The sequence below is a fragment of the Neovison vison genome, chromosome 3 (assembly GCF_020171115.1).
Source record: "Neovison vison isolate M4711 chromosome 3, ASM_NN_V1, whole genome shotgun sequence".
NCBI classification, from domain to species: domain Eukaryota; kingdom Metazoa; phylum Chordata; class Mammalia; order Carnivora; family Mustelidae; genus Neogale; species Neogale vison.
This window is the reverse complement of record NC_058093.1, coordinates 173,687,053-173,738,862: the sequence shown is the minus strand read 5'-3', so window position 1 is coordinate 173,738,862 and position 51,810 is coordinate 173,687,053. Positions and strand designations below refer to the sequence as shown.

General features: G+C 39.4%; 1 protein-coding gene across 1 annotated transcript; it reads right to left on the bottom strand.

Annotated features, from left to right (window-relative positions):
* Positions 1-4,834: 4,834 nt before the first annotated feature.
* On the bottom strand, positions 4,835-31,836 carry CLUL1 (clusterin like 1). The gene is made up of 7 exons (XM_044241006.1): positions 31,722-31,836; positions 30,449-30,597; positions 25,297-25,464; positions 22,686-23,118; positions 17,033-17,170; positions 8,575-8,789; positions 4,835-5,023 (listed from the first exon to the last, which is right to left on the bottom strand). Exons 1-7 carry the CDS (start codon positions 31,825-31,827, stop codon positions 4,835-4,837), a joined length of 1,398 nt encoding a protein of 465 aa, XP_044096941.1. The 5' UTR covers positions 31,828-31,836.
* Between the last annotated feature and the right edge of the window lie 19,974 nt (positions 31,837-51,810).

Sequence of the window (51,810 nt, the reverse complement as noted above, 5' to 3'; positions counted from 1 at the left end):
ATTATAGGCAATAACTCAATTGGGGATGAATATTTGATACCTAGATTTTTGTGTCTGGGGAGATTTTTAATTTTAAAAATCTAAAAATGCTAACATTTTATTGATCAATAAAAAATGCTTAGACATAGGCACCTGAGTGGCTCAGTTGGTTAAGTATCTGTTTTTGGCTCAGGTCATGATCCCAAGCCAAGGGCCTTGGATAGAGCCAGCCTCACATCAGGCTCCCTGCTCAGCAGGGAGTCTGATTCTCCCTCTGCCCCTCCCCACACTCATTCTTTCTCTCTTGCTCTCTCTCTCTCTCTCTCTCTAATAAATAAATATTTTTTTAAAGGATGCTTAAGCACAAGAATACATTACATTAAGGTAAAATTCTCTGAGAAAAGGAGAATAAAAATCAGAATTTAAGGAGAAAATGGGAGGAAATAAGATTTCTCACTGTTAAAGAATAACTTGTATCTTTGTTTAAATGGATGATGCTGGGTATCAAATTGCCATGATATTTAGATTCCACTTGATACATTTTAAAGAGGGATGAAACTTATATTTTTAAAATGCTAATATTTACAATACATGGGAAAATAAAATTTTGCTATTCTTTTAGCTTATGTTGAAAAACGACATGCAAGAGCATTTATAACATTTTAAGATTCCTGTTAGGAAGTTTGAGAACAAAAATATTAGAATATTATTGGTCTAAAGAAACCTTCTCCGGGCGCCTGGGTGGCTCAGTGGGTTAAGCCGCTGCCTTCGGCTCAGGTCATGATCTCAGGGTCCTGGGATCGAGTCCCACATCGGGCTCTCTGCTCTGCAGGGAGCCTGCTTCCTCCTCTCTCTCTCTCTCTGCCTGCCTCTCTGGCTACTTGTAATCTCTCTCTGTCAAATAAATAAATAAAATCTTTAAAAAAAAAAAAAAAAGAAAAGAAACCTTCTCCTTGGGGTGCCTGGGTGGCTCAGTCAGTTAAGAGTCTGCCAGGGTCCTGGGATCAAGTCCTGCATCGAGCCCCACATCTGGCTCGCTGCTCTCTCTCTCTCAAATAAGTAAATAAGATCCTTTTTAAAAAAAGATTTTATTTATTTATTAGAGAGAGAGAGAGAGCACAAGCAGGCAGAGAGGCAGACAGGGAGAGGAAGAAGCAGACTCCCCCCTGAGTAGGGAGCCCCATGCAGGTTTTGATCCCAGGACTCTGGGTTCATGACCTGAGCCCAAGGCAGACACTTAACTGACTGAGCCACCCAGGTGCCCCAGTAAATAGATATTTTAAAAGATTTTATTTATTTGACAGATAGAGATCACAAGTAGGCAGAGAGGCAGGCAGAGAGAGAGAGAGAGAGAGGAGGAAGCAGGTTCCTTGCTGAGTGGAGCCCTACTTGGGGCTCAATCCCAGGACCCTGGGATCATGACTGGAGCCGAAGGCAGAGGCTTTAACCCACTGAGCCACCCATGCGCCCCTAAATAGATCTTTTAAAAAAAAATAAGAAACCTTTTCTTTACACAACAAACTCTCAGGAATATTGGTCCTGAAAGCAGGAAACATTTTTGAGAGCCAACTCTGAGTCAGGTCTTGATAATAATATTATTTTATAATCAACACTATGATTTATTGATGCTTTTTATTATGGATTATTTACTGTGGTTCTCACAACTACCCTACAAAACAAAAACCATTCCTTTTACTACTTTAAGGTAAATATACTGAGGTTTAGAAAGGTTAAGTGTCTCACCTGAAGTCACACACTTAGGAAATGTAGCAGCGGGGATTAGAAGCCAGGTGAGCCTGGGTGCAGAGGCTTTTTAAGACTGTGGCTTTCCACTTGCCAACCCCTTCTTCCTGCTCCTCACTCTGCAGATTTTCTGTAGCTCATTGGCCATAAAATAGGTTTCCTTTCTAACGTATTTTTTGGCACCCTCTCTGGAAAATGTATCAAATATATGGTTGAATAGGCTGTATTTATTTGAGACTTCTGCACATTAAGGAATCCAAGATTCTATCAATAGTGTCTTTTTTTTTTTATGACCCTCAGTTTAGGTAAGAGAGGCTTTATCTTCATTTGTAGTGGATTATATTCAACTGGCTGTCTCTGACTCCTCTTTCTCTAACAAACCTTCCTGTCAAATACAATTTCAAGACTAAGTGGAAAATGCTTTAACAGTTTTGAGACCTCTCTCATTGTATTCCTTTTCGTAACTGGAAAGGCTTATTATAAATATATTTCCAATGTAACCTTTAGTGACATATACTGGCAAATGACCCTCTGATTATTATATTGCACCAATGTTCAAATTATGAGGTCAAATAACAAAGACAACTTGTATTTTCCATTAAATAAGTGTGGACTCGTTCAAAGAGAGCCCTGTTGTGTCAATTAAAAAACAAAACACTGAAGTGCACTCAGGTTCATAGCAGCATTATCACAATGACCCAAAGGTAGAAGCAACCCAATTATCCATGGATAGATGAATTTATAAACAAAATGCAACACCACACACACATACACACACACACACACACACACACACACAGGAATAGTCTTTTACCTTAAAAAGAAATTCGAACACAAGCTATAAAACGGATGAAACTTAAGGACACTCTTCTAAGTAAAATAAGCCAGTCACAAAAGGACAAGTGCTGTATGATTCCACTTAGGTGAGGTGCCTAGAGGAGGCAGAAAATGGAATGGTTCTTGCGAGGGATTTGGGAAAAGAGAGAAATGGGGAGTCAGTGTTTAGTGGCTATAGAGTTCAGTTTGAGGAAGATGAAAAAAGTTTTCTCAATGGATGGAGGTGATGGCTGCACCATCATGGGAATGTACTTAATCCTACCAAACTGTGCACTTAGAAATGGTTAAGATAATACAGTTTATTATATATATTTTATCACAATAAAAAAAATCTACACAGAAGTTTTAGGTCTTTACTAAACAAAGGAATGAATTATAGTTTTTTTTTTTAAAAGTCAATTATTATATTTTAAATTCAAAAACAAATTGAAAGAAATATTCTTTGTTAATTAGAAAGTGGCATAGTTGGTAGTAGAAATGATGGAAAACAGACACCTTGTTGATTTTAAATTTATTTAATATACAAAGAACTACTAATGTACCATAGAATTCCATAAGAGCTACATGTGATTCTTTTAAAAAGGAATTTTACTTTAACTCAATTTGAATAGCTATTAAACTGCCACTCAGCATAAGGAAATTAATAGTACTTCATAATATGTAACAGACATACTTTCCTGCTATTACATTTATTACATTAGCTTATACATTTGGAGTTTTCAGTTCTCAGAGGTACCTGAACAGGTCATTCTACTTGCCAGATATAGAATGCATCAGGTCTTTTTACCTTTAAAAAAAAGCAGCAAAAATAAAAATGTTAATAAATTATTTACAGACATTTTTTTTCCCCTTAGAATAAAATTCAGAATGGGTGATATAAATGCTGTTGGGGCTTTTAAAAAATTAATATATAGCAAAATAATGGAAACCCATTTTTTATAAAGAAAAGAAGAGAGAATAGGGGGTGAGAGGGAAGGAGGAAAGGGAAAGAGCAAAGGAAAGGAAATAGAAAGCCATTGGGAAAGGAAGAGGAAAAAGGAAATATATCCGGCTGAATAGTCTCTCCTTTTCTGGAAAGTTAAGTGTTTTTGCCTCAATTCCCAGAGGCCAGGGCCTTGGGGCTCGCTATATGCCATCTTGCATCACTGTTGTATGTACATCTTTTTATACCCCTGCCCAACCCCTGCTGGAGAAGAAGCTTATTTGGGGAAGAATCTTGTCAAATTCAATATTTTCTCCCCCCCAGTACCTCGGTTCTGTGCCTTCACTTGGTAGATGCTAAAAAGATACTGATTGTTTGATTACTCAACTTAAAAAAAAGAGTTCTTCAAAACTCAAAGGTAAAGGAACAGGCAGTAAATTATATAATATGTAGCTTAATTATACATTGACCTACTAACAAGGTCCCTTAGGAATGATAACTTATAATTAAAATGTAATTATTATTTAAGATTGATCATATTACCAAAAGAGAATGTTACATACAGTTTTGATTATGCCACTAATTCAGAAGCTATTAAACCCTAATCTACTTAACCATTTTCTTGTCTTTAGATATTATGATTGTTTTTAAATTTGATTATTTTAAGTAATTTTGAAAACACAGATTTTGGGGCTGGGGGAAGGGAGAACTTTTTATTTTTTTTTTAAAGTAGGTTCCATGGCCAGCATGGACCTCAACTTGGGGCTTGAACTTACGACCCTAGATCAAGAGCTGAGCTGAGATTAAGAGTCAGCTCAACCTACGAAGCTTACCCAGGTTCCCCTGCAGGGGGCAGAGGCACCTGCACCTAAATTTTAATCAAATTGAGATTTATTCCTTAGGACTGATTTCAGAAATGGAATTATTATATCAAAAAGAAGTTTTATGGCTCTTGACATGCATAATCAAATAGCTTTTCAAAAAGGTATTTTCAAAAAGGCAGAAACAGTTTATGTTACAATAACATATAAGAATTCCCATTTCATTACACTTCTATCACAATTTTGTATGTTTTTAAATTTATACATTTGATAGGCACACAATGCTATCTTCTCTTAATTTTTATGTCTTTGATGATCAATGAGGTTGAACATATTTTCTAGGCATTTTATTTATTTTTTTAAAGTAGGTTCCATGCCCAACATGAGGCTTAAAGTCATGACCTTGAGAGCAAGAGTCAGATGTTCTTCCAACCAAGCCAGCTAGGCACTCCTACTTTCCAGATACTTAAAAACTAGTTTTGTTGTCTTTCTCTTTTGTGAATCATCTATTCCAATCAACAAGGCACTCTGCTTACCAAGTTTTAAAGTGTTTTTTAAAATGCTGCACAGCTTTCTCCAGCACATAGCTAATAAAGTTAGAACTCTCAGCACTTTCTTCAAGAGGGATCTTGAGTGTGAAGTTGGGGTGAGACAGAATGCTTAAGTCTATCATCGTGTCATCTTGGTCGGAAAAATTGCCTTCAGGAACATTTGGAACCACCTAAGAAGAAGGATTATGCAGTGAAAGATTACTAATCCCCAGTGCACATTCAGAATTAATTTAATAGCACATAAGTCAGGGTAGGCTAGGTTGTGCTGAGGTAACAAAGTAGTCCCAACATCCCAGTGGCTTCACACAGCAAACATTTATTTCTCACTTATGTTTCATGTCCATTTCAGGGAATCTGTATAACCTCTACCGCTCGGGGCCCTGGTTGACAGTGGCATGTCACCTCATGGTCATAGTCCAAGGAACACCTGGCTTTCTCTGTGCCCTTGGCAGAGACAGAAAGTAATCAACACACACAAGCCCTGTACTATCTCAGTCTAGAAATAATCCCAGTCAGTCTTGATCACATTTCTTTGGCCAGAATTTGCCACACGGCACCACTGCGCAGCAAGAGCAGCTAGAAAAGATGAGTGAGCAGATGGAATATTTGGTGAGCACAACTGTCAGTGTCACAAACATGTCACAAACATTAATGCGATATACCGAGTTTTATCCTGAGTTTTCCTAGGACAATAACAATTTAGGGTGGCATGTGTTTGTGAGAACCAGTTGTCTGAAAGTCACAGTGGTTGCTCTTAATGAATTCTCAAGTGCATATACTGTGATTGTAATCATTTAAATGAAACTGTACTGACATGCAAGTTGATGTAACCTCAAGAGAACTATTTTGAAAATATTTTCAAATAACCCCCTTATCAAAAAAAATTAAAAGAAAATATTAGGTCAAATAAAAACTGATACTTTCTTAATTCTAATTTATAAAGGAATAGCTAACAATGATTTTCCCCCTTTTTCTTTTGGTGAATATGACCCATATAAAAACTGCATAAAGCATTTTTGTCTAGTTTAATAAATAATTATAAAGCTAACACCATGAAACTAGAACCTGAGGGGCATAACTTTTTTCACCTGCTGGAATTTATGTGTTCCTCTTCAGTCCTTGCTGTTTTATGGCTTTGCACTTTCTGTTACATGATGAAATAAAAGTTGTTTTGAGAAAAATAACTTTTACAGGTAGTTCAGCAAAGTGGTTAAGTCCAGCAACTCCGGAGAAGTGCTGCTTGGGCTCGAATCCTACCTAGTTCTACCGATTTCCTAGCTGTGTGACCTCAGAAAAGTTGTTTAACTTCTCTGTAACTCATCTGAAAAATGTGAAAAACAGTGCCTTGAAGGATCACTGAGATTATTAAACACTGAGATTATTAAATCTGGTGTATGAAAAAAGTCCGAGAACATTGCCTGACACATAGTAAGTGCCCTTTAGTGACAATGATTATTAGAACAATGTATCCTTGAAACCCACAATTTTATTTCATATGGAGATTTTTATACAGAACTGCATTTGTTATCAATAGAAAGAATTTCAGGTAAATCTGTTAGTGTTACCCAGAGACACTAGAATAGAAGCAAACTGAACATAGAATGGAAAATACTGATGACGATAAAAGCAATTAACTCTTGGCTGTAACTTTGAAAGCATTGCTCACATTTTTCTTAGATCTTATTCTTCAAGACAAGACCTTTTCCTCATTAGCTGAAAGTCTGTATTTGTGAGGATGATCCGATATACTGAATTATTTTACTCTATAGAGTATGATCTATCTAACGAAGGAAATGAATCAGAATCAGCAGGGATGGGAGGGTGGTTTTCAGAACCTTTTGAATGTGGTTGAGAGTTACAAATACATTTTACATCATGACTCAAAAACACATATCTTGGGGCACCTGGGTGGCTCAGTGGGTTAAAGCCTCTGCCTTCGGCTCAGGTCATGATCCCAGGGTCCTGGGATTGAGCCCCCAAGTCGGGCTCTCTGCTCAGCGGGGAGCCTGCTTCCTCCTCTCTCCACCAGCCTTTCTGCCTACCTGTGATCTCCGTCTGTCAAATAAATAAATAAAATCTTTAAAACAAAAACAAAAACAACCCACATATCTTACATACATGTATACACATTTATACACATACATGCACATAATGGAAATGAAAGTTCTGTGATATATGCAATTGACTTGTTAAATATAATGCACTCTCATATTTTCTCTCCTAGTTTGCCCTATTCTGTTTTGTTTGTTTGTTTAATGTGCTGCTTATGACCGTCTAAACCTATGTCTCAAACCACACAGGGGTCACAGCTTTGCAGTCTGAAACAGACAGAATATTATAGGTCAGATTCCCTGGAAGCAGAGCCTGAAACTGTGATGCAAGTGATTGATTAAGGTTGGGTTCAGGTGAAACTTTTGGGGGGATTAGGCAAGCAACACAGACAAAAGGGAGAAGCTAATCTAGGATGCTTCAGGTGACCTCTGGCCTTAGTTTGATGCTGCAGGGAGATCTTTTTTTTTTCCCCCCAAATTCAATTAGTTAACATATAGTGTATTATTAGTTTCAGAGGTAGAGGTCAGTGATTCATCAGTGAACCCACTGCTCATCGCATCACGTGCCCTCCTTAACGCCCTTCACCCATTACCCCTGCCCCTCCAGCGACCCTTAGTTTGATTCCTATGATTTAGATCTCTTATGGCTTGTCTCCCTCTCTGATTTTGACTTGTTTTATTTTTGCTGTAGAGAGCTTTTAAGTGGCCCCTAGGGCAACCCGTTTGGAGATCTGGGGCCAGGAAGAACAGTGAGCAGCAGTACCAGCCAAAGTTGGTAAAAGGATTCCCAGGGATCTGGGTAAGGCACTGACATAACGTGTTGCACAAAATATTGCTTCTTCAGTTGCTCTGCCTGGTGATTTCTGTATGCAGGTCTTTTTAGGAACCTGTCAATAACTAACCTGGTATACTTGTATGTTAACATAATGCATGTTGTGGGAGTGGGGGTGGGGGCAATTGGTTAGAAGAAAAATTTGGCCACTGTTTCATGTTATGCAACAAGAATTCTTGACTGATGGTGGGAGACATGGTCTAAGTGCCAATTAAGATAGCAATATGCTTTGATGTGAATATTAGTAGACAAATATCTTTAACGCTCAAGGTAAGTCAGCAGCTTTTTGTTTCAGAAACATGAGAGCTAGAATTTACAGACTCTTGCTTTGGATAAGGAACCTATGCTAATAGCTTCACAGACATCCATTTTAAGGTATCCTACTATTAGTTCCATTTTTTTCAGGGGGGAGAACTGAGACCAAGAAAGGTTACAAAACATTTCCAAACTTACTCAGCTGCTAAGTATCAGGGTTAGCTTTGAATTTGTTGCTTCACCTGGAAATCTCTCTTGAAAGTTACATTGGTCAGGTTTCTTCAAGTTTGCTTGAATCAGTTGAGTACATCCCTCTAGCCCTAAGTGGAACTGGCCATGTCTGGATTAGAAAGTATTTTGCATTTTTAATGGATTTTCCCTATAGAGTTTCTTGTTTCTAAGAACCATGCACACATTATATCAAGTCAGACTGAATAGTCATTGTGGAAATATGAATATGCTCCCACAGCTTGTTTTCAAATGCAGATGTACTTAAGAAGCGAATTAACAGGGAAAAACAAAAAACAAAAAAACAATGAATGCACACGTAATCTCCTTTTCTGTTCTCGGGTCTCTCCATTACCTTTATGGAATTGAAGATGTTCTCAGTTGCTGGAGTCTGGTTTGCCAGGTCAGCCACCCAGCCAAACTCCTCCCTCATCTTCTCCATCAGATATGCCGTGTCCTCTAGGTGATGCTGGGCCATCTGGAGAACCTGGGCGTATTGCTGGTGGGATATGTTGACCAATTCGAGGGCCTCGTCCACTTTTATGTGGAGGTCAGGTACATCAGGACAGTCTAGTAAAGAAGAAAGTAACGTGGTAAAGGGAAATGTCCGTGGAATTTGGAGTTGGGTGAGGAGCGTTTAAATCCTGTCTCTTAAGCTATTTCTGTTTCTAGCCTTTGGACGTTCAGTGAGTTTTCAATGAGGTAAAATAGGCGTGAATGAAATAACACTGTGAAGTACCTGCTCATTGGACAGTCACACGCTGGAGATTCAGCCAATGTTCCTTTTTCTTTTCCTGCTCTCTGAAGTGCCTCTGGATGGTCATTAGGGCTACTCACTGATATTCTGATCAGGACGCCTGGGAGATTGTGCTTCCTGCCGCCCTTAAAGTTCAGGGGGGCCATCTTCAAGGTGATGGGTCTCACTTCCAGGGGAAGCATAAGGAACGGTTAAGGATTTAGCACATTCCCTTTCCCCTGATGGCAGAATTAGGTTTGCTCTGTAGAGTGGAGGCTGCGTTGCCCTGAGTGAGAGGGGTAGCAGGGCCTTTGCTCAAACTGTAACTGACATGGCACACGGTGAGAAATCAACCTTTGTGCTGGCAAGACACTGTGATTCTACAGCTCTGTGCTGTATTGCATAATAGCCCATCTGAACTGAATCAGGATTCTAGGAATTTACACAGCTGTGCTGATGAGTGGCTGGATACTGCGGAAAGATTATCTGAAAATTATGGAAGTGTCTATGTGTTAGGGCGTTGAAGGTCGTGGAAAGTTGTTGTTGTGGAGAAAAGACCACAGACTCTTTTTTTTTTTTTTTTTTTTAAAGATTTTATTTATTTATTTGACAGAGAGAGATTACAAGTAGGCAGAGAGAGAGAGAGGAGGAAGCAGGCTCCCTGCTGAGCAGAGAGTCCGGTGCGGGACTCGATCCCAGGACCCTGAGATCATGACCTGAGCCGAAGGCAGTGGCTTAACCCACTGAGCCACCCAGGCACCCGAGACCACAGACTCTTTAAACTATGTCGTCAACTATTTACCAAAGAGCCATGCCTTCAGGAGGACAGGGGCTGGAGAGAATCCACCAACCAGAGCTGGGTGACTATGTCATCTGAGATTTATTTTGGATACTTAAGATATAACACAAGATTCCCTGGCACCTCATACATTTTCATATAATTTTGGGATCTTCAGGAGAGGGAGCTCCTTGTACTTATAAGTTAACAAATTTGGGACACCTGGTGGCTCAGTCAGTTGAACATTTGGCTCTTAATTTCCGCTCAGGTCTTGATCTCATGGGCTGTGGGATGGAGCCCCGTGTGGGACTCCTCGTTTGGTGGGGGATCTGCTTGAAAAATTCTCTCCCTCTGCCCCTCCCCATACTCACATGCTTGTGCGCTCTCTCTCTTTCTCTCAAAATAAATAAATCTTTAAAAAAATTTTGCAGTAGCATGCATCAGGAAAGTGATTCAAGATAACATTTTGACAACAAAGGGAGTCACAGTCAATGAGATGTAGTATACACTTGAGGGCTGCCTGAGTGGATCAGACAGTTAAGCATCCAAATCTTGATTTCAACTCAGGTCATGATCTCAGGGTTGTGAGATTAAGCCCCATGTCCTAAGATCTCTTTCTTCCTCTTCCTTTGCCCCTCCCCACCAGTCTCTCTCTTCCTCTGAAAACAAACAAACAAAAAGATATGGTATACATTTAAGAAGAGTTTGAATATTCTTTTAAAATGTCTTCATTGGCAACTTTAGAGTTGTTAACTTTTACAATAGTAATAAAAATATACATATTTTAATGACGGGGGAAGAAGATGGTGATTGCCTCATGATTTAGGCAAGAAGAATTCTACAAAGGACACTCATTTCTTCTTTTAGAGAGTACCAGCCAGGAAAAAAGATTTTCATGGAACAAAGGTGAAACTTCATGCAAAATAGAATCACATGGAAAAGGAAAAAGTACAACTATATTCACAGATGATGTGATCTTGTATACAGAAAGTCCTAAAGAGTACAGATACACAGAAAACTATAAAAACTAATAATTCAGCAGAATACAGGATCAGTATTGTATTTCTATACAGTAAGAACAAACCAAAAATGAAATTAAGAAAATAATTGCATTCACAACTGCATTAAAAAGAATGAATTGCTTATGAAAAAAATTTAAGTGGAAGATTTATACATTGTAAACTAAAAAATATCTTTGAAAGAAATTAAAGATTTAAATAAATGGAAAAACATCTTGATGGATTGGAAGACTTAATATTGTTAAGATGGCAGTACTCCACAAGCTGATCTATAGATTTAATATAATTCCTATCAAAAACCCTGCTGAATTTCCTCTCTACAGACATTGATAAGCTGATCCCAAAACTTAAGGGGAAATACAAGGGACCCAGAATAGCCAAAACAACTCTGAAAACAAAAAAAACAGGGATGCCTGGGTGACTCACTTGGTTAAGCATCTGCCTTCTGCTCAGGTCATGATCCTGGGGTACCAGGATGGAGTCCCACATCAGCCTCCCTGGTTGACAGGAAGTCTGCTACTCCCTCTGGCCCTCACACCCTTATTGCTCTCTCTCTTTCTCTCATTCTCTGTCTCTCAAATAAATAAGTAAAATCTTAAAAAAACAAACAAAAATAAAAACAAAACAAAACAAAACAAAAACCCAAAGTTGGACCTCTCACACCTGCCAAAACTTCCTACAAAGCACAACAGTTAAGACAGTGTAGCATGGGCATAAGAGAGACAAATAGATCGATGGAATAGAACTGAGAGTTGAAATAAACCCAACTTGTTGTTAATGAATTTTCAGTAAGGGTCCCAAGATAATTCAGTGAGGGAAAGAACAGTCTTTTTAAGAAGTAGAACTGAGACGGGGCACCTGGGTGTCTCAGTGGGTTAAAGCCTCTGCCTTTGGCTGGGGTCATGATCTTGGGGTCCTGGGATCGAGCCCTGCATTGGGCTCTCTGCTCAGCGGGGAGTCTGCTTCCCTTCCTCTCTCTCTGCCTGCCCCTCTGCCTACTTGTGATCTCTCTCTGTCAAATAAAAAAAAATAAAAAAATTTAAAAAAATCTTAAAAAAAAAAAAAGTAGAACTGAGACAACTGAATATCCACTGCAAAAGAAAGAAACTGGATTCCCGCCTCACACCATACAAAAATGAACTAATCACATGGACTAAATATGTAAGTCTTATAGGTGAAACACATGTGTAAATCTGTGTGACCTTGGGTTAGGCAATGGCTTCTTTTTTAAAAAAAATATTTATTTATTTGAGACAGAGCAAGTGAGGTGAGTGGGGGGAGGGACAGACGGAGAGGGAGAGGGAGAGAATCTCAAGCAGACTCCCCACTGAGCACAGAGCCTCATGTAGGGCTCTGTCTCATGACCTGAGATCATAACCTAAGATCAAAACCTGAGCTGAAATCAAGAGTCAGATGCTTAATGGACTGAGCCACCCAGGAACCTCAGCGATGGCTTCTTAGATGTAGCATCAAAATACAAAAAAGAAAAGAAGAAGCAGATAAGTTAGACTTCATTGAAATGAAAAATTTTCATACTTTAAAGAGCACCATTCCAAAAGTAAAAAGGCAGCATGTGGGAATGGGAAAAAAATATTCATAGATAATATATCTGATAAGGGTTTAGTATCTAGAATATATAAAGAACTCTTACAACTCAATAATAAAAAGACAAATAACAAAATTAAAATATGGGCAAAGGATTTGAGTAGACATTTCTCCAAAGGAGATACACAAATGTTCTCATGGTGGTAGATAGGTGTCCAACAGCAAGAGAGAAGTTTTGTGTTTGTTTTTTTTTTAAGATTTTATTTATTTAAAAGAGAGAGAGAGTGAGTGAGAGAGAATGGATGGGGTGGGGGCGCCTGGGTGGCTCAGTGGGTTAAAGTCTCTGCCTTCAGCTTAGGTCATGATTTCAGGGTCTTGGGATCAAGCCCTGCATCGGGCTCTCTGCTCAGCAGGGAGTCTGCTTCCCTTCCTCTCTCTCTGCCTGCCTCTCTGCCTACTTGTGATCTCTGTCTGTCAAATAAATAAATAAATAATCTTTAAAAAAAAAAAGAGAGAGAGAGAATGAATTGGGGAGGGGGGAGGGACAGAAGCAGACTCTCCTCTGAGCAGGGAGTCCACTGTTGCTGTGGGGCTGGATCCAGGACCCCATGATCACCTCCTGAGCCGAAGGCAGATGCTCATGGCCTGAGCCACCCAGATGCCTGAGAACAAGCTTTCATTTATAAGCACATGTCAAGCCTCCACTTTGGTCATGTTTGCCAATGCCTCATTCACTAAGGACAGACCCATGGCCAAGCCAGATTTATGGACTGGAAAAATAAAAATATATATATAATAAATATAAAATATAAAATAAAATCTCTCTTGCTGGAAGTAACCACAAATTACTGTGATAATTTTGTTTTAATCTGCTATACATACATCCCCTTCTGCCTAGGAGAGTTCCCAGTTTATGCCTATTGTTCTTAAGTAATTGTTTATATACCCACATCACTTTCAAAAGAGATCTAATTTAACTGATAATTATATGGTCTTATATAACAAAATGAGCAGAAGACAGAAGTTCCTTGGTATAAATCCATGTGCCTATCACTTATATTAAGAAATGAAATATTACTGAAACAGATGAAGCCCCCCACTGTGCCCCTCCCACATCAAAACCCCTCTCTGTCCTCTCAAAGGGAAACTACTATTTTGAATTTGGGTGTATATATGCAGTACTAGTAATTGATATGGGAGAAGAGGAAAAGAGTCACAGTAAATATGTTTAAAATCAAGACCAAAAATGTGTGGTAACTAGTGGGAAAACAAAAAAGATTTATGATGTCTTGGAAAATATTTATCAAATATAATATTTATTTATTATAAGATTTATAAGATCTTACATCTATAATTGTAGCTATGTGCTCTTAGAACAAGGGAAGAATCAAATGCTGATTGAAGAGGCAAAATTATTGTTTGGCAAAATGTAGAAGAGTTGTTTGTAATAGCAAAACATGGAAGCAACTTAAATAGACTTCAGGGGAATGGATAAATTGTGATATGCCCACACAGACTAACGGAGCAATGAATTAATGAATTAGAACACATATTCACATGGCTAAATCTTACTATCTATACTGTGACAAGCCAAGTTGCCAAAGAACAGCTACGCAATAATATTTTACATTGTTAAGAAAAATTACCCCAAATTTGGAAATAGGGGCCGAAGAATGGCTGCATTCTTTTCAATGGTATATACAGCATTGTCCAAGAGACCCACCTAAAGCCTCTTTGATTCACTAGGGAAATGACCTTCTTTTTTTTTTTTAAAGATTTTATTTATTCATTTGACAGAGAGAGATCATAAGTAGGCAGAGAGGCAGGCAGAGAGAGAGAGGAGGAAGCAGGCTCCCTGCTGAGCAGAGAGCCCAACGCGGGACTCGATCCCAGGACCCCGAGATCATGACCTGAGCCGAAGGCAGCGGCTTAACCCACTGAGCCACCCAGGCGCCCGGGAAATGACCTTTTGTTGGGTTTACCATTTACTGGTGCTCAGAGCCAAATTCTGTGTGCTTAGATGAACATTCTAAATTGAAAAGTTACAAGTGTTTTTTGTCCAGTAGAGATATAAATTATTTTGGTCCGATACAAAACATCACTGCAAAACTTACTGTTTTATTGCCCATTAGAAGAGTAACTAGTCTTATATTTAATTTTGCAATCTAACTTCCACGTTCTATCTTTGACTATAAATTCTCCAGTCTCTCCTGTACTCCTTAGAAACAGCTTTAACACTTTGCGGATTCCCTCATTAATAGGATAAGTTCATCTTGACACTTGCTCATTTTATATTTGTATGAGTCATAGTTTTAAACTTAAAAGTCATGCTTTAATAATATAAAATTAAGAACATGCAAAACATTGCTATGTGTGTTGTGTGTGTTGTATAAACATGTGATAACAATATAAAGAAAAGTAAAGGAATAATAAACACTAAATTCAAAATAAGTTTCCTTTCTGGGGGATAAGAAGATATGATCTGGAAGGAACACAGAGGGGGCTTCATCTCTTTGGGTAATGTTTTCTTTCATCTCTTTGGGTAATGTTTTCTTTCTTTCTTTGACAGACGGAGATCACAAGTAGGCAGAGAGGCAGGCAGAGGGAGAGGAGGAAGCAGGCTCCCTGCTGAGCAGAGAGCCTGATGCTGGACTCAATCCCAGGAACCTGGGATCATGACCTGAGGTGAAGGCAGAGGCTTTAACCCACTGAGCCACCCAGGCACCCCAATGTTTTATTTCTGAATCCAGTTGTAGGCATGTGGGTTTTTGTTCTTTTATCCTCTATACCATTATAACAAAATGCATTTTATAATGAAAGCTTTAAGTTGTATGGGAATGCAATAGAGCCTCCTTTCTTTGATGTTCTATCTATGCAGCTGCCAATTCATGCCTTCTGTGTTATCCGATGTGTACTGTAGCTAACGCAGTCCAATGTATATTGATTATCCAAGGCACTTGTACTATATTATCTGATTTCTTCCATATTTTTTCCAGTTGAATTGACCAATAATTGACATATCACTGTCTGAGTGTAAGCTGTACAGTGTGATGCTCTGATTTACATATATTGAAATAATTATTGCAATAGGCTTAGCTAATATCCATCATGTCATAGAGATAAAACAGAAAGAAAACAAAATTTCTCCTTGTGATGAGAATTTAAGATCTACTTTGTTACCAACTTTCCTGTACGTCACACAGCAGTGTTAGCGAGAGTGATCCTGCCGTAGCTCACCTGCTTCAAACCTCTTTATCTTAGAACTGGGCGCTTGTACCTCGTGACCGCCTCCCTCTGATTCCCTCTCCCCATCTTCCTATGATTTTATGAAAGGAAGAGATTAGTCATCAAAGCTTTTAACTGGATGAAAGGAAGGTAATGATATTTAGATGGAATGTTTGAGTGGGACTGTTTTTGTAAGTGATCAGGGTATTTGTGCGTATTTTTCTCTTATAAGAACTTCTTTTTTTTAAAGAAATTTTATTTATTTTTTAAATTTTATTTATTTATTTGACAGAGATCACAAGTAGGCAGAGAGTCAGGCAGAGAGAGAGGAAGGGAAGCAGACTCCCTGCCGAGCAGAGAGCTCGATGCGGGGCTTGATCCCAGGACCCTGGGACCAGGACCCTGGGACCATGACCTGAGCTGAAAGCAGAGGGTTTAACCCACTGAGCCACCCAGGCACCCCTCTTATAAGAACTTCTGTTTCTGCATGCAACCTTGTAACCGTGACTTGAAAAGCAAAACCTTTATTGTACAGTGACTAATATAACTCAATAAAAACTAAAAAAAAAAAAAAAAAAGCAAAACCCTAAATAATGAAAATCATTAGTATGGTAGACATTTCATGTAATCTGCAAAACACCCATGTAAAATAGACACATTCTTTCTATTCTCCTTGTGATGAAACAGAGGTACCGAGTCCCTGAATCAGTAATTCAGGAGAAATAACAAAAAGACCCAGTTTATACTCAGCCTTCTGGCTTTTCAGCAACTCCTTCAGGGCTTTAGTAAGGTAAAAAGCAGAAGCATGGGAATCAAAATCTCTTGGGTTTTGTGAGAAAATGTGTTGGGGGTGGCCATGGTGGGTGGGAGGGGTGACTTTAGTTACCCTTTAGGGAAAGGAGATGGGGGAGGGAAGGAGGGGGGATAGGGAGGAGCCAGGGGAGAGAAGGATTTCTCACTTCTCTTGGCCAGGTCTCGAGGGGAAAGTCTATGTGGTTTCTGAGGAGGAGCCACTTTACGTATTTAAATACTAAATTAGTATTTAATTAAATTAGTAAATTAGTATTTAATTAAATTTAAATTAGTATTAGTGAATTAGTATTTCCCACCAACTGGAAAGGGTTAATACCACTTTAAAAAAAAAAAGAACACTCATTTGGCTAATAATTTGTTTATATAATGGGAAGATTGCTTCCATTGGGGGGCTTGCTTTTTCCTTGCAGTAAGAACAAAGGAGTGCCCTAATTTGCTCCTACCTTCTCTTTTGCACACATTTAACCATAAAAAATGTCACAGCAGCAATGATGGACTCTTAAATAAGAGAAAAGGCGAGTTGGCCTACTTTTGAATAATAAAAGTTTATAAACCTACATTGAGCACCCCCAGACAGCAATAAGCATGCAAAAAAAGTGCTCGAAGTAAAGTAGATGAACCCATGATGCTTGTAAAAGTGAGATTTTGGCCTCTGGCCAGAATAGCATTGAAACGCTGGAAAATAATAATTATTTACCTTCCCACAGGTAATCCTGACATTTTTGGCATCTGGCATGAAACTGGAAACATTCTGACAAATTCTGGCCAAGTTCTCCACACAGTCCTCTGTCCTGCAGAGGTGACACCTTTGAATTCAGGCTTCCATGGTTAGAATCTGCAGGTAACATAATGTTTGCACATTAATGTCATTAGAGTCTGTATTTTTTCTTTAAAATTTTATTTATTTATTTATTTAACACAGGGAGAGCGAGATTGAGAGAGAGAGAGAGAGATCTATCACAAGTAGGCAGAGAGACGGGGGAAGCAGGCTCCCTGCTAAGCAGAGAGCCCCATGTGGGGCTCCATCCCAGGAGCCTGAGATCATGACCTAAGCCAAAGGCAGAGGCCTAACCCTCTGAGCCAGCCATGCGCTCCTGGTTTTAAAGGCATGGGCATGATGTCATTTCTTTTTCTCACCAGTTCTTTGAAAATCTTTCTGTATTCCATCATAGGAGGGCATATAGTGGCAACCATTAGCTAGGACAATTTGACATATATTAAAAATTGTTTATATTCTTTGATCCAACAATCACATTACTATGATTATTTATATATGTCCCTCCTCCCCACAAAAAGGTTAATGCATATAATTTTATTTTCTGGAAGGAATCATGAAGAATCTTTTGGAAGAGATAGCTGGTGGGGTGAGAGAAGCCAGCTTTCATGTGTTTGTTCTATATTTGAATTATTTTTAATTTAGTGTCATTATTATTATTATTTCTGATGTCAATGCTTTAAATAAGGGATTGTGGGCCACTTTTCTCTTTGTATTTCTTTCTATTTAAAAGTTTTCTGATGCTTATTTCAATTTTTTAAAGCTATAATTGAGAAGTACATTGGAGTTTCAGTGATATTGGTAATGTCTGTTTCTAAAGCTGGGTGGTAGGCATTTCCATTCTTACTATTCCTTTTGTATTTCATATGTGTAATGTTATGGTTGATGGGTCAAAGATTTGGGAAAATATCTAAAGCTGATCAACTTTTGAGAGACCCTTTTCTTTTTCTGGAAGAATTAATAATTTATATGAAAAAATGATGTTGTAAAAAAGAAGTCTGTCCAACAGAAAATTGACACTTCTCAGCTGAGTGTTTCACATTTATTAGGATACATTTATTATTAATTTACCACATCTTAAAATGAAACATTTCATTTTGAGATGAATTGTAATGTCTGCTGCTTAAAAACCTGAGGCCCTGGTTAGATCATTTGGTGTGTAAGGCAGCCATCTCCTTTGGTTGACTACAAAGTTGTAGCCTCCCAACTGCCTTCCAGAACTGTCCCTGTCGAATTGGTGGCATCCCCTGTCACACACCCCCCCCCCCCCCACCGCCAGAGTTCCTGTGAGGAGTTCTGCTACAGAGCTTATCTCTAGCTTTATGTACTATTTGCTCTCTTATCCTCTGTTAGGGGGGACCCTCCCCGCACTGAGGGAAGGAATTTGGTCCTGTCATTTGAAATCGTGCTGTTCCTCTGTACCTTCTTCTGTCATTTTGCTCTCCATATGGTAATGGAGATAACATAATTGCCCAGTGATCTGTTTTCCTTTCTCTGGACTGAGCTCCTGAAAGTCAGGGGCTGGCTGTGTTATAATCATTGTCTTAGTCTCAGCATCTTGATCAATATCTGGTATGTAGATCAGGGATGACAAATTCCAGGGTCATCTGATACCAATTTCTCATGGCAGTAACCCATCCCAGAGCCTGTGACATGGCAGTAACCCATCCCAGAGCTTCCAGACCCCTCTAGGCAGCTCCTTCTGGTGCCATCACTCATATCAAACATCTACTCTCCCCACCTGCCTCTGCCTCCCCGCCCCACTCATAGGGAAAATTAAAGTCAGCAAATGCTCTCTCAGGTTGGATTAGAACTCATATCTCCTGGTGTCTGGCACTGTACCAAGCTACCACATCACATAGTTTTATTGAACATAATCTTATCTATCCTTTCCAGGGAATTATAAGGCAAGAAAGGACAACTACAAGAGCTATTTTACTCTTTCAACAGATTCAGGAATTGATGTTTAGAAAGATCAAAGTAGGAAAGAAATTCTCCCATATGCAGACTAAAAAACTTATAAAAAGATTGAAAACCAAAATATTTCAGATTTTTTTTTTCTAAGTAGGCTCCAGGCCCATCATGGGGTCCAACACAAGACATGACTCACAACCCTGAGAGCAAGACCTTAGCTGAGATTAAGAGTTGGATTCTTAACCAACTAAGCCACCCAGGTGTCCCAATGTTTCAGATTTTTACTATTGCTTCTTTTAACACTGTTCATTATTCAATTTTAGCTATTTTACTAATTTTAGCTCTTAGGACAATCTTGATAAATGAAGCCCATCCATGAAGGTTGTCAGAAAACACAGCGATCACTTAGTCACTATTGGGCATTGTAACTGACAGGAGGCTTGTATTAGTTCCCTGTTACTGTTGTAACAGATTACCACAAATTTAGGAGCTTGGAATGACACCAGTAGTTTTCTGGTTCTATAGGTCAGAAGTTTGAAATGGATCTCACTGGCCTAAAATCAAGATGTTGGCAGTGATTTTCTTTTCTGGAGGCTCTAGGGGAGAATCCATTTCTTTGCCTTTCTAATTTCTAAAGGCCAACTAGAGTCCGTGGCTCCTAGGCCCCTTCCTCCACCTGCAAAGCCAGCAAAGTAGGGCCAAGTCCTTCTCATGCTACCATCTCTATAGATTCTATTCTGCCCTCCTCTTCCACTTCCTTTTTTTTTTTTTTTAAAGATTTTATTTATTTGACAAAGAGAGATCACAAGTAGGCAGAGAGGCAGGCAGAGAGAGAGAGAGAGAGAAGAGGAGGAAGCAGGCTCCCTGCCTAGCAGGCAGCCCGATGCGGGACTCGATCCCAGACCTGAGATCATGACCTGAACTGAAGGCAGAGGCCTAACCCACTGAGGCACCCAGGCGCCCCCCGTCTTCCACTTCTAAGAATTCCTGTAGCCACATGGATAATTCAGAATAATCTCCCTATTTTAAGGTCAGCTGACAAGCAACCTCAATTCCATCTGCAAACTTTCCCCTTGCTGTGGAACACAATATATTCACAGGTCCTGAGGATTAGGGTGTAGATATCTATGGGCAGCTAGTATTCTGTCTACACAAGGCAAAACTCAAAATATCCTCTCTTTAGGCAGATTTTCCAGGAGTGTTAGGTTTATGGTTCAGCTACCACCTGTCCAGAAAAGTAACAGAAACCATTTGCAAATACCCTAGAGCCCCTGCGTGTCTCTTCTTGATAAATAGTCCACAGGTGCTAATCGGAGAAGAGAGCACCTCTGTGGAGCTACCTGGGCACTGAACGGTTAGGGGAGGGATAGCAGAGGAAAAAGAATATAAGGGTGGGACATGGCTTTTTTGTTTTTGTTTTTCCTATTTGCATTTACATCCCCTTTGCATGACAGGGCACTCTGATATGTGGGTCTCCTTCAAGGTGGAAGCTGTGCAGAGGTCCAGCTGAGCCGGGACTGGTCCTGGGCTGTGAGAATGGGGAGGAAGCTGGGGCAGAACTGGTGGAAACCTGCATTATTAGTCCGTGGGGTGGGAGGGAATTGCAATGATTAGGAAGTTATTTCAATTTCAAAGTGAATGAATCACTCTTCACTCCTGTGCACATTTGAATGCAGCAACCCACTTATAAGGTTGTACACAACGTGAAAGATGGGGGTCATTATTTTGTTCTAATGAACACATTTTGAATATTATTCCCCAACAATTGCCATCTGTTTAAAAGTTCAGGCAAAAATAATTTAATATCACCCCAGCATTGATCTATTTAGTCTACTGCATTGATGCTTTTCCTGAATATTGGAAACCTTAGAATAGAATACCAGAGAAAACATCTGACTTACAAGAAAGTCTTCCAGACCCTGAAATAGAACCCAAAAAGGATTCCAGTAATGATGGCTGTTCTCTGCTCAGGAAACAATGGGACGGGAAGGATATCATGTGTTGTTTTTTGGCTTCAGTTTCTGGTACTGTGAGGTAGGTCCCTTCTGTATAGAGACCAGTGGTGCAATGTCATGGTAATTTTGAGAATTTCATTCAGATGTTGCCAGGTACAGCTGATATAATTAGGGGAAATAGCTAGAAGGAGCCCATTTCTTTCTACATACAAAAAGCTGTGAGTTGGGGCACCTGGGTGGCTCAGTGGGTTAAAGCCTCTGCCTTCGGCTCAGGTCATGATCCCAGGGTCCTGGGATCGACCCCCACACTGGGCTCTCTGCTTAGCTTCTCTGCTTCTCTTCCTCTTTCTCTGCCTACTTGTGATCTCTGTCTGTCAAATAAATAAATAAAATCTTTTAAAAAAAATCTGTGAGTAATTAATATATACAACTTGGAGAGTTTGGAGAGAAGTATAAACCTGTGAAACCATCAGCACAGTCTATGCTATAAACCTATCCATCATTTCCAAAAATATTCTCCTGCCATCTTATTATCATCATCATCATCATCATTATTAAGAATACTTAATGTAAGACCTACATTTCTTGGGAAAATTTTAAGTATGCCGTACTGTGTTTGTAACGATAGGCACTATCCTGCACAGTTGGACTTCTAAGTTTAGGACTTACTCATCTTGCACAACAGGAATTTTGTACTCTCTGACCAATACCTCCTCATTCTCCCTCCACTCAGCTCCCAGCAACCCCATTCTACTCTCTGCTGCCATGACTTTGACTAGTTTAGATTCCTCATATACATGGTATCATATAGCATCTGTCCTTCTGTGTGTGGCTTGTTTCAGTTGGCATAATGTCCTCCAGGTTCATTCGCATTGTTACAAATGGCAGGATTTCTAGAGGGAGCCCACATTATCTTTCATGTCAGAGGGGAGCATTCTTTCCCGTGGGCTTATGGTCCATAAGACATAAGTCTAAGGAAAGGTACATCCTACCTTGGCCCCCCAAGCAGCTCTCGTTTCTGAGATGCTGTTTCCCAGCCACTCCACAGAAGCCCAAGGAAGCTATCTCCTTCTGCCTGAAGACGCACAGCAGCATTATGCTTCCAATGTGGAATATCTTGGGGGCATGCTTGGCATCGGTAGAAGGCAATTCTTATCCTTTACCGTTATTCTGGTTTCTGTAGTTTTGGGTTTGTCAGTGAGCATCTTCTGTGGTTTTATGCATAAATGTTACTATTTAAAGGATTATGGCAGTGAGACTCGGAGGAGGCTGTGGAGAGCACTCAGCGTGACCTGGTTCATACGGGACACCAGGCTTCTAACCAGACTGAGAGCGGAGGAGTCTAGACTGATTTTAAAGAAACACCCTGATGTTCAAGCAGAAAAGAGCTGAGCATATCTACATGACTTTCAATAAAGGAGGCAACTGTTCTTTTCAACTTCTCACGCTGCTAACATTTTCTTTCTCAGCTTTGAAAATTTGCTTTAAAAAGAGATACCAGCCCCTCAGGGCTCTTGACAGTGATGGAGGAGGGATGGTGTTTGGCAGACTTCAAAGCTTCCTGAAGAGGCTCTGAAACTGATACCCTGTAAATTGTCATTCTCAGAAACACTGAACAATGACTTAGAAATGTCTACTCTTTCCAAAGGTAAACAAAGCTTGACCTTAGTATTGACATCTAAGTAAAGCTGTCTTTTAATACTTGCCTTTGCCTTGTTTTGGTAAATCCTCTATTGTATTCAGTGTCTCCGTGATTGTTGTGCTGATACTGTGATAAATAGAGAGACTGAAATTATAAAACAGCTGGAAGAAGCTGGGAATGTCCCAGCTTTGTACGGGATCCGGTGTTGCCCTTGGCTCTTGGGATAAAGCTGGAAGAAAGTTAGGCTGCATTAAGTCCGTATCTGACATGAAATACGATTGAAAATTCTGGTCAAATTCTTGCTGCATCTGTTTGAAGACGTTAAGACTTCTGTTAAAGAGAATTCTCACATCCACAGTCAGCTGGCTGAACACATTCTCTATTTGAGCCATTTGTGCATCCTCCTCAATGAACTTTTCACCCACAGGGAGATCTTTTTCATTATCCTCATGAAAAGGAAACAGGTATTGATATATCTTCCTGAGAAACTGTTCAACCTATGGGGTGGAGGACAAAAATGGAATAAGAAATTAATTTCCTTTCTGGACCATTTCTTTTTTTTAAATCTATTTTATTTTATTACTTCTAAATGGAAAAAAATAATTGACATAGACCATTTTTTATTGTAGATTTTAAAGTCAGTTTACACTGGTCATTCTAAATCAAAAACAATTCTGGGCAAGCTAGGAAATGGTGACTCCTTTTAAGATAATATATTAACACTCTTGTATCTTTGACTTTGATTGTGGAAAGAGGATCTGACATTCTTCCCAAGACCTAAAAAGGCCAAATTTTCAGTATTGCTGACAAGCCACACCTGGTATACTGCAGTGGTTGGGATGCTGTGGTCTAAGTAGAACAGTCTAGGTTTCCCCAAAACTCTGAAAAAGGCTCTTGTCTTTCACCTCTGTCTTAGGGTTTGGGCTGGAGGTTGGTTTGTTTCATTCAGTGGAATGTCGTTAGTGACTTTACGGTCTCTTCTTTCTTGTCTCATAAATTAGTCCATGAAAAGAAAAAAAAAAAACACATTCATGCTATATTATAGATGCCTGATAGAGTTAAATAGGTTACTTAGGGATGGTTATATATTAGTAGCAATCAAAGCCTTCCCTGGTTATTGTCAAAGAAATGAAGCTCTAATTGTAGAATTTTTACACTCAGTGGAAGAATTTTTCAGCAGTCACACCATGCTCTCCGTTTATATGGTGCCTAATTTCGTGCCAGACCACAGTTGTCCTTATATGGTAGTGATGTGGCATGTTGATTGTTATGGTGCATACCAACTAACATCACAACACTAGCATCCCAGTCCTGTTCAAAGAATTCTCCAGGAACTCTTAGATTACTCATGCCTTCCTCAAAAAGTAATCTGGGTTAATTGTCTGCCCCTCTCTCTGCCAGCTTCTATTTCCCTGAATCCATCCACAAACACAAGCCTTAAAGCCCCATGAAACTTTCATAAAATCACACAACTGGCATAGTCAGGAATGGTTCCCAAATCTCCTGCCTTCCAGCCAGTGCTCAGTCCACCATATTCTGGTATAGTGGAGAGTGACTGGGGCTATAAAAACAGAGCAGATGCAATTAACAGTGGAGGCAAATTAACTTGGCAAATGAATTGTCCTAGGGGTTGCTTCCTCTATAATTGGGTATGGCACTGCCAAGTCAGGAACATACTCTAATCAGTGCATGCTCTGATATGGAGAGGGAGATTTCACTGCCTTTCATATTGAGCTTACTTCTTGAAAGGAAGAGAAATTCAGGCCAATACAATAGGAGCCTTTCATGGGGCAGAACTCATCCTATTCAGGTCACCACCCTCTGTGATTCCCTCTGCCTAGATGATAGCCAAAGGGAACAAAAAGAAAACATGCCAGTCCTATGGGACTTGTGTAGGTATGGCTAAAGAGGACGTGAATGTGTGCATATGTGTGTATTTCCAGAAGAGGGCAAGCCTATCGAAAGAGAGATTCAGGAGGCTGAAATGTCTTCGGATGTTTCGCCTACAGGGGAAAAAATTCAAGCAGGTTGAAATCAGAGACTGTGATACTATTATTCAGAATTCAATTCAGCATTTATTAGATACCTGCAATGCTTACATGAAGACAGATAACATATTATGGTCCCTGGCCTCAAAGAGCTTATAATCGAGTGGGAACATGTTCACAAATAACAAGAGGCAGAAAGATTCAGAATATTGCTAACAGAGATACATACAGTGTCATTATAGGGAGAGACAAACACTGAATGGCTATTTGATCTGATAAGTTGAATGTACGTAGGAGGTTCATACATAAGCAAGCATGAATGTTAGATTCTAGATTGTAATTTTATTTTATTTTTTTTTAAAGATTTTATTTATTTGACAGAGAGAGATCACAAGTAGGCAGAGAGGCAGGCAGAGAGAGAGAGAGAGAGAGAGAGGAGGAAGCAGGCTCCCTGCTGAGCAGAGGGCCCGATGCGGGACTCGATCCCAGGACCCTGAGATCATGACCTGAGCCGAAGGCAGCGGCTTAACCCACTGAGCCACCCAGGCGCCCAGATTCTAGATTGTAAAAGGCTAATATCAAGTCAGGCATCTCTATTCTAAATAGTAAAATAAATTAATTTTTAAGAATTAAACTGGAGTAGGTACTTTCAGAATTCTGAAACCTTGAGCTCTATTTTTCCCTTACCGTATTTTTCACAGAAGCCCAACTAGGTTGGCAGGTTGTATAAAATCTCATGCAGTCATTCTCCAGACAAGTCTTGCATTCATCCCAGGAACCTGTCAAAGACACCTGACATAGGCTTTCTTCTTCTTCCAGATGTTCCTGCACTTCATTCATGAGTTTTAGGGCTTCCTAATTAAAAAGGAGAAACAAAGATCCTATTTTCATCTCACAATTCTCTGTGTGTACCATAGCTAATTTTTTGAAATATGCATATTCTGATGTACTTCTTCATTCTTTCTTCGGGCCCCTGCTGCTGGCAGAGCTTGAATCTGCCTTTCTGTTTGATTAAGAAACGAGCACTGTTTGATCCCTACTAGGGACTGCAAATCTCCATCTATCCATTCATGCATTCAACACCTATTTCTTAAGTACTCGCGAAGGGACAGACATTACACTAGATGTGGGTGAACCATGACATGGTCCGTCTCTGGGGGACAACTATAATTTACTTGTGTGCTTGTCTGTCTCTACATCTAGTTCTTGGAAGATGTGGAAAGTGAGCTTTAAAGCTTATAGAGCTTTCAAATGTATTTCCCTTATTTATGCTGCCTTTAATTTTTGTATGTGCTTAAACATTGCACGAAAGTACAACTCTTGTATATCAAATCAAATCTGCCCAGCAAGTTACAATTTAATTGCAGACATGTTGTATTATGGGGGCAGGAGTGGGGGCGCGGTGGTGGTGGGGGGGTGCGGTCTTTCTTCTCGTCTCTATTCCAAGTGCTCCCCCTCGTGGTGCCTTGCTGAATGTGTCCAGGTCCCGCTCTGGGTGATATGGAATCCGGCAGAAAGGACACCTACCTCTGAGAATCTCAGCCCTGCCCCAGGACCTCCCTCAAGGCCAGCATCCCTGCCTAGATTCCTGACCTCCTTTCGTGTGTGGACTTTTTTTTTTAAAGGAAAATTTTTAGGATTTTATTTTTTTTTATTTGACGGAGAGAGAGAGGAAGAGAGAGAGAACACAAGCAGGGAGTGCAGCAGGCAGGGTTGGGAATAGCAATCTCCTCGCTGAGTGGGGAACCTCATGCAGGGCTTGATCCCAGGACCCCGGGATCATGACCTGAGCCAATGGCAGATGCCCAACCAACTGAGCCACCCAGGCACCCCCCACATGTGGACTTTTGAAGACTGGCTCCCTTCAAGCCTGAGACCTAGTTCAGGGGACTGACAAGGTAAAATGGATTCCTCAGGGCTATGGTGACTCCCTTAAGTGAAAAACACATGAGGGAGCAAAGTTCATGTACTTAAAACCAATTTAGTATGCATTTTTACCTAATGGAAGAGAAAAGGAAATTACCCTTCCCTGTCATTAACATGCCAAAGAACCATGTGAGCACCGAGAATCTTTTGAGGATTTTTCTTATCTCCTCGGGCATTGCAGAACAATTTTGGATTCCTACATCTTCTCAAGAAATTTACCCCACCATGGGAGGAAACAATACTGCCCACATTTCCTAAGTCAGTCCCAGTTTTAAATATCCTCTTCATTGTCACCATAAACCAAAACCCCACTATTTCTGATTCTAAACTACACTTGCTGTGTACCTTTGGTCAAATTGCTTAACATCTCTGAGCCTCAATATCTTCCTTAGCAAATAGGAATAGCAATAGGATTTGCCTCTTAAGGCTTTGTATTAAGTGAGATAAGCAAGCAAGCTACCTAGTATGTTATTATCTGTTTCCTTCCACTCGCCTCTAAGACCACAACAAATACCTGTCACCAAATCACCTGTCCCACGTGTTGGTAGTGAAATGTTGTGGTGGAGGAAGATCTCTGGTTTAGGAACGCCCTGCCCATTCCTTTTGTTTCCCCCCCTAGATGTCCCACCCACTGACTCTTCCTGTAGTTTACAGTGTGTCAAAGTCCCATATAAATTTGGTATGCGGTTCAAATCACTTTATGCCCCACCCCCAGGGCTTCCCACTTTTAATTAGTTTCAGATGTTCTGGATAAATATCAGTAGGGAGGGGCTGTGGAGGGGTCCATGATGACACTGGGTCCCCTTAGGGTAGGTGGTGCTCTGTGCTGGGAGACTGGGGGCACCAATCTCATATTTGCTAAGTCATAATTTATCTAAAATATCCTTTATCCTCACGTTAAAGTAATTTTAGGGAGGGAGAGTCAGAGTTAAACGGGTTTTTCCATTTTTAAGTGGACTTTTTGAGTATCCACACCTTAACTGAACTGACATTTGCTTAGCTGACCCACCCCTAACTGGAGCATTCTTTTCATAGTTCTATACTCTTGGCTTTTGGGGAGGCTGAGGGAAGGGAGAAAAACAAAGCCACTGGGTCCCAAAGACAAACAAGTGCTGCCCACTGACTTTCTCCCCAGTCATTCATTACAGTGCTGGATTACCAAGTTCATGAACATCATGAGCTCGGTTTCCTTAGCTGTAAAGTGAAAGTAATGGGTTACACAGATGTTGGAAGGATTACATGTGATACTGTGTTTTTTTAAAGGGGCTTTAAATGCTATTGAGTGTCATTATTCCCAGGGCCAGCTCACAAACCCACTGAGGAAGAATCCAGCTCTGGGGGCTTCCACAATTTCCTCATAAGGAGCTATTTTCAGTTTCCTTAGATCTTTTGCTTGCTGCCCAAAGGGAGGAGGGCTTGCAGCTGTTAATCAGGTGACCTCCTTTCTTTGCAAGGGACCCTATGTGACATGGGGTGTGGCCACAACATCAACCAGTCTGGTGACAGCCTCATAGGTAGGATTGGGTCAGACTGTCACACAGCCCTGCTCCAAAGGCTTAAGGGATGGCCAGAGGCCATTGTGCTCAGAAATAAAGAATTCCAGCAACTCCCTGCAGTTTGGGGGCCCCCTGTTCACATGTAGGGGGAAATAGGAAAACTTCCATCTTTATGTTTTAACATAAAATTGATGGTAGGGGGAGGAGACATGGGGAGTTGTTCAATGGGTATAGAGTTTTGGTTTTGCCAGAGGGAAGGGTTTCTGGAGCTTGGTTGCACAGTGGTATGTAGGTACTTAACACTAGTGAACTATAACACATAAAAATGGTTAAGATGGTTGATGTGATGTTATGTATATTTTACCACACCTACAACTTTTTAAAAATAAAATTTAAAAGTAATTGACTTAGAAGTAATTGACTCTCAAGTAAAAATTTAAAATATTTTCCAAATTATTTCTGTTATAGTTTTGATTTCTTCTTTAAGGGTAATGTTGGAAAATAATTTTAAAAAATAATTGAAGTGTTTTGAATGTTATGTTCATTGTTAATGGTATTAAACTGGGAGCCATGCTATGCTCATAATTTAGAAATATTTTAAGGTTTGTACTGTAGCATATGAACAATTTTTTTTTAAAGATTTTATTTATTTATTAGAGAGAGGGAGAGAGAGCAAGCACAGGCAGACAGAATGGCAGGCAAAGGGAGAGGGAGAAGCAGGCTCCCTGCCAAGCAAGGAGCCCGATGTGGGACTCGATCCCAGGACACTGGGATCATGACCTGAGCCGAAGGCAGCTGCTTAACCAACTGAGCCACCCAGGCATCCCGCATATGAACAATTTTTAACAGTCCCTGTGGACATTTGGATGTATAATCGACCCTTGAAAACATGGGTTTGAATGCATGGGTCCACTTACATGTGGATTTTTTCCTATAAATACAAGACAGTACTGTAAATGTATTTTCTCTTCTCAGTGATATCCTTAATATTTTCTCCTTTATTGTAGGAATACAGTATATAAGGGAAATAACACACAAAATGTGTTATTTGACTATTTATGTTATTGGTAAGGCTTCTGTCAACAGTAGGCTATTAGTAATTCAGTTTGGGGAAGTTAAAAGTTACATGCAGATTTTTGACTGGAGGTCAGCACCCCTTTCCCCTGCATTGTTCAAGAGTCAACTGTAATGTGTATTTCCCTTTGCTAAGGTTCATAGTTTGAACTACAGTGATTAACTAAAGGTATTTGAATAAAGGAGTATGCTGAGGTACTATTTAGTATACACTAGGACGGTCTTGTGGTGCCATCACATGTCACCAACTGCTCAGTAGGACCCTGGGGAAGTGGGGCCCTCCACGTTCACGGAGCATAGACACTGGTTCCCTTTCTCTTTATTCCCTTGAAGCTGATTGCAATTTAAGAAGATGCAGGTAAATGATCCTTTTATTATCTAGTTTTAACTAGACTAGCCTTCACTAAATGGACAAGTGGTTTTAAAAGATTCCTGAAAAAAAAAATCTGGCAGATTAAAAAATATGAATTATTTCAGCTCAGATAGACAAGAAGCAAATGGCAGAGCTGATACTTCTTCATTATAAGCTCTTTTTTGGTCATGTGACAAAGTAAAACTGTGATCTAATTAGATCTGGGAATCAGCTAAAAATAATTTCAGAATACAGGGCACCTGGGTGGCTCAGTGGGTTAGACCTCTGCCTTCAGCTAAGGTCATGATTTCAGGGTCCTGGGACTGAGCCCCTCATTAGGTTTTCTCCTCAGCGGGGACCCTGCTTCCTCCTCTCTCTCTGCTTGCCTCTCTAACTACTTGTGATCTGTTTGTCAAATAAATAAATAAAATTTTTTTTTTAAAAAAGTAAAAAAAAAAATTAAAAAAATTCCAGAATACTATCTAGAAGATTATTTGAAATATGGACTGAATACCCATTCTGGCAAGTGATGAACCTCACCCTTGAGATGTTAATGATTATAATTCATGTGTGTAATTTATAAATAAATTAATGTATATAAATTTAGGAGTGAATGCTAATAATAATTTTAGTAATAGGGATGGGAGATCAAAAACCTTTGGAAACCACAGAACTAGCCTGAAATTTCTGTGGCACTTTTGAAACAATATCCCAAGTCAGAAGGAATTAAGATAAAGTCTTTTTAAGAAAGTAGCACTTCCCTAACAGACAAATCCTCCAAATTCCTGGATTTGGAGTCCTGCAAAGGTCTACTCTGCCAGGACTGTGTTCTTAAGAAATTTGAAATTTCCTCAAACTTTTCCTCTACTAAGAGCTGCTGTCCAAAAAATCCATTATTAGGGGAAAGAAGTAATTTATCAATTGTACTAAGAAATGCAATATTTATGGTCTAGTTATATTTAAGAACAGGTGCTATTCTCAATTACTGTACCTGCTTTTCTTCTCTGCATTTCTTCAGGGTTTTCATCAGATTGGTATGTTCCTCCTCTCTTCTTTCCATCATGGTTTTCATCTGCTTCATACCAATCAAAGCCTTCTTCACCTCTTCCTCTACATCTATGTCTCCAGCCTCAGAAAAACCTAAAAGATACATTGTAGTTTTTTCCTTTGAGATCTGATTAGATTACAATGTATCAGAATTACAATGAATTCACCAACTTTTCACTGTCAGACTTTTACCACATCAGACTCTGAAAGCAGATGACAACGAATCAGCTGTCAGCTGCCACAGGGACACAGCTGCCACATGGAGGATACCTTCTAGTCCTTGCTTCTGAACTAGATGAGTCAGAGTTCACCTAACCTCATTCTTGTCATTTTCCTCAGGGCCTTTTTCCATGTATCCTTTTTTTTTTCCTTTCACTTAAAACTCAAGTGTGTTATATTAGAAAAATATTGAAATCTTCATCACAGACTATTTATATTAAATGCCCAACTGGGAACCTCAAACACAGTGAACAATTTCCCGTTCTTTCAGCTTTAATTGCCTCTCCAGGAGGCATCAAACCTAGAAAGTATCTCATATAATGCAAGGTTCTTTAATAACCTACTGGACATCTCTCACACAACTTTAATAAGCCTGTAGTGGGCATAAAATTCATTATCATCCTCTCTTTGCAGTCAGTAGTCAATGTGGCTTCCAAAGGAGCTTATGCTTGCTTCCAAATTTAATATTACACATCCCTAAAGTGACATTTTAACTAATATATTTTTCTAAGTGTTCAGTACTCAAAACATGTACTATCAAGCAAAGGTCACAAGTTAAGGAGCATAGACCAACTAGATTCGATGTCATTATAACCCGATCTTCCACTATGTCAAGAATAACTACACAGATTACTTTAATTGTTTAAATTTTTCAAGTGCTAGAAAAGAATTTCACTGCTCATTAAAACTGTGCTTAGAGGACACCAAACATCTGGACGATACCAAGAAATGCAGTCCAAAAGTTGGCAAGTTTTATCTGTATGATAGCAAACATCTGGATATGTGAACCTTCTCAGATACTCGACTGGAATTTTCTATTTTTATTCCAGATGTTTGGCGTCATGTCTACTTGGTTTAAGTGCCTAGAGAACCTCTCACTGTGAAATTAGAAGGCCGAAATGAACACGGTTATCTCTCAACTGTAAATCACTGCAAATGCCAGCAGGACATGCAAACAGGCAAACAGGACACAGCACAGATAAAGAAACCAAACTTACCCTTCAGGTTTCCATGGGTATCGGTTTTGTCCTTCCAAGTAGGCGCACAGTGACAATCTTTCAACCATAGCAGATACACAATAAACACCAAGAGTGATGGCTTCATGTTCCTGCTGTTACTGCAAAGGAAAAATAAACCTGTACCAAATGCCTTCAATTAGGTTCGTTTTCGCCAGCATCAATTGAAAACACATGGTGATCCAAAGCATTTTTCTGTCAATTTTTCTTTATGACTTTAGACAAGTTATGCTAATATGCCCGAGACATAAGGAGACTTGGAATATAAATTTTAAAAAAGACAACTTAAGTCCCTATTTTGTTTACATTCTTTCTGACAGCTAAATAAGATCATCTGAAGTATTTGAACTTCAAGATAATGAATAGTATGGATCACAGCCCCATAGAATTCATACTTCATTTTATGTTCTTGTCAATAGTAAACATCCTGAAGCACAGAATTAGTTAAAATTCTGAGAGTTCAAGCAAGTTTTTACCTAGGTAAAAATAGCCTCACAGATTTTTCCCATATGTCTTATAAAACCATCAAGATATATAAATAGTGCACAATTAAATTTTTTCTTCTCAGATAATGAATTTCCTTTTAAATTCAATTTGATGTGCTTTTTAAATAAACATTCCAAATATAAATGTATGCTTTTTTAAAAAAAGCTCCTCAAGCCCCCCAAAACTCCCAAAAATGTATACTTTAATGAAGTTAAATATATAAAATAAGTTAGTTAGTAACTTCTCCCAAAGGGATATTTATCTGCATTTTGTATATTTGTTATTTTGGAACAAAATTTTTGCTATTTAATCAATATTTGGATTATCTTTTTAATAAAATAACACCAATACTAGTAGCTACAAACTTATCACATTTTACCTAAATCTAGATCTATCATTTGAACTAGTCTTCTCTTTCTGTTAAGATCCTGTTTATAAAATTAAGCCTGTTAATATATTTACCACTAACTTTGCAGTATCTCTCCAGTGAGGCTGCCACCAGCTTCTGAAAGGTCCTTCACTTTTCTCTGATTTAATTTTGATCCGTGTCAGGGATTTAGCCTTGTTCTATTAATTTGATGACACAGTTCTTAATCCTCTTTACCTAACATTTGGAGATTAAGAGTATGGTTTAAATTTGGTAGGATTTAGATAGAAACACTAGAGGGCGGGCTGTGCACGTGATCAGGAACAATGACCCTGAGTTATTTCATTTTACACAATTTTTTTTTTTTTAAATTTAAAGTATAGTTGACATAAAATATTACATTAGTTTTCAGGTAAACAACGTAGTGGTTTGACATTTATACACCTTATGAAATGATCATCATGATAAGTCTAGTTACCATACATCTGTCACCATACAAAGTAATTGTAATATTATTGACTATATTATCTATACTATAATAAATATAAATGTAAATAATGCTGCAATAAACATAGGGGTGCATATATCTTCTTGAATTAGTGTTCTCATTTTCTTCAGATCAATAACTACAAGTGGAATTACTGAATCATATGGCAGTTTTTAATTTTTTGAGGAACTTCCATGCTGTTTTCCACAGCAACCGCACCAAATTATATTCCCACCAACAGTGCTTGAGGGTTCCTTTTTCTTCCCATCCTTGCCAACACTTGTTATTTCTTTTTGATACTAGCCATTCTGATGGGTGTGAGGTGACATCCCATTGGGGTTTTGATTTGCATTTCCCTGATGATTAGTTATTTGAGCATCTTCTCATGTTTCTGTTGACCATCTGCATGTCTTCTTTGAAAAAATGTTTATTCAGGCCTCTGCTCATTTTTAAATCAGATTGTGGGGTTTTGGGTATTAAGTTGTATGAGTTCTTTGCACATTTTGGATATTAACCCTTTTCGAATATATCATTTGCAAATATCTTCTTCCATTCAGTAGGTTCCCTTTTAGGTTTTGTTTTTTTTTTGATAGCTCCTTTGTTGTGCAAAACCTTTTTAGTTTGATATAGTCTCTCTTGTTTGATTTTGCTTGTTGCCCTTTGCCTGAGGGGATAGATCCAAAAAAATACTGTTAATGACCAATGTCCAGGAATTTACAAACTCTCTTTTCTTTTAGGAGTTTTATGGTTTTGGGTCTTACATTTAGGTCTTTAATACATTTTGAGTTTATTTTTGTGTATAGTGAAAGGAAGTGGTCTGGTTTCATTCTTTTGCATTTAGCTGTCTAGTTTATCCAACACCATTTGTTGAAGACATTATTTTTTCCCCATTGAATTTTCTTGCCTCCTTTGTTGTAGATTAATTGACCATATACTTATTTCTTGGCTCTGTATTCATTTCCATTGATATATATCTGTTTTTGTGCCAATACCACACTTTTTTTTTTTTTTTAAGATTTTACTTATTTATTTAACAGAGAGAGATCACAAGTGGGCAGAGAGGCAGGCAGAGAGAGAGAAGGAGAAGCAGGATCCCCACTGAGCAAGAAGCCCAATTCGGGGCTTGATCCCCCACACTGAGACCATGACCTGATCTGAAGGCAAAGGCTCAACCCACTTAGCCACCCAGGCGCCCCAATACCACACTGTTTTGGTTACTTTAGCTTCATAGTATAGCTTGAAATCAACCAAGCTGATACCTCCAGCTTTGTTCTTCTTTTTCAAGATTGCTTTGGCTATTCAGCGTCTTTGTGGTTCCATTCAGGATCATTTGTAGGATCATTTGTTCTAGTTCTGTGAGAAATGCTATTGGTGTTTTTGTAGGAATTGTATTGAAACTGTAGATGCTTTGGGTAGTGTGGACATTTTAACAGTATTAATTCTTCCAGCCCATGAGCATGGTATATTTATTTATGTCATCTTCAATTTCTTTCATCAATGCCTTATAGTTTTCAGAGAACAGGTCTTTCACCCCTCTGGTTATATTTCTATGTATTTGGTTCTTTTTGATGCACATGTAAATGAGATTTTCTGAATTTCTCTTTCTGCTAGTTCATTATCAATGCATAGAAATGCAGTAGATTGTTGTATATTGGTTTTATATCCTGTAACTTTACTGAATTCATTTATTAGTTCTGGTAGTTTTTGGTAGAGTCTTTGGGTTTTCTATATATAGTATCATGTCATCTTTAATTCTTTATTTCTTTAAATCTTTATTTCTTTAAATCTTTATTTCTTCCTTACTAATTTTTTTTTCTTGTCTGATTGCTGTGGCCAGAATTTCTTTCCAGGTCTACATGGAATAAAAGTGGCAAAAGTGGGCATCCTTGTCTTGTTCCTGATCTTAGAGGGAAAGCTTTCAGCTTTTCACCATTGAGAAATTACTTACATGTGGAATCCAAAAACAAAGCAAAACAAATGAACAAACAAACAAACAAACAAAAAACCAGTCTCTTAAATACAGAGAACAAACTGGTGGTTGCCAGAAGGGAGGTGGCTGGGGAGATGGGAGGAATAGGTGAATGGGATTAAGAGTACAAACTTCCACTTATAAAATATATAAGTCATGGAGATTAAAAGTACAGCATAAGGAATTATAGTCAATACTATTGTAATAACATTTGAGACATATGGTGACCATGATAAGTAGTCAGTGTGAGTATTGTAAAGATTTGTCAAATCACCATGTTGTACACATGAAACTAATATAGCTCTATATGTCAAGTAAACTTCAGTAACAAATTAAAAAAAAAACATTAAAATGATGACATATCACAATTAAGTGGGATTTATTCCAAGGGTGCAAGGATGGTTCAATATCTGCAAATCAATCAGCATTATTATACCAAATTAACAAAATTCGGATAGAAATCATACGATCATCTCAACAGATGCAGAAAAAGCACTGGACAAAATTTAACATCAATTTATGATGAAAACTCTCAAAAAAGCGGGTATAGAGGGAACATACATTAGCATACCTTAACATAATGAAGGTCGTATATGACAAACCCACAGCTAACATCATCCTCAGTGGAATGGATGAATTGGGCAGGACAGGTCCACAGGGGACATCTGGGTAGGGTGAATGGTGGTAGTAAGGTAGATGGGGAGTATGAGAATGCCATCCATCAGTGCCAGGCCAAGTGTAGAAGGAGAGTAAGGAAAATGGTGCCTGCAAGCATTTCCATCTTCAGAGAAAATTCTTACAATCTTCTGTTCCTTTTTCACATGCCATAAAACTAGTCAATAAATCTCTTTTGCACATGGCTTGGGAGATTTTCATACTCTTCTCTCTGTGCTGGGTCTCAGAATGAGTGTGTTTGTGCAGAGGCTCTTTGAGAGTGCAGGCTCAGTTCTCCTGGAGTTAAGCCCTACTGATTTACAAAGGCAGATGGTTATGATGGCTCATCTTCCCTGTGCAGGACCCCAGAGCTGGGGTGCTTAGTGTGAGGCTTGAACCCCTTGCTCCTCAGGGAGAACCTCCACATTGTGACATTTCTCCCACACGTGGCTCACTATACCAGGGGTGTGGGTCCTGACTAGATAGCATCTCTATCCCTCCTACCTGTATCGATGTGGCTTTAACTTTTCCTTTATATCTTTAGATGTAGAAGAGCTATTCCACTAGTCTGCACATTGTTCTCAGAGAGAGTTGTTTTATATGTAGTTGAAATTTTTGTGTGTCCATGGGAGATGGTGAGTTCAGGATCTTCCTGCTCTGTCATCTTGATCTTCTCTCCTCTACAAAATATGTTTTGATAGGATTCATTAAAGCTTTCAACATATTTTTTTAAATTTGAAATTTATGATATGTATATTCCTATGTAAGCCAAACAAATTTTTTTGGAAATATAAGCCATAATATGAAGTTGAGTAAGTAAACTCTTAGATAAAACAATTTGAAGATTATTTATATAGGTGTCTGATGTCTGGCATTTTTTGATGATATGCAAACACATTTTAAGTAGATAAATGATAAAATCTAGCATATAAATAATGCAACAGATAGTATTTCAGGCCCCCTATAATTTGATAATTGATGGCTTGAATGAAAATTCAGCTAGTGATTTGTTTAACAACAATTTGGAGAACTCTTGGTCACCATAGCCAGTTATAGTCTGGGTCTCTCTGGCTACTGAAATCTCAACATCATCATGGGTGCCTTTAAAGTTTTGAGGGACTAACTGGTCAATACTTATTATGTGGTTAGTGCTTTCTAAGTGGGTCACACTGACTCTTCTGATCTGGTCCACCTACCTATCAACGGCCCTTAGAAGTTGGTCCTTGTGTTTGAGCAGACTGCTGTTTGGAGTTTATCTATGTTCCACTTGGGCACCAGGATGGGCAATTACAGGACACATTCAAAGTCCAGCCCACGCCCTATTTCAGAGGTCTTGATTACCTGCTAATTCTGTTTTAGTTGGAAACCTCTTAGCCTCTATTGGAAAACAGATCAACTCAAAGCAAAACTTGAAATATTATTATGTTAAGTAGCCTAATGTCACTTTTTTTTTTTAAAAGATTTTTTAATTTATTCATTTGACAGAGATCACAAGTAGGCACAGAGGCAGGCAGAGAGAGAGGAAGGGAAGCAGGTTCCCTGCTGAGCAGAGAGCCCGACATGGGGGGCTCGATCCCAGGACCCTGAGATCATGACCTGAGCTGAAGGCAGAGGCTTTAAACCACTGAGCCACCCAGGCACCCCATCACTTTTGAGCAACTATAGTCCACACCTGTCAACATATGTGTCCTATCCTGAGAAGTGACTAGTTGGCCAATGGAAGAAACAGGGCTTTGGGTGTTTTTCTCAGGAAGAGAAGAGCACAGTTCTGGAAATGTTAGAGGAAATTATCCAGTGCTACTCTGACCCTGAGAGCCCTTGTGCATTAGTTTGCTGTTGTCCATGTTTGGGACCATTTGAAGTCATGGCTGACATCTGCACACTCTTTCTCAGCAAACCCAAATTTTGTTGAAAAAGAAAGCTGTTGGTTAGGAGGTCCAGTAGTTCATCCTAAAGTAGAAGTTTTTGTTTTTGTTTTTGTTTTCTCTCTGTAACCCATGTTCCCCCTTTAAGTGTAGTTTTTGAGAGCACAAGTTTATTGCTAACTAGTACTAAGTACTTTTAAAATATCCCGAAGCTTCCAAAAAGTTTCTTCCTGTAATTATTTCATCTGTTTTCACAGCTGCCATTTTGTTCTTAAGATTAAGCAATATTTCATATGAACCCCTTTACTTTTATAATTATGGTGTCATTATGTTTAAGATTTAAGTGGATTATAAAATATCACAAATAACAACTTGGTAACTAAGGAGCAAGGTCATCTTAGTTAAGAAGGACAGCAAGAAGATGTGTTCAGTATCAACCAAGACATAGGCTGAAGAGTCAGACATATGGACTTCAGAATGTCAGCTACACCACTAAGATCAGGCTTAGGCAGAGTGTCTTAGATATGTGGCCAAAATAAATATGTGGCCATACTAAAGTCACCCCAGATTGGATTTGTCCATCCTGCCTGCCACTGGCATAGCCAGACAACCTCTGGACTTCCTATTGGGACGCTTACTTGGCAGAGAGCAGAAGAGGAAGCCTGTGCCATTTGTGCGGTTTCCTGTGTGCAGCCCAACTCCAAGATGCTATGTCAGTGGTCCCCTGCAGTTGTGCCACCCAGGAGCCCTGCATATGTCCTTTACACAAGCTGGGATTTGCTGACTTGCACCAGTAAGGTCAGAAAGGGAAGGAAAGAAAGTGAATCCCTAATGCATTCTCACAACCGATGAGATCATGGACTAGTGGATTCTCCATGAGTCAAATAACCTACTTTTGCTTGGGAGGGGAGGAGGCAAGACTGTTAACCCGGTAGAAGTTCCTCCCTAGTAACATGAAGATGTTCTCCTATACCAACACACACACACATACACACACACACACACACACACACACACACACACACCAAAGATGGAATGCATGAAAGAAGTAAAATAAAAGGGGTGCCTGGGTGGCTCAGTGTGTTAAGCCTCTGGCTTCAGCTCAGATCATGATCTCAGTGTCCTGGGATGGAGCTTCGCATTGGGCTTTCTGTTCAGCAGGGAGCGTTCTCCCTCTCTCTCTCTGCCTGCCTTTCTGCCTACTTGAGATCTCTTTTTCTCTGTCAAATAAATAAATTAAATATTTTTTTAAAAAGTAAAAGGCAAAAGATCAAATATTAAAGATCCAAATTAGGGATGCCTGGATGGCACAGTGGGTTAAGCCTCTACCTTCAGCTCAGGTCATGATCTCAGGGTCCTGGGATCAAGCCTCACATAGGGCTCTCTGCTCAGCAGGGAAGCTGCTTTCTCCTTTCTGCCTGCCTCTCTGCTTACTTATGGTCTATCTCTCTCTGTCAAATAAATAAAATCTTTAAAAAAAGAGATCCAAATTATTTATGTGGATTATGTAGATTATAATAGTAATCAATTTCACTAGGTTTCTTTCTCCCTTTCCTCCCTTCCTTCTTTCTCTCTTTCCTTCTTTCTTTATCTTTGTTCATTTAGCCATTTATTTAATAAACTTAAAGTATATGATTCATATTACAAAGCTAAATTTGAGAAGTAGAGTTCTCTTTTAAAAATTGCTTCCTGGGGCACCTGGGTGGCTCAGTGGGTTAAAGCCTCTGCCTTCAGCTCAGGTCATGGTCCTAGGGTCCTGGGATCGAGCCCTACATCGGGCTCTCTGCTCAGCAGGGAGCCTGCTTCTCCTCTCTCTCTGCCTGCCTCTCTGCCTACTTGTGATCTCTGTCTGTCAAATAAATAAATAATCTTTAAAAAAAAAATTGCTTCCTTTAGGGAGCCTGTGTGGCTCAGTTGGTTGGGCGTCGGCCTTCGGTTCGGGTCGTAACACTGGAGTCCCGGGATCAAGTCCTGCATTGGGCCCCCTGCTCAGTGAAGAGTCAGCTTCTCTCTCTGCCCTTCATCCCCAACCCCCTCAAATAAATCAATAAAATATTTTTTAAAAATTGCTCCCTTTATAGGCAAAGGTTGACTAACTCACTGACAGAAAGGGCCAGTGGTATAGTATAAAGGTCACTGATTTGAGAGGTCAGTTTTCATCAGAATCTCTGCCACTCTATGCACTCCAGACATCTGTGTCCTCATCTAAAAATGAGAAATAATGAAAAAAAAATCTCAACCGTTAACTCCAGTTCTAAAGTTCTGTGATTAATATTCACTTATTGTCACCAAGCTTCATTATAGTTTGAGTATAATAAATGAGTTGAATCAATCTGTAAAATAAAACATTACAACGAGCATATCTCTCTTACAGAGTTGCTGAATGTGTTCTTTAGTTAATACAAATGAAAATATTGTGTTGAGCCATAGAACACATGTAACTGAAAGATAGACTTAAAACTTCCTTAAAAAAATTCAGACTGAACTAAAATTATTTTAGGCTCCTATAATATAGTCAGCAAAAGTAGGCACTGAACTCAGACTTCAAAATCTTTAATGAAAAAGATCAAGCTTGAATACAGTATGAAAAAATTATATCCCACTTAACCTCATTATAAAGTCAGAATTTATCTGTACAGATAAGTACTGCATAAATTTAATTATTGATCAGGATGCATATAAATACTAAATACATTCTAAAATTTCCATTATATTCAGCATAGTGCTCCCCTTGTTTCCGGTGAGCTCAGCTCTCAGAATAGCGTATTCAGCAAATGTGTATGGGGCACCGATTATGTCCCACACATGGAGGAAATGACAGGAAGAAAACAGAGGCTTTCTGCTGTCTGAGAGTTCATGCTGCATTCTAATGGGAAGGAAAAGGACAATACACAAATAAGCATATAAGTAAGAACACATCAGAGAATGAAAGCTGTTACAAAAAAATAAAATGGGGTAATGTGATTTTAAGTAATTTGAAAGGGGAGGGGCTACTATAGGTAGCCAGTCAAGGAAACTTTTAAACCAGTGCTGCTTAAATTTTATCATGTAAATGAACCACATGGGAATCTTGTGAAAATGAAAATTCTGATTCAGTATGTCTAGCTGGGACCTGGGATTCTTCATTTCAAATAAGATCCCATGTGATACCTATGGGTCTTGGACCACACTTTGAGAAGCAAGCATCTTAAGTATTTTTCCCCTATGGCATTCCCGTACTTAAATCCCTTCAGTTAATTCTCATCGACCACAGAGGAAAGTTCAGTCAGAGCATGTAACTCCTGGCTCAAAAGTCTCCAGTGGCTTCTCATTTTCCTCAGAGCAAAATCCGAAGGATTTATAATGGCTTACAAGCCTCCTCAAGACGTTATCCCCTCTGAAACTATCTGCTCTCATCTCCCTTTACTCTCTTCTTGTGATATCAACTCTAGCTTCCCTGGCCTTAAGGATGTTCCTGGAGTATGTCAAGCGTGATCTTACTATAGGGCCTTTGCATGGCTAATCCCTGTGCCTTGAATGCTTTTCCTCCTTCCTTTACTCAACTGTGTGCACAAATTACCTTCTCAGTGTGACCCATCCAATGACATGAGGTGTGTTTCCCTCTTTTTAAAACAGAGGACAACCAACTCCCCTGCATCTCATTCCTGGTCTCCCTTATACCCTCTTCTTATGCTTTTGCCATAACACTTAACAGCTGCTAACAGATTATAAAATTTATGTGTATATTATATGTATTACTTATTTGTATTCTTCTGAGAGGGCTTTGTTTCATAGTCTAATAAATCTCAAGTGCCTAGCACATTGTGTGTGTGTGTGTGTGTGTGTGTAATGAACAGAATTGCATAGCATACTTACATGGCCAGATTCTGGTCTATTTCTCCTATCTCTAACTGCTTCCTTCCCTATACTTAGTGGCCCAGCAGTCCTAAACTTCTAACGGTTACATGAATACTTCATAGTTTATTTTCTCTTTGTGCTACATTTTGCCCCTTCCAGGTCTTTCTTCCACTTTTTACTTATTCTTCAATGTTCAAGATCAAGATGCATTTACTTATTTCCATTCTCAGGACATTCTTGATAGGGCCCTGCTTTCCTATACCATTCTCTATTGTATATACCTCTATTAATATACCTCTATTAATGCACACTCCCTCCTTTATTGCAAGGGTTTACATATCAAACCGGTCAAGGTCTGGAAACAGGAAACAGAAGGTACACTTAGATGAAATCGTAAGAATAATTTTATGAAGGGGCCATTTGCAGAAGTGGGCAGAGCTAAGGAAATGGATCACTGGATACAGGACCTCAGTGAGTGCTAGAACTTTGGAGAAGAGAATTGGAATATAGGGAACAGCCAGAGCAGCCACACCAAAACAATGTCCCCCATTTGCTGAACTCAACCCAAAGCCATGAAGCTCTAGGGTGCCTCTGAGACATAGTTCATAGAGACTGAATTCTGAGGACATAGAGGGAGGCAGAGAAACATAGAGAATGGATCTGGGGAGAGGGTGGCAAACAAAGGCCAACCAACATATATGTTCATCTCCCCAGTAGGTGGATGATTCCTGAGGGCAGGACCGTTTCTCATTCATCATTGTATCCCCAGAACCCAGCACAGGGCTTGGTTCAGAATGATCATTCAGTTAATTCTTGAGGATGTAAACTATAATATTAGGGTGTATACTACATTTAATTGAATATTTGTAGGAAGGTAGGCAGGAAGGCTGGCAAGATAATTACTTTCAATCTTTGACCAATTTTCATTCATTTCTACACAGAATTTTAAAAAAATGTTTTTTGATATCCTATCTAACTTAGATGATAATAGTATGAACAGGACAGAATCTACTATAAGAGTTAATTTTGGTCATCCTGCTTTGCTGAGTTCAATCTAATAACCCCCAAGGCAACATAAACCTGGAAATAAAAGTACCCATGTGAGACTATCAGCCTAAGATCCAAAGCATTAGAATTACAAAATATTTCAATTAGTGATGCTTGTCTACTAATTGCACAACATCGTCTCTGGGTCCTGGCTTGAGAAGGCAATGACTAAAAACTTGTTGACCGTATAGGGTCAGGTAAGCCAGGTAGGTTTTTGAGACAGGGAGTAATCCAGATACTCTGATGATACCTGGGGGGCCATCAGGTAGGGTGACCAGCTGTCCTTGTTTGCTTGGTACTGTTCCAGTTTTAGCACTGAAAACCTTCAGCTTGAGGAACTCTCAGTCCCATGTCAACTGGGACAGTTGGGTACCCTACAATTAGGGTCAATCGAAAAATACAGAGTGTGATCCCTCCTGATAGAATTTCCTTAAGAGGTGTTATTCAAAGATGACTCAAGCTACTGTAGCTCTTTGACAGTTCATTGATGAACTAGGCAAGAAGTCCTAAGAATTAGTCAAGTCCTAAAAACTAGTCAAGAAGTTCTAAGAAAAACCCTACACTGCCTGTATTCTCTTAACCTCAAACCTTGCAAAACAGCTTGATCTAATCGGGTCCTCAGGTGTAAAATCATGTACTGTAGCATATTCATAGAAGTAACAAACCTTTCTTTGCATTGGTTTCCAGGTGTATTTCTAAACACTTTGCCAGCCTTCGCTGTAAACTGCAAGCCCTTGTTCTAGCTATCTGCAGGAGGGATATGCACAGACAGCTCTTGTACCCATGGCCATTTCTGATCTCTGTATCTGCTAAGTGAGGAAATGGTTGAGAACAACTTAACTTTTTGCAGCAAGTCTAGCTTGTTCAAACTTTTGGCTGAAGTATAGAAACTCGATACGCCATAAAACTGCCTGGTTCTTGAACAAGATAAACTTATTTTATTAGTGAAAACATCATATAGGTACCGATTTATGTATCCTTTATGTAAGTACAGGAAATATTTAGCCAATATATAGTATTTATAACTTATAAGAGATTTTAGAAGAAAAACTGGCAAGTGGATTGCTTTGAATTTTGGTGGGAAAGGCGAATGCTTCTGAGGCAAATAATAATAAAAAAGATCCAACTGCTGAGAACAGTAATAGCATGCAAATGATAACAGGTCAAACAACAGTTTGCTAAGACGAATAGATTAAATCAGTCCCCCAAATCAAGATTTGCCTATGTGATGTGATGTTAAGGGAAATAATTTAGTTAACACTTATGATTTAAATCATTATTAATTTTTATGATTATGGCAGTCACTGACATTTTGGGTGCTAACAGGAAATAATTTAAATAATTGGAAAGTCAACTGTTTTGAAAGTTTTAAAAAATTTACTTAAGCTGCTTAAGTCGCCATCACCTGAGGAAAAAAACTAGAGTTGCCTTTACTGGTTACACAGTGCCAGGCTCCCTGTTAGACATTTTACATAAAACCTCATTTAATCCTTTCAACCCTATGATATGAGGGTCATCCAACCTCATTTACACACAGGGATCACAGAAGTTAAGTAATTTGCCCAAAGTCACAAAAATCTCTTTGTTTTTTCTACTGCATCATGTAATTGCCTTAGAAGTAAAACCCAAATAACTTAAAGACATGTAAAAATACCATTCTAGTAATAATATTATTTTGCTTCTCTCTGTGTAATTTCATTGTATTTTGCTAATTAAAAGTGAAGTTAAATAAGAAACCTGATATAACATTATAAGATCTATAATGATGCTTTTTGTGTATTGCAGAGGTATTTGTACATTTAGTGCTTGTTGAATGGTACTTGGTAATTCTACTCACTTTACTAATTTGCTCATATATTTCAATTTCTGAAATAGTTGCCAAAAGCTGCTAAAAGGGAACAATGGGCATATTTTTAAAGCTTAATAAATCAAAACAATATGGGCACATGCTAAAGATTAATTTGGGATCATTTACATAAATGGCATTCTGGAAAATAAAAGGAGGTTTTTTTTTTTTTTTAAGCACAGAAAAAGGAATGCAACCTATTTCTTACAAGGGCATATGAGTGGATCTCATATTCTCACACATGGCTTTGTTTTCAAATTCTTGAAAGTGCAGAAATTCTTTTAATTTAAAGGTGAGCCCATGGAAAATCTGGAACAGCTGTAGAAAACCATAGAGGAACGCAGTGCCACAGCCACTTTCTCAGCTTGCGACACTACCCCAGAGAGATCTGACCCTCCGCTCACCACTGTTCTAAATTATCAAAGAGAGGCACCTCTGTCCCCATTGCTATAAACAAGATGCTTCCATGGAATTCATGGTCTCATTAACAGATCCTGCCTAAGGGTTATTGAGTACAGAGAGAAACTTGACAACCCTTTGGACGCAAGAGGGACACCACGCTGTCCAAGGAAGAAGCCTCAGGAAGAGTCTAAGTTCAGCTGATTAGAAAGTAAGATGTGGAAAACAGCCGTATCTCAAAATGCTATCTGAGGGACACGGCAAAACATACCGCCATGACTTTCTTCGAGGTCACACAAAGTTTAAGTGATTTTTACTATCCCGCATTCCAATGTGTCCTTCTCCATCAATGCATTTCCCATGGTAGTTCATCATTCTATATTTATGACATTTTTATTAGGTAACAGCATCTCATCTCTCTGAGTAATTGTGCTGCTGCATATTTCTGGTCACAGTCACAGTCTGGGACTGAGGGGTTTCATCCATCTTGGGGGAGTTTGAAAATCTTGTTCTTGAATGAGACAGGTAAAAAAATGGTCTTATTAGGATTTCTGTTTTCAATGTCCAAAGAAGAGTCCCTGGGAAAGAAAAACAGATAAGAGAGCACTGGTGAGATCTGTACGTTGGAAGTAGGCTAAGCTAGAGTAATCAGCTTAATCTAGCCCTAAATAGTTATGCAGCTCTTTGTCTCATTTTCACCAGTAACCAGGGCCCATCAGGCACACGGATGGACAACAGGGGGCTCCTCCACGCTTCCACCAATGCTGAATTCTGCAGAACTGCGCGGAGAGCTCCATGAACTGTCTGAGCATTCATCACACATCCCTGTCACAGTGATTCATTTTCTGCCTGGCTTCCCCACCCTCCCCACCCCCCACCAATGGTTTTGTAGGGCTGGGCTGTCTCCCTGTGTTCACACTGCTGGCTGTTTTGACAAAGACAAGAAATGGGTTAGTATAGCCCAGGAGGTCACCTGAGCTTTGCTGGCAGCCTCTGAAGGAGCCACCAGCATTTGAAGGACATCTCGGCTTTTGCCCACGTTCCCGGGCAAGGACAGGAAGTGGCTTTGTTCTGCCTTCCAAGAGGCTGGACATCCACTGAGTTTGTCCTCCCTGATCTCAGAGGGGCTTTTCTGGCCCTCCAGAGAATTGGGCAGGAGCAGCCAGAAGAGGAATGTCTCTAGCCTAGAGGATCTCATCCTTCACCTGTCGCTCATATGCGCTCAAGTGCTGCCCTCTGGAGGCATCTGTGCCACTGGCCAGAAGTCAACCCTATTCGTCCCAAGATATTCGTCTCCACCTGAAGGGGGGAACCCAACAAGCTCATAGGTTTTCTTTTCAGAGAAGCAGCTGCTACCAGGTCTGAAAGGAGAAGTGGCCATTTGGCCCCAGGTAAATGGCTGTCGTGAAGCAATTGTGAACCTACAGTAGAAAGAACATTCATGTTTCCAAAAGAAGCTAGAAATACAGATTCTTGCCTGAGATTCCTGACTTTTCAAACTTGGCAAACTCACTCAATTGAAAAACAAAACAAAACAAAACAGAAAAACATTGTAATGGCAGGACCATGGGTAATGTATACAATGTCGTGTATAAATTAGAAAATAAAAGCACCCCTCTGGGCAGATAGAGCAGGACCAAAACCCCAGTGCCAACGTGCCAAGTAAAAAGGTCCCCCTGAGCAGTTGCTCCCCGTGCTGCTGGCTTAACGAACGAGTCCTGGCGGGGTTTCCTCCTCCCTTGCTTGCTGGCTGGGCGCTCATGGAGGTTCACCCGCACAGCTGCAGGCAGCTCTCACGCCACTGCCAAGTGTGTTCGTACAAGCCAGATTCTGCCCCTGGGTCTCAGGCTCACAAACTCTGTATGATGGAAGAGGTAGCTAGAGAGCAGGGAGGCCAACAGAAATTGCAACCCTACCCTTTCTAAGGGGCCATAAAACTTAAAAATATTTCCCCCTTCACTGGGTCCCCCAAACCTCCTCTCAGTCATCCTGGCTGGTGAATGTTGGATCAGTAGACATCGGGATTTTAGATAGCATTTTTTTTCCCTAAGGTCAATGTAGTCTGTATGTGAGAAGGATGTCTTTCTTTGTTTACTTTCACTTTTTTGATACACTTCATTTATTTTTATTATTCTTAATATCTTCCCTTTATTGGTCTGCTATGTGTCAGAGCACCTTATATACATTATTTCCTAGTGCATGGAGATCTTCTTTTTTGTACCTTCCTCCCCCTCTATTCTTAATAAATGCAAGAACAATTCTTTTATAAAGCAAAGAATGTATTTGTGTAATGTATAACTTTGAAAATCACAGTAACACCAGATGTGCATGTCCCAATGTGTGTTGTTCCTTCAAAATACTGTGTTGCCTTGGTGATTAGAGACTTACTCCAACGATGTCTTCATCAGTCATCACCTTTCCAATGCTTCTCTTTTGGAAGTACCTTCAAAGCCAGTTTACATACCATTCCAAGAAATTAGGCTTATCATTTCAGTGGCATCTACTGCTTTAATCCTTAAATGATAATATTCAGCCTTTCCAGACTTTTCAAGTCTGTTATCAGACTTGAGTAACTTGAAGTGATTTCCAAAAATTAATTAACCCCAGTCTCAATGGAATTAGTTTTGCTTCTTGAGAATGTTCACAAGAATATGCTGGATGTGGAGTACCTGGGTGGCTCAGTTGGTTAAGCATCTGCCTTCAGCCCAGGTCATGATCTCAGGGTCCTGGGATCGAGCTTCGAGTCAGGGTCCCTGTTCAGTGGGAGTCTGTTTCTCCCTCTTCTCCCCACTCATGCTGTCTTCTTGCTATTTCTGTCTCTCTCTCAAACAAATAAATAACATCTTAAAAGAATATGCTGGATGTTTTAAGATTGTCTCCTAAATAGGGGTTCTAAAACTATTCTGAGCCCAGGAGCACCACTGATTAGGTGCATGACCTTTAAAAGACATACCTTGCATTGGACTGGAAAGGTCCTGAGACGTTGATTAAACTAAATAGAGTTAGAATGGTAGAATCTGTAAGTTTTGAGTTTGGATTCAGGAGCCAGACAGACTGGGTTCAAATCTTCCTTTTGCCTCTTACTAGGTATGTAAACTTGCACAAATTACTTTATCTCTTCATGTCTCTGTTTCCTCTTTTTTAAAGTGAAAATGATAATTGAATGTGTAGGGGCTCCAAGAATACTGGGTGATCTGGAATAAGGCGATACAGGTGAGTTAAAAAGAAAAAGGATGAAAAGGGATACATCATGAAAACATTAATGAAAAGAAGCAGAAGAGCTATATTTGTATCAGGTAACTTAGGCTTCAGAACAAATAAAATTACCAGAAACTGAGAGAAATATTAAATAATAATAAAAGAGCCATTCCACCAAGAAGTCATAGTAATTCTACATGTCTGCGTAACCAAACAACAGAGATGGAAAATATGTGAAGCAAATACTAATAGAACTGAAAGGAGAAATATACAAATCCCCGATTAAAATTGGAAACATCAACATCCCTCTCTCAACAAATGGTAAAAGAGACAGAAAATCATCAGTGTTATAGAAAGACTCATCCTTACCAACAACCAAGAGGAGCTGATCATCATTTATATAATAGGCATTCTAAGGATGCTTAAAAAAAGTGGACAATATGAAGGACTGTTGTGTATGTAGGCAGAGAAATGGAAACTCTAGGAAAGAATTGGAAAAGAAAACCACAGACCTGTACCCCTGAAACAATACATTATATGTTAAAAAACAAAAACAAAACTATGGTCCCTCCTCATCCACATTTCTAAATAAATGCAGCAACTTAACCAAAAAAGAAAAAAGAAAGAAAGAAAGAAAGAAATGAATAAATAAATAAATAAGAAATAGAAAACACTAGAACAGAAATGAAGAATGCCTTTCCTGGGTGCATTAACAGACTGGATGTAGCCAAGGAAAGAATGAGTGAGCTTGAAGATATGTCACTAGAAACTTCCAAAACTGAGAAATACAGAGAAAAAAAATGAAAAAGAACAGAATGGGTAAGAATTATGGAACAATTACAGAAGGTATAACTTACATTTTATAAAGGGAATGCTAGGAAAAAGACAGATAGGAAGGGCGCCTGGGTGGTTCAGTTGGTTAAGTGCCTTTGGCTCAAGTTGTGATCCCAGGGTCCTGGGATTGAGCTCCACATTGAGCCCCGCATTTCATTGGGCCCCCTGCTCAGTGGGGAGTCTGCTTATCCTTCTCTCTTCCTCTGCCCTTCCCCCAGCTCATGCTCCCTCAAGTGCACGCACTTTCTAAAAAAAGAGAAAAGAAAAAAAGAAATATTGGAAGTAATAATGGCTGAGAATTTTCCAAAATTAATGACAGATACAAATCATAGATACAGGAAGCCCAGAAAACACCAAAAATCTGCATGTAATTATCACATTCAAACTGCAGAAAATCAAAGACAAGGAGAAATTCCTGAAAGAAGCCAGAGGGGTGAAAACATCTCACATGTAGAGAAATAGGGATAAGATTTTCACTGACTTCTCTTCAGAAAGCATGCAAGTAAGTGGAGTGAAATATTTAAATTGTTGAAAAAAACACTAATTTAGATTTCTGGATTCAGTGAAACCATCCTTCAAAAGTAGAGAAGAAATAAAGACTCTTTCAGAGAAGCAAAATGGAAGGAATTAGCAGACCTGTCACCAATATACCTGTCTTATAAGAAAGAAATTCTTTAAGAGAAAACGAAAATGATTTAGGTCAAAAACTCAAATCTACATAAAGAAAAGAAGAGAGTTAGAAGAATAAATGACGGTAAATAAAATATTTTTTCTTATGTTAATTGATCAAAACAATGACAACAACAATGTATTGAGTGATTGTAGTGTATAGATAAGTGAAATGTGAAGGTTAACAAATGTTATAAGGGAAGAGAAGGATGAGTTGGGAATAAAGTATTTGCACTATCTGTGAAGCAGTATAGCGTTGTTTGAAAATGGTCTCGAATTTGTCATAAGTATATATATTGTATGGTCGAGGGTAATCAATAAATTTAAAAAATGAGTATAATTGATATACAAACAGAGAAGATAAAATGGAATCATAAAATTCTCAATTAAAATCAATAAGGCAGAAAAAAGGGAAGAAAAAGAATGAACAAATGAACAGGGACAGTGTATAGAAAACAGTAACAAATGTAGGAGATACTAATCCAACTAAACTAATAAGCATTTCCATTTTCTGTAGGAGGTGATCAGAATATATGTGGACTCACAGAGTGGTAGAGCAACCAGTTCGCTGATTTTTCAATGCCCTGAAAAAGGAACATCAGGGTTAAATATTACTCAGCTATCAGACAGTGTCAGTCATAGAAGAGACACCAGCCAACCAAGAAGACAGGATGACTTGGTCCTTGGACATCAGTCTGCCTCGGTTCTGGCTGCCCAAGTGCTGGCACAACAGGCACAAGAATGGAATAGTCATTGTGGCAGAGACAGAAATTATGCACAAGCCCAACAGCATAGCTGCTGACAAATGCAGAACAGCACTGCTCTCAAGGAGATCAGTTGGCCTCTTAATGTCAAGTAGCCTAACTGGATCCCTTCTACTTTGGAAAGACCAGGGACTCATCTTGATAGGACCAGACACATACTTTGGTCATGAGCTTGCCTTTGCTTACAGAGCTTCAGCCGACACCATATCTGGGTGTTCGTTCCACTGACACAGGATCCCACATAATATTACATTGGACCAAGGGACCCACTCCACAGGAAAGGAGGTGCGGTGACCAGCGATGATAATCAGCAGTGCAGGAGTAGGCATATAGCCACAGAATCTAGAGGTTGAAAGCTTCTACAAATTTTATTTCTGGTAAAGAGAAAAAGAAATCCTGTTGAAGATGCTTTTTGAGGGGTCAACTTGAATGTCATAACTAAGAAGATAGGGTGCCACCCTCCAGGATGCAGCTTATGCTCTAAATAAATTACCCATTTTATGCTGTGGTATTTCTCAAGCAGAACCCTTGGGTCCAATAAACCAAGGGCGGAAGTAGTTTTCACCTTAATTCCCACTCATTTGCTTTTAATTTGTACTTCTCATCCCCCAAACCTTGGATAATGTGTATTAAAACATCTTGGTTTCAAGACAGGGACTGCTCCCACCGGTGGGCACAGTAACAAAGCTATTAATCTTCTGTGTGCCACCCAGTCATGGTGGGTTCCGCATGCTCAGAGAGCAATAGTCAAGTAAAGGAATCGCCATCCCTAAGTAAGGAATCCCAGTCATCAGGAGGAGGTGAAGCTGCGGGAAGAATATGGAAAGAGGATGTCTGGCATCCAGATAATACACTTAGTGCCCTTCCATTCATCTTTTGAGGGTAAAGGGATAAGTGCAGCAGCCACAGCCTGACAAGGGTCAGGTGACCGGAGGCTCAGACTTCTTAAAAAGGAAGATCTGGATCATTCTACTTAGCAAGTTACCTACATCAACGGAGGTGTTGAGGGTGAGGGGAATCTAGATTGGATAGTGGAGGGAGATAAGTACTATTTGTGGCATAGAGATCAGTTTCTGCACCTGGGGCTGTAGATTGTCCCTCTAATCTTCCTTTTGTAAGATTCTCCCATGAAGAGAGCTCCATCTGATTCTCGAATTTATTTCTCCCAGAACTTGGACAAAGCTAGTGGATCTAAGTGGTGTAAGGGGTAGACTGCTGTGGAAGCTGTGGGGCACTGCCTACATCTCCCCTCTGGCCTTGCACTTCATAACTGCAGTCCTCATTCCTCTAGGCGCTGAGAGGGTTGACAGCTAATGGTTTGCAACTGCAACTGAGTTCTCTTTCCCAGGTGTTACCCTTGGCCAGGGGGGTGGCCACCTTGCTCAAGGTCATACCACTTTCCTGGGAAAAGTGACTGTCAATCAGTGAAAAGTTTGAAAGGCCTAAATTCCTTGTCCCAATTTGAGACAGCTCGGCAGGGTCATCCTCACTCCAGAACTCCTTGTGGGATCAGGGGAGTCCTTTGTTGTGACTGAACCACAGCTCACCTCCCTCTGCCCAGTCCTGGTTTCTTCCCTTCTCCATAAATGCGATCTGGAGAACACACTTGAATAAACTTGAATAAACTTCCTGCACATAAACTTCAGACT

Excerpts from the sequence above, each read along its gene's own strand:
- CLUL1 (XM_044241006.1), bottom strand. The coding sequence starts at position 31,827 with ATGAAGCCATCACTCTTGGTGTTTATTGTGTATCTGCTATGGTTGAAA. Across the intron at positions 30,598-31,721 it reads TACCCATGGAAACCTGAAGG|GTTTTTCTGAGGCTGGAGAC; the intron begins GTAAGTTTGGTT and ends TGTATCTTTTAG. Across the intron at positions 5,024-8,574 it reads ACATCTTCAATTCCATAAAG|GTGGTTCCAAATGTTCCTGA; the intron begins GTAATGGAGAGA and ends CCTTCTTCTTAG.